We start from the raw sequence: 72,089 nt of genomic DNA, 5'->3' as shown, positions 1-72,089 counted from the left end.
TATGCAGCCAACCAATCTTAATATGGGGTAAGGACAATTCCTACAGTTCTGATCAGCAACCAAATAAACAGTGTTTAAGTACTGTGTGGACACGAATGAGCTGCTTTTATCTGCGATTTTTCTGGATGTGTTAATTGTTGCTTTCTTTTCTTTTCTTTGTTTATTTGTTTCTTTCTTTTTAAAATGATCTTTTTGGATGGTGTTGGATCAGTGAAGAATAGTGTGGGCATCATTAGGTAGGAAAAAAATTGTTGAATGTTTTATTTATTTGATATTTCAGTATAATGGACAGGAGCCATAGGGAAGGTACCATTTCTGACCAGTTTGGGAGCTGTTTTTCACTATGACAAAGGTTTTCCCATTAGAATGATTATCAGACAAGACTATTAGTGCCGGAGATGAGTAAAGTATTTACAAGGAGTCCATGGTGTCCTGTTTAAATGGGATGGGGATGATATGCCAGCGGTCAGAATGCTGGAGGTCAGAATACCGACCGCGGCATCCTGATGGTTAGAATCTCGACAGGGGTCGGGTAAGTTGTGAACCTTCCCCCCCTACCCTCCTAAACCTAATGCCCCCTACACATTTGCTGAGGTGCCCGACAGCCAATATGGCTAATGGACAACCCGGCTGCAAGGGGGGGTTATGGGAAGTTTCTTCACTCCCTGATGTCACCTAGCCCCAAAGCCCTGCATGCTAATATGGACGATATTGTCCATACTGGCTTGCAGGTATGAACGAGTCGGCACCAATGATGAACGACCGCGGGGCCGCGCATCGTTGATCATTGGTGCCTACACACTGAAAGATATGAACAATTTCTCATTCAATACTGAACGAGATTGTTCATAACAGCCGCACACATCGGCAAGTGTGTAGGGCCCTTAACCCTTCCTTCCCGCATGCTAAACCTAAACCCCCCCATTCTCCCGCAGCCTAACCCTCCCCAGTGGTAAACCTAACCTCCTGTTTCAGCAACATGAACCTAACCCTCCCTCCCCCACAGCCAAACCCTAACCCTCACAGGAGGTGCCTAAACGTAACCCCCTCTCCCCAAAAACTAACACCCCCGTGGTTTACCTCTCCAGTGGCCCGGGAAAAAGTTGATCAGGATCTTGGCAGTCGGGACTCTGGCACTGGGATTGTGATCCTATGCGGGATGCCAGCGCCGGCATTCCAAGCAGTCTCAGGATTCCAGCATCTGTATTTCGACTGACGGGAACCACACCGGCGGGATCCTGACTGGATCCCATTTAAACAGTATTTAGTGTAAATGTTTTAAACAGGAACAGTACTGGTGCTACAGGGTTTATATCAAAGATTGTGTAATGCAATTTCTACTAAGCTTTCCAGCTACTGAAACAGACAGCGCTCAAGTAGTGTAATAGGAAATGGTCTCCTCTGCTCATAATTTATACAATGCGGTTTATTATCCAAGCAATCAGCTGTGACGAGCTGCAAGTAGCAATAGCTGCTAATTAGTTTTGTAAAAATCAGACGTACAGTAAAAGTACAACTGCATGCTAAGAGTTGCAATGTGTAAATGTAATTTTTTTCTAATATAATGATTTTTAAATTGACGTCTGCACCATAATGCACTGAACTTAGACTATTCACTCTACATGTAGATGTACCATCAACTTTTGCATCAAATTGCAGACAATTGGAAAACATTATTATTTCCGTTATCTCCGGTGCATTTTGGTACAATATGCACAGAAACTAATTCATAGATAAAATACTACAACTCAAAGTAAAAAGTTGGTCTTAATTTATTTCCAGATGTAATGATCCTTTTGCAAAAACAAATGAAAGATCATTTGTCTCAGGTCTCACGCATTAATTTATATTTAATGGATTACAGTACTACAACAGAGTGAAAATCTTTTTAATTAGAATGGAACAGGGAACTACTACTTATTCATTCCTTGTAATCACTTAGCTTGTCCTTGGGGAAAAAATTAGCTTTCAGTTTTTTCTTTAATTAGAAAAGCTGTAAGATGCCCAGGCTATAAATTCCAACCTTCTGTGAATAACCGAACACAGGGAAACAGTTTGTTATCATCACCTCTGGAATGAAGCATTAAACAAAGTATTGTATCTGATAACTAAAGTTTAATGCTGATTACTTTTTATTTTATTGCATTACACACAAGTGCACGGGGGAATTATGAGCAAAAGAATTTATGCTGTTTTAGGCTGTCATACCTTGAATTATCATGGTGGAAAATTGGCTTCACTAAATATATTAAAAAAGGATTTACATATATAAAGTTTATTACACAGTCTTAACATAGGAAAAGATACAATAAAAAGTAACATTGGCATTCATTGTATCTTCTTCTAATTTTTACATTTTTAGACTTTAATTAAGACAGTCAAGTTATCTTTAATATCGCATAAAAAATCAACATATACTTCTGACATACTGTAGTGATAATCAAAAGATACTGTATCTCCACCACATTTTTATTTATAGTAAAAACAGCTAATGATAATAAAATTATTTTCAGACTAAATCAATTGTTTTTTTCAATCAGTTTACTATGATGAAAAATAATGTTTCAAGTTCTCTATAGACCCAAAGGGTAACGTTTTCTCAAGTGAATTAAACATTTTAAACTGTAGAAAAGTGCCTGCTGATGTCTGCGTAACTTAATATCCCTGCTCTGACTCTCCAGACTCTAAAGTAAAATTTTCCTTTCATCTGGAAGGATCCTTCCTTATCATACCGAGGAATTTACATTCCTTCAAATATTCAAAATGTCTACGATGTTAATCACGTCCCTCTATTGACTCAGTTGATGTCCTTAGCATCTGCTTGGATGAATCACAACATCTCTTGGTTAATCCCCCGTAAATTATTGCATTTGATGCAGGCATTGATGCTTTCTTATGTGTGGAAAAGAAAGGCTTCCAGAATGGCTTATGATAGTATGATCTGCTATAAAATGCAGGTGGGGGGGGGTGTCTTACTATCCCTGATCTGATGAGGTACCATGAGGCAACCCTCCTTTCTTAATTAAGTGGCTGGGTTCTCCCGTCCACTCTAAACCTTGGGTGGACCTGAAGCGTGCTCTCCTCTATGGTTTCCTTCTTCCTGAAATCCAAAACCCCAGTCATTCTCCACATTTGTTTGGATTAAAAGTTGTTTAAATGTTTGGGATACTAAGTTTCCAACTCATTTTGATTATATCCTTCCTACGAGGACTTTATCCCTTTAGGATTTTAATAGGCCACTGCCTCACCTCCATATTTCCTACTGGATACTAGAGATGTGCACTTGAAATTTTTCGGGTTTTGTGTTTTGGTTTTGGGTTCGGTTCCGCGGCCGTGTTTTGGGTTCGACCGCGTTTTGGAAAAACCTCACCGAATTTTTTTTGTTGGATTCGGGTGTGTTTTGGATTCGGGTGTTTTTTTCAAAAAACACTAAAAAACAGCTTAAATCATAGAATTTGGGGGTCATTTTGACCCCAAAGTATTATTAACCTCAAAAACCATAATTTCCACTCATTTTCAGTCTATTCTGAATACCTCACACCTCACAATATTATTTTTAGTCCTAAAATTTGCACCGAGGTCGCTGGATGACTAAGCTAAGCGACCCTAGTGGCCGACACAAACACCTGGCCCATCTAGGAGTGGCACTGCAGTGTCACGCAGGATGTCCCTTCCAAAAAACACTCCCCAAACAGCACATGACGCAAAGAAGAAAAAAAGAGGCGCAATGAGGTAGCTGTGTGAGTAAGCTAAGCGACCCTAGTGGCCGACACAAACACCTGGCCCATCTAGGAGTGGCACTGCAGTGTCACGCAGGATGTCCCTTCCAAAAAACCCTCCCCAAACAGCACATGACGCAAAGAAAAAAAGAGGCGCAATGAGGTAGCTGTGTGAGTAAGATAAGTGACCCTAGTGGCCGACACAAACACCGGGCCCATCTAGGAGTGGCACTGCAGTGTCACGCAGGATGTCCCTTCCAAAAAACCCTCCCCAAACAGCACATGATGCAAAGAAAAAAAGAGGCGCAATGAGGTAGCTGTGTGACTAAGCATAGCGACCCTAGTGGCCGACACAAACACCGGGCCCATCTAGGAGTGGCACTGCAGTGTCTCACGCAGGATGTCCCTTCCAAAAAACCCTCCCCAAACAGCACATGACGCAAAGAAAAAAAGAGGCGCAATGAGGTAGCTGTGTGAGTAAGATAAGCGACCCTAGTGGCCGACACAAACACCGGGCCCATCTAGGAGTGGCACTGCAGTGTCACGCAGGATGTCCCTTCCAAAAAACCCTCCCCAAACAGCACATGACGCAAAGAAAAAAAGAGGCGCAATGAGGTAGCTGTGTGACTAAGCTTAGCGACCCTAGTGGCCGACACAAACATCGGGCCCATCTAGGAGTGGCACTGCAGTGTCTCACGCAGGATGTCCCTTCCAAAAAACCCTCCCCAAACAGCACATGACGCAAAGAAAAAAAGAGGCGCAATGAGGTAGCTGTGTGACTAAGCTTAGCGACCCTAGTGGCCGACACAAACACCGGGCCCATCTAGGAGTGGCACTGCAGTGTCACGCAGGATGGTCCTTCCAAAAAACACTCCCCAAACAGCACATGACGCAAAGAAGAAAAAAAGAGGCGCAGTGAGGTAGCTGTGTGAGTAAGCTAAGCGACCCTAGTGGCCGACACAAACACCTGGCCCATCTAGGAGTGGCACTGCAGTGTCACGCAGGATGTCCCTTCCAAAAAACCCTCCCCAAACAGCACATGACGCAAAGAAAAAAAGAGGCGCAATGAGGTAGCTGTGTGAGTAAGATAAGCGACCCTAGTGGCCGACACAAACACCGGGCCCATCTAGGAGTGGCACTGCAGTGTCTCACGCAGGATGTCCCTTCCAAAAAACCCTCCCCAAACAGCACATGACGCAAAGAAAAAAAGAGGCGCAATGAGGTAGCTGTGTGAGTAAGATAAGCGACCCTAGTGGCCGACACAAACACCTGGCCCATCTAGGAGTGGCACTGCAGTGTCACGCAGGATGTCCCTTCCAAAAAACCCTCCCCAAACAGCACATGACGCAAAGAAAAAAAGAGGCGCAATGAGGTAGCTGTGTGAGTAAGATAAGCGACCCTAGTGGCCGACACAAACACCGGGCCCATCTAGGAGTGGCACTGCAGTGTCACGCAGGATGGCCCTTCCAAAAAACCCTCCCCAAACAGCACATGACGCAAAGAAAAAAAGAGGCGCAATGAGGTAGCTGTGTGACTAAGCTTAGCGACCCTAGTGGCCGACACAAACACCGGGCCCATCTAGGAGTGGCACTGCAGTGTCACGCAGGATGGCCCTTCCAAAAAACACTCCCCAAACAGCACATGACGCAAATAAAAATGAAAGAAAAAAGAGGTGCAAGATGGAATTGTCCTTGGGCCCTCCCACCCACCCTTATGTTGTATAAACAGGACATGCACACTTTAACCAACCCATCATTTCAGTGACAGGGTCTGCCACACGACTGTGACTGAAATGACGGGTTGGTTTGGACCCCCACCTAAAAAGAAGCAATTAATCTCTCCTTGCACAAACTGGCTCTACAGAGGCAAGATGTCCACCTCATCATCATCCTCCGATATATCACCGTGTACATCCCCCTCCTCACAGATTATCAATTCGTCCCCACTGGAATCCACCATCTCAGCTCCCTGTGTACTTTGTGGAGGCAATTGCTGCTGGTCAATGTCTCCACGGAGGAATTGATTATAATTCATTTTAATGAACATCATCTTCTCCACATTTTCTGGATGTAACCTCGTACGCCGATTGCTGACAAGGTGAGCGGCGGCACTAAACACTCTTTCGGAGTACACACTTGTGGGAGGGCAACTTAGGTAGAATAAAGCCAGTTTGTGCAAGGGCCTCCAAATTGCCTCTTTTTCCTGCCAGTATAAGTACGGACTGTGTGACGTGCCTACTTGGATGCGGTCACTCATATAATCCTCCACCATTCTTTCAATGGTGAGAGAATCATATGCAGTGACAGTAGACGACATGTCCGTAATCGTTGTCAGGTCCTTCAGTCCGGACCAGATGTCAGCATCAGCAGTCGCTCCAGACTGCCCTGCATCACCGCCAGCGGGTGGGCTCGGAATTCTGAGCCTTTTCCTCGCACCCCCAGTTGCGGGAGAATGTGAAGGAGGAGATGTTGACAGGTCGCGTTCCGCTTGACTTGACAATTTTCTCACCAGCAGGTCTTTGAACCCCAGCAGACTTGTGTCTGCCTGAAAGAGAGATCCAAGGTAGGCTTTAAATCTAGGATCGAGCATGGTGGCCAAAATGTAGTGCTCTGATTTCAACAGATTGACCACCCGTGAATCCTTGTTAAGCGAATTAAGGGCTCCATCCACAAGTCCCACATGCCTAGCGGAATCGCTCTGTGTTAGCTCCTCCTTCAATGTCTCCAGCTTCTTCTGCAAAAGCCTGATGAGGGGAATGACCGGACTCAGGCTGGCAGTGTCTGAACTGACTTCACGTGTGGCAAGTTCAAAGGGCATCAGAACCTTGCACAACGTTGAAATCATTCTCCACTGCGCTTGAGACAGGTGCATTCCACCTCCTATATCGTGCTGAATTGTATAGGCTTGAATGGCCTTTTGCTGCTCCTCCAACCTCTGAAGCATATAGAGGGTTGAATTCCACCTCGTTACCACTTCTTGCTTCAGATGATGGCAGGGCAGGTTCAGTTGTTTTTGGTGGTGCTCCAGTCTTCTGTACGTGGTGCCTGTACGCCGAAAGTGTCCCGCAATTCTTCTGGCCACCGACAGCATCTCTTGCACACCCCTGTCGTTTTTTAAAAAATTCTGCACCACCAAATTCAAGGTATGTGCAAAACATGGGACGTGCTGGAATTTGCCCATATTTAATGCACACACAATATTGCTGGCGTTGTCCGATGCCACAAATCCACAGGAGAGTCCAATTGGGGTAAGCCATTCCGCGATGATCTTCCTCAGTTGCCGTAAGAGGTTTTCAGCTGTGTGCGTATTCTGGAAAGCAGTGATACAAAGCGTAGCCTGCCTAGGAAAGAGTTGGCGTTTGCGAGATGCTGCTACTGGTGCCGCCGCTGCTGTTCTTGCGGCGGGAGTCCATACATCTACCCAGTGGGCTGTAACAGTCATATAGTCCTGACCCTGCCCTGCTCCACTTGTCCACATGTCCGTGGTTAAGTGGACATTGGGTACAACTGCATTTTTTAGGACACTGGTGAGTCTTTTTCTGACGTCCGTGTACATTCTCGGTATCGCCTGCCTAGAGAAGTGGAACCTAGATGGTATTTGGTAACGGGGGCACACTGCCTCAATAAATTGTCTAGTTCCCTGTGAACTAACGGCGGATACCGGACGCACGTCTAACACCAACATAGTTGTCAAGGCCTCAGTTATCCGCTTTGCAGCAGGATGACTGCTGTGATATTTCATCTTCCTCGCAAAGGACTGTTGGACAGTCAATTGCTTACTGGAAGTAGTACAAGTGGGCTTACGACTTCCCCTCTGGGATGACGATCGACTCCCAGCAGCAACAACAGCAGCGCCAGCAGCAGTAGGCATTACACTCAAGGATGCATCGGCGGAATCACAGGCAGGAGAGGACTCGTCAGAATTGCCAGTGACATGGCCTGCAGGACTATTGGCATTCCTGGGGAAGGAGGAAATTGACACTGAGGGAGTTGGTGGGGTGGTTTGCGTGAGCTTGGTTACAAGAGGAAGGGATTTACTGGTCAGTGGACTGCTTCCGCTGTCACCCAAAGTTTTTGAACTTGTCACTGACTTATTATGAATGCGCTGCAGGTGACGTATAAGGGAGGATGTTCCGAGGTGGTTAACGTCCTTACCCCTACTTATTACAGCTTGACAAAGGCAACACACGGCTTGACACCTGTTGTCCGCATTTCTGTTGAAATACTTCCACACCGAAGAGCTGATTTTTTTGGTATTTTCACCAGGCATGTCAATGGCCATATTCCTCCCACGGACAACAGGTGTCTCCCCGGGTGCCTGACTTAAACAAACCACCTCACCATCAGAATCCTCCTGGTCAATTTCCTCCCCAGCGCCAGCAACACCCATATCCTCCTCATCCTGGTGTACTTCAACACTGACATCTTCAATCTGACTATCAGGAACTGGACTGCGGGTGCTCCTTCCAGCACTTGCAGGGGGCGTGCAAATGGTGGAAGGCGCATGCTCTTCACGTCCAGTGTTGGGAAGGTCAGGCATCGCAACCGACACAATTGGACTCTCCTTGTGGATTTGGGATTTCGAAGAACGCACAGTTCTTTGCGGTGCTTTTGCCAGCTTGAGTCTTTTCATTTTTCTAGCGAGAGGCTGAGTGCTTCCATCCTCATGTGAAGCTGAACCACTAGCCATGAACATAGGCCAGGGCCTCAGCCGTTCCTTGCCACTCCGTGTGGTAAATGGCATATTGGCAAGTTTACGCTTCTCCTCCGACAATTTTATTTTAGGTTTTGGAGTCCTTTTTTTACTGATATTTGGTGTTTTGGATTTTACATGCTCTGTACTATGACATTGGGCATCGGCCTTGGCAGACGACGTTGCTGGCATTTCATCGTCTCGGCCATGACTAGTGGCAGCAGCTTCAGCACGAGGTGGAAGTGGATCTTGATCTTTCCCTAATTTTGGAACCTCAACATTTTTGTTCTCCATATTTTAATAGGGACAACTAAAAGGCACCTCAGGTAAACAATGGAGATGGATGGATACTAGTATACTTATGGATGGACTGCCGAGTGCCGACACAGAGGTAGCTACAGCCGTGGACTACCGTACTGTGTCTGCTGCTAATATAGACTGGATGATAATGAGATGAAATCAATATATATGTATATATAATATCACTAGTACTGCAGCCGGACAGGTATATATTATATATTTATTATGTAATGACTGATGACGGACCTGCTGGACACTGTCAGCTCAGCAGCACCGCAGACTGCTACAGTAAGCTACTATAGTAGTATGTATAAAGAAGAAAGAAAAAAACAACAACCACGGGTAGGTGGTATACAATTATGGATGGACTGCCGAGTGCCGACACAGAGGTAGCTACAGCCGCGGACTACCGTACTGTGTCTGCTGATAATATAGACTGGATGATAATGAGATGAAATCAATATATATGTATATATAATATCACTAGTACTGCAGCCGGACAGGTATATATTATATATTTATTATGTAATGACTGATGACGGACCTGCTGGACACTGTCAGCTCAGCAGCACCGCAGACTGCTACAGTAAGCTACTATAGTAGTATGTATAAAGAAGAAAGAAAAAAACAACAACCACGGGTAGGTGGTATACAATTATGGATGGACTGCCGAGTGCCGACACAGAGGTAGCTACAGCCGTGGACTACCGTACTGTGTCTGCTGATAATATAGACTGGATGATAATGAGATGAAATCAATATATATGTATATATAATATCACTAGTACTGCAGCCGGACAGGTATATATTATATATTTATTATGTAATGACTGGTGACGGACCTGCTGGACACTGTCAGCTCAGCAGCACCGCAGACTGCTACAGTAAGCTACTATAGTAGTATGTATAAAGAAGAAAGAAAAAAACAACAACCACGGGTAGGTGGTATACAATTATGGATGGACTGCCGAGTGCCGACACAGAGGTAGCTACAGCCGTGGACTAACGTACTGTGTCTGATGATAATATAGACTGGATGATAATGAGATGAAATCAATATATATGTATATATAATATCACTAGTACTGCAGCCGGACAGGTATATATTATATATTTATTATGTAATGACTGATGACGGACCTGCTGGACACTGTCAGCTCAGCAGCACCGCAGACTGCTACAGTAAGCTACTATAGTAGTATGTATAAAGAAGAAAGAAAAAAACAACAACCACGGGTAGGTGGTATACAATTATGGATGGACTGCCGAGTGCCGACACAGAGGTAGCTACAGCCGTGGACTAACGTACTGTGTCTGCTGCTAATATAGACTGGATGATAATGAGATGAAATCAATATATATGTATATATAATATCACTAGTACTGCAGCCGGACAGGTATATATTATATATTTATTATGTAATGACTGATGACGGACCTGCTGGACACTGTCAGCTCAGCAGCACCGCAGACTGCTACAGTAAGCTACTATAGTAGTATGTATAAAGAAGAAAGAAAAAAAAAAAAACACGGGTAGGTGCTAGGTGGTATACAATATTATATATATATTATATACAATTATATATATTGTAACACTGTAGGGGTGCAAGGCGCCTTTTCCTGGGGAATGTGGCCACACGCAGCAGCTGAGGAACAACACAAGTCCAGTTTCTGGTACAACTGACCCCGGCCAGTTTTATTGAAACAGAAAATAAAACAAACCCCAAAATAAAAATACCTTGCCTGTCCGGCACTAACTAAACATAAGATATTCCTAACTGTCACTAAACAAAACACAGAGTTCTTCAGTACATACTGTATAGCTTACTTGCATCAGAAAGCGTGTCTCTCACACACAGATCCTGCAGCCTTCCCAGGCAGTCTGCCCATACTAATCAGGTTAGAAGCACTATAACAGTCTTACACAGCTGAAACCCTGATTAGCCCTCTGTGAGGCCAAAGACCCGAACTGGGCCCAATGTCTAGAACTCGCCTTATCTCTCTCTCAGAGCCTTTACCCAGCTTTTACAGCAAACTGAAAAGGTTCAGACAAAACAAAAAGCATTTTTCCTAGAAGTTAACATTTTCTAAAACATGTAAGACAAGAACCTGGGACAAATATACCTGCCCTCAAACACTATCCCAGTGTTCTTGTCACATATCCCCCTCCCCTGTTTCGACCTAGGGGCCGGAACACTTGTAGCCCCCAAACAGAAGATGCGAGACAATGCATCTGCGTTGGCCAATTGTGTTCCCGGTCTATGTTCGACAGTAAACTTAAAGTCCTGCAACGCTAGAAACCATCTAGTTACACGAGCATTCTTGCCTCTATTTACATACATCCATTTTAAAGGGGCATGGTCTGTCACTAGTCTGAATTGTCTACCCAAGAGGTAATATCTCAAGGTATCTAGTGCCCACTTAATGGCCAAAGCCTCCTTTTCCACAATGGCATACCTTTTTTCATGCTCATTGAGTTTCCTACTCAAATAAATGATAGGGTGTTCGTCCCCATCTCTGGTTTGGGACAGCACAGCACCTATCCCTACCTCTGAGGCATCTGTCTGTACCACAAATTCTTTTGAAAAATCTGGTGTTATCAACACCGGTTGTGAACACAAAGCCACTTTTAACGCTTGGAACGCCTTTTCTGCATCAGGGTTCCATTTCACCACATTTGACTGCTTCCCTTTGGTAAGGTCTGACAACGGCACCGCTGTGGTCGCAAAATTAGGAATAAACCGTCTATAGTACCCAGTAATTCCCAAAAAAGCCCTTACCTGTTTTTTATTCACTGGACGAGGCCAGTTTTGAATAGCATCAACTTTATTCAATTGGGGCCTAATCAGACCTCTGCCTATGGTGAAGCCCAAGTATTTGACCTCCTCCATTGCGAGGCAGCACTTCTTTGGGTTAGCAGTTAACCCTGCCTCTCTGATTGAGTCCAGTACTGCTTGTACTTTAACCAAATGGGACCCCCAGTCTGTACTGTGAATTACCACATCATCCAAATAGGCAGCTGCATATTTTCTATGGGGCCTCAAAATTTTATCCATCGCCCGTTGAAAGGTTGCTGGAGCCCCATGCAACCCAAAGGGTAACATCTTATACTGGTACAGCCCCTCCGGAACCGAAAAGGCTGTTTTTTCTTTGGCGCTATCAGATAAAGGTATTTGCCAGTAACCTTTGGTCAGGTCCAATGTGGTGAGAAACCTGGCTGTTCCCAGCCTTTCTACCAGCTCATCCACACGGGGCATGGGGTATGCGTCAAACTTGGACACCTCATTTAACTTACGAAAGTCATTACAGAAGCGTATGCTACCGTCGGGCTTCGGGATGAGCACTATGGGACTGGACCACTCACTGTTAGACTCCTCTATGACTCCCAGTTCTAACATGGTTTTAACTTCCTTAGAAATAGCTTCTCGCTGAGCTTCAGGAATCCTATATGGCTTTAAATGAACCCTGACCCCTGGTTCTGTGACAATGTCATGTTTTATTATGGTCGTTCGGCCAGGCAGCTCTGAAAATACCTCCCTATTTTGGATGAGAAATTCTTTAACCTGATTGTTCTGATCAGCTGATAATGTCTCTGACACCTTCACTGCGGGAAGCAACCGGGGTGAAGACACCGAAGGGCAAGGCTCCGCTGACAGAGACAACCTATCTTTCCAGGGTTTGATTAAGTTAACATGGTAGATCTGTTCGGGTTTTCTCTTTCCCGGCTGGTATACTTTGTAATTAACCTCATTCACTTTTTCCCTAATCTCAAATGGACCCTGCCATTTAGCTAGGAATTTGCTTTCCACAGTGGGTACCAAAACAAGAACTCTATCGCCAGGAGCAAATTCCCGTATCTTGGCACTCCGGTTATAGACCCTCTGTTGAGCACTTTGGGCCTGTTCCATGTGCTCTCTGACAACAGGTACCACGGCTGCAATCCTATCCTGCATTTGTGTTACATGCTCAATAACGCTTCTATAAGGAGTGGGCTGTCCTTCCCACGTCTCTTTGGCAATATCCAACAGCCCTCTGGGGTGTCTACCATACAACAAATCAAATGGAGAAAACCCCGTAGAGGACTGAGGAACTTCTCTGATGGCCATTAACAAGTAGGGCAACAAACAATCCCAGTTTTTCCCATCTCTCTCAACAACCTTTTTTAACATACTTTTTAATGTTTTATTAAACCTTTCCACCAACCCGTCAGTTTGGGGATGGTAGATGGACGTCCTGAGGTGAGTGACCTTAAATAACTTGCACAACTCTTTCATGATCCTTGACATAAATGGAGTACCTTGGTCAGTCAAAATTTCTTTTGGTATTCCCACTCTACTAAATACCTGCACCAGCTCCCTAGCTATCGCCTTGGTTGTGATAGTGCGTAAAGGGACAGCCTCAGGATATCGAGTGGCATAGTCCATAATTACCAGGATATACTGATGGCCCCGAGCAGACTTTAACAAGGGCCCCACGAGATCCATGGCTATTCTGTCAAACGGGACCTCTATAATAGGCATGGGAACTAGTGGGCTCCTGAAATGGGGTCTAGGGGCATGATACTGGCATTCAGGACAGGAAGAACAATATTCAGACACTTCTTTATAAACCCCTGGCCAAAAGAACCTTTGTAAAACTCTTTCAGTGGTTTTTTCTGCCCCTAAATGTCCTGCGGTAACGTGACTATGAGCTAAATCTAGTACCGTTCTCCGATAAGGCTGGGGAACTACCAGCTGTTCCACCACATCCTCACCCCTTTTGACAATGTGGTACAAGAGCTCATTACAGATGGCCATGTGGGGATACGTAACCCTGTCACCTGGTACCACAGGTTCCCCATTAACAATCTTAACATTCTCTCTAGCCTTTATTAAGGTAGGATCCTTTAACTGTTCAGACGCAAACAGATCCTTCTTTACCTCCAGGTCAGGCACGCTTTCAGTTCTAACTACTATGTCTCTGTTCCCGGCAAGAGGGTCCTCACTGGACTCCCCATCTGTCACTTCCCCAGCCAAACTAGCAAAAGACAAAGGGCCAGAAAGTTCCGAAGACCCACGTACATCCATAAAATCACCGGTATTATCAACTGGCTTTTTACTTCTCACATCTGTTGATAACCGTGATTCCCACAGTTTCCAAAAATGAGGAAAATCCCTCCCTATTATGGCCGCATGCACCAAGGTAGGGACCAGTCCCACTTTAACCATTGCTGACCCACAACAAGTTTCTATATTCACCTCAGCAGTGGCATAATGTTGGGTATCCCCATGTATGCAAGTTACCCCAATAGGTATTTGCTGGACCTTTAAGGGGTTCACTAACCCAGCTTTCACGAGGGTAACTAAACTTCCTGAATCTAGCAAGGCCTCTACCCGGTTACCCTCTAAGAACACATCACACATTTGTTTTTCCAGCTCAGGTGAAGGTACCACAGTACAGGCTAACCTAGCAAAGAAAGACATTCTGCGACATTCAAAGGCAGCATCACATTGCATGGGTTCTTGCGTGACTGGGCAATTGGCAATAACATGACCTGGCATACCACACCTAAAACATTTAACCACACGATTATCAACCCGTTTGGGCAGCATAGACCGTTCTAGCCCCATTGGCCTGTCTCCAGGGACAGTGTTTACAGTCTCTCCAGCCTTGCGTTCTCTTAACCGCCCAGCAACGTTTTCCCACGGAACAGTCTTACCAGTCTTTACTGAAGGGCGCTGTCGAGGATCTATGGGTTGCTGGGTGGTCATCAGTAGTTCCTCTGCTGCCAAATACCTCTCTACCATGTCCACTAATTGGTCAGCAGTACCCGGGTTTCCATGGCTCACCCACTTGCGCAGGACCATGGGCAAAGATCTCAAGTAGCGGTCCATGACGACTCTTTCCACCATCTGGGGACCAGTTAATGTCTCTGGCTGTAGCCATTTTTTTGTTAGCTGAATAAGGTCGTGCATCTGGGAGCACGGAGGCTTCTCCATGGCGTACAGCCAACGGTGCACCCGTTGTGCTCGTACTGACAGCGTGACTCCCAGGCGGGTCAGGATCTCAGTCTTTAGTTTATCATAGTCCCGAGCCTCAGCAGGGCTTAAATCAAAGTAAGCTTTTTGGGGCTCACCTGACAGGAAAGGTGCCAGCAGACTGGCCCACTGTGCTTTCGGCCAGTTCTCACGCTCGGCAGTCCTTTCAAACGTGGTCAGATAGGCCTCCACATCATCAGCCTCTGTCATTTTCTGCAGGAAGTGACTGGCCCGTATAGAACTAGAGCTGGTTGGAGCACTGACGGCCACATCTCCAACCCGAGCTGCAAGTCTCTGCACCACTTCTGCTAAGGCCTCTCTATCCTGACGCTGTTGCCTGTAAAGTTCATCAACAACTGCCTGCTGTTGTCTCTTATTTTCCTCCATTGCCACCTGCTGCTGTCTTATATTTTCCTCCATTGCCACCTGCTGCTGTCTGTTGGCCTCCTGCTGTAGTCTCCAATTTTCCTCCATTGCCACCTGCTGTTGTCTCCTATTTTCTTCCATTGCCACCTGCTGCTGTCGGTTGGCCTCCTGCTGAGCCGCTGTAGCTTGCAGCAAGGCTTTAAGCAGATCCTCCATGTCGACAGATTTTTCAGGCGGCTTTGTAGCTGCTTTCACCCAGGACATATATCAAACCCTCAGGGGTGAGTCTCAGTAACTTCACACTGGGCTGTATCTGCATAAACCACCGTTTTCTGCAGGCCTCACAAAGCTGCTGCTTTCACTTATGCGCAGAACGGTGTGCTCGCATTCTCCACCAAGTTGTAACACTGTAGGGGTGCAAGGCGCCTTTTCCTGGGGAATATGGCCGCACGCAGCAGCTGAGGAACAACACAAGTCCAGTTTCTGGTACAACTGACCCCGGCCAGTTTTATTGAAACAGAAAATAAAACAAACCCCAAAATAAAAATACCTTGCCTGTCCGGCACTAACTAAACATAAGATATTCCTAACTGTCACTAAACAAAACACAGAGTTCTTCAGTACATACTGTATAGCTTACTTGCATCAGAAAGCGTGTCTCTCACACACAGATCCTGCAGCCTTCCCAGGCAGTCTGCCCATACTAATCAGGTTAGAAGCACTATAACAGTCTTACACAGCTGAAACCCTGATTAGCCCTCTGTGAGGCCAAAGACCCGAACTGGGCCCAATGTCTAGAACTCGCCTTATCTCTCTCTCAGAGCCTTTACCCAGCTTTTACAGCAAACTGAAAAGGTTCAGACAAAACAAAAAGCATTTTTCCTAGAAGTTAACATTTTCTAAAACATGTAAGACAAGAACCTGGGACAAATATACCTGCCCTCAAACACTATCCCAGTGTTCTTGTCACAATATATATATATAATATATATTAAACTCATAAACTGGTGGTGATTTATTAAACTGGTGGTCAGGTCACTGGTCACACTATCAGCAACTTGCAAGTAGTACTCCTGAGTCCTAAGCAGACAATCACAATATATATTATACTGGTGGTCAGTGTGGTCACAAACAATGGCAGTGTGGCTGGCACTCTGGCAGCAAAAGTGTGCACTGTACGTTATATGTACTCCTGAGTCCTGAGTCCTGCTCTCAGACTCTAACTGCTCCCCACTGTCAGTGTCTCCCCCACAAGTCAGATAATACAGTCACACTATCTCTCTCTATCACTTCAGCAAGTACTAGTAGTAGTAGTAGTACTCCTCCTAATGCTCCCCAAATTACTACTGTGTCTCTCTCTGTCTCACTCTCTTCTCGAATCTCTATAAACGGAGAGGACGCCAGACACGTCCTCTCCCTATGAATCTCAATGCACGTGTGAAAAATGGCGGCGACGCGCGGCTCCTTATATAGAATCCGAGTCTCGCGATAGAATCAGAGCCTCGCGAGAATCCGACAGCGTGATGATGACGTTCGGGCGCGCTCGGGTTAACCGAGCAAGGCGGGAAGATCCGAGTCGCTCGGACCCGTGTAAAAAAACATGAAGTTCGGGCGGGTTCGGATTCCGAGGAACCGAACCCGCTCATCTCTACTGGATACACTTGGGTATTGAGTCTCCAGCAGATTTCTTTTCTCCATGTTCTATTCTTCCTTTTACTGATCTTTGTGCTAAATTCAATCTAGATCACTGGCTTGGTTCTATTATCTTAAACTTAAACATTGGATTGACCGAATTAATACTGGCCCTTCTTCTGTTTGGATGCCCACAAATCGTGTTTTGGATAGACTGTCTAAAGCTTCCTCCTGTGGTGCCATATCTTATTGATACTGGTTATTGACACCCCCAGGCTTGACAGATAAGTCTCTGGTTTATCTAAACTGGGAACTGACTTCAAAACGTACCTTTACCCTTAAAACAGTGTGAATCTATCCATCCTTTCTCCTTTTTCCTCTCTAAGTGCACTAACCACACCAAAATGCATGTTAGAATTATAAATAGAGAGTAGTACACAACTCACAGCACTAAATATAGTAACCAAGTAACCACCAGTGAATAAGATAGGTAATGGGTTAATATCACCTAAAACAAGGAAATTTGAAATCCTGAATGGATGGTGATCCTTCAACACTTGTTCACATAAATCGGGAACAAAAAAGAACATAACATAGTGCAGCAATTTGACACATAAGGAACACTTTTATTCCAGGTTTAAACTTACAAAGGAGATGAATAAATAGAGCAGGTAGTAATTCCACAAACGACTGCAGGTTCAATCCAGATGATCTGCTCTTCATGTCCTTTGTCACATTTTGATACCTGCTAGGGCCACTCTAGCTCAGCACTGGAAATCTCCTTCCATTCCCCATTTGCTAAAGTTGTTTCCAAAACTCAATTTAATTTTGAAATAGAGAAGTACCATAATCTATGACCCCCTTTTCCCCTTGCAGGAAGCCCTCTCGTCCTTTTAATCTAAATGCGTCTCCTATGGTGGGCCAAATGTCTAACTTATTAACATTATGATCTCTGTTTTATTTATATGTCTGATGTCCGTAGATGACCTGTCTCCCTTGTATTCCTTTTGTCTTTCATCCCCATTTGTTGTCCCCACTTCTTTTTTCTGCATTTCCATAATATTATCTTTTTTTTTATTATTATTATTATTATTAACAATTTCTTATATAACGCAGCATATTCCATATTCTGTACAATTGGAACAACAGAAATATAACAAAACTGGATAAAAACAAAAAGACATAGAGGTAGGAAGGCCCTGCTTGCAAGCTTACAATCTATAGGGAAATAGGCACTGATACAAAAGGATAAGTGCTATCTATTGAATAATGCTCTGGCTAGATTGCAGAGTTTCTTGGTGGGCTGTATGATATACTCACACAGCATTGTTGACCATAGGTCAGGAGGATATCAACTTAAAGAAAAAGAAAGAGAGGAGATAAGCAAAGAGTTGTATGTTGCCGCAGTTTCGTTAATGGCCTTATATGTAAAAAAAAGTATTTTATATTTAATATGGTAGAATAAAGTCAGCCAATAGACAGAGTGGATCAGCAAATGATGGACATCTAGCGTGGAAGATCAGCCACAAAGCTGCATTCAAAATGAATTGTAGTGGTGAGAGTCTTTTTTTGGTAAGACCACTAATGAGACTATTGCAATTATCAATGCGGGAGATGATGAGTGCATGGATTAGAGTTCTTGCAGATGTATAAGATATGGTCATATTTTGGATATATGGTCTTTAGATATATGTATCATGATTTAGAGACAGATTGATTGTAGGGAGCAAAGGACAGTTCAGAGTCAAGATTGACACCTAGCCAGTGAGCTTGTAGGGTAGGTTTGACTGTTAAGTTATCAACAGTGATAGAGATACAGTATCAGGTTGGTAACTATTGGCCAGTGGATATATAATTAATTCTGTTTTGGAACTGCTTTTCTACAATGAACTTTGTCCAGGCACTGAGAGGGATCCCTGTATGCAGTGTGCTCCCAAAACAAGTGTAGCATTTTCCTCTCTCTTTCAGATCATTCAGTAATGCAGCAGCAGCTTACAAGGGGCAGCTCCTGTCCCCGCTTCCTCCTGCATTTGAGAGTGCAGCGCTAGTACCAGGGATACAGTGAAACTGCTGCAGCCACTCTGCTCTCTCCTATAGCTGCAGGCAGCTCACATATGAGCCAAGGTACATGCTTATGAACAGGGAGCGCTCACTGGTTGATGCTCTTTAGTATGCAAATTCCACCACAGGCATATGGTGTGCCTTGTTATTGATCGCCAGTCATGGCCATAGATGGAGAAGGACTCACTGCTGCTGCAAGATCTGGGTCTCTAGTTTGCAATGTAATCTTTAGTCCTGCATGATGAAGCTGGGGTGTCCAGTGTAAACTACTATATAATATACTCCTCTTATATGTCTTCACCTCCCAGCTCCTCCCACATATCCCACAGTACCGAGTGGAGAATGGCTGCACCACCTGTCGGTGTCCCCAGCTCACTAATTAGTTTATTACTGCTATATCCATGCAATGTGTCCCTGTAATATATATACACTCATCCAGCTGATTATACTGTATATAATGCAACTCCATAAAGTATATAATGTCACAGTCAGACATAACTAGAGCAATGCCACTTTATCACATATATTCTGCCTGCCACTACTATTTACTTGCAGACTATGCCATGCATATATATGAACAGGGCCACGTATATATATGAACAGGGCCATAACGAGGGTTGGGGCATACAGTGTGTGGATCAAGGTGTTTTATTTTTTCTTGTGGGGGCCAATGAACTTTATTTTTCCTATCATGTGTCAATGTGCTTGTCATTTCCTGTGGGGACCAATGTATTATTTTCTTGTGCAGTGTTATTTGCCTGTACATGCATCTGCATTTCACCACGCATACATTTCGGTGATGTTAGTGTGGCTCTGCAATACAGATTTTAACACATGCATAGAAAAGTGTATAAGAAATGCATTGAGAGTTCCAGAGCAGGTATAGGGGTTTGGTTAATCAGAAGTAGATGTTACGTAGTATGGTTGGTCCTAGGTGCTGCAACACACCAACATCCAGGCCACTGCTAGCACTTACAGGAACACAAAAGACCAGCCACCCCTAGCACCTGTCACCAAACAGAAGCTGCCCAGCATCTCCGGGAGTGCAGCACACACTCCAGATTAATGAACATACCCTGAGACAACAACCCTTCCTCCTGAGGACATGCACATTTTTGGGGTGTGCATCTTACATTACTGTATATCTCTATTTGCCGAGTTACAGCACTGCCAAACATGATCAAATTGGTTCCCATTACCATGTACAAAATGGGTTATTTTTCTACAGTAAACCCAAATTCTTTTTTTACTTCAGGGGAGGTAAAAAGGATTTCACTACCATATTCCTGGCTGCTTGTATTACCAGACAATATGTATTTTGAGTCTGGGTTCTGCATATCTGATTTTTATTTTTTCCACATTACTAATTAAAGAAAAAAAGTTTTACCCCAAAAAGTTTGCTTTTGTAGCTATCAGAATGAAATTAAGGATTTTAAGAAAATGGCCCTATTTTCATAACTTTATTGCATGTAAAAATAAAACAAACTATTGTTATGAATTTGAATTACTTTTATTTACAATATTTTTTTAAAACAAAATACTACTGTAACAGGATATATAAAAAAAGTTTAGAAATTAATATTTTTCGTATTTCTTCTGTGATTGTATGGACGTTCTCATAATAGCCCCCAAATATAATCCCCCCATCATACTCTCATTGGGGTAAATTTACTAAGATGGGAGTTCTATTTAAGATGGGATGTTGCCCATAGAAACCAATCAGATTCCAGGTATTATCTTCTAGAAGGTGCTAGATAAATGAGAAGTAGAATCTGATTGGTTGCTATGGGCAACATTATATGTTAAATAGAACTCCCATCTTAGTAAATTTACCCCATTGTATTGCCCGTAATAACGACGTTCAAAGTCCATCACATCTTGATGAAAACGTTCACCTTGCTCTTCCGAATAGGCACCCATGTTACCTTTACTGCATTTGTTTGTCTATTCTTAGCTGCCTTTTTCCATGTGACAAGTTAAAGGGTTAGAGCCTCCATTTTTGTTACTACTCAGTTATCTGTGCATGAGTTGCTGACAGGCTGTGTTAAATCTCCTCTACCCCAGAGACTTATAGCTTATTTACGTGCACTCTTTAGTCTCTTATTTGTGACATGTACAGTGATCTATTCTGCAGAACTAGAGCTATATTATATGGGCAATCATTACAGTCTGTATTAATAAAAGGTTTACAGTTCCAGAAATCTCATAGTCTGTGCATTGAAAGATGGATATGGTTTAGCTATCTGAATAGTTACACACTGCTTACGTGTAATGAGGGTCAGAATACCACTTGCTTTCCCCCTGCTCATCCCCTCCCTTAGGGGCAGATGTATTAACCTGCAGAAGGCATAAGGATTGGATCTGATTGGCTGGTGCGTTTATCACCTTGCACTTATCACTGGTGTATCACTTCCCTGTGCCTTCTCCAGGTTAATACATTTGCCCCTTACTTACTAAAACATGCTTTTCCGGGACCTTCATCGCTGGATCTATTGCACTTATATTTCATATTTATTGATCATTGTAAAAGGGACAAAAGCAACGTTTTTAAAAAAAGAAACGAAATTTCGGTTATTTTTTTATATAGAGAATCAGAAAATAGTCATTAAAATAAAGACTTAAGAAAAACATTTAAAATTTTTTTTGTTGACCGGTGAATATAATTTTTTTTTCCAGATTTAGAGCAGTGTTACCAAGATTTCAAATCAAACTTTGTGCAGTAAATTGGCAAAGTCACTCTAGCATCCCAATCCCCCCTCTGTGCACTCAAAAAAGTATGCACAGGTTCTAAAATATCTTCCTCAATGCTTTTTTGAGAGAAGAGTGAAACCTCTGGGGGACCAGGGACATGAAGGGAGTGGAAGATTGGTATTGCCAAGCTCTATAGATAGGGCACACCTCATAAATCCGTCCTTGGCTAATTTGTTACAGTTTATATCAAAACCCAAAATAGGTAGTCTTTATAATCAGTGGAACTCTCGTAAAAACAAAAATTTCTGGTAAATTATGAATACAGTATCTAGCCAAAAAAATGTAATCTTCAGATACAACCATCAAATATGTTAGAAATTGGTTTTCAATTACAAAGTTACCAACATAGAGAAGAAAAGCTGGGAATATCATATTCAGTCTAGTTGAAACTAAATATTATATTGTGTATATATGTTTTGAGAAGGAAAATGTAACTATGCTTTGCATAATTTTTGACCACTAGTGCTTGTCCTAGAAAACAAGATGTGTGTTCTGAGTCTTTTGCAATATAACTTGTAATTCCTGCTTAAGTTGTAAATTGAAAGCTAGAAAGCTATCCTTCAGGAATTTCAGCTCTGCTTGGCTTTCAATTAAACTTTCCACACACCACTTAACAAGTATATCATTGGCAAACTCCATTAGAGAGCATCGGGCTTTGTCTGATTTGTGAATCTGGACTGGAAGCTGCTGCGGAAGTGGAGCGTGTGAAGACCACAACTGTGGTGATGGTTGTGCTGGGAAACAAGACATACCCAAATATACTGAATAACTGGATACTGCTGTACAGATCTGTTATCTGTATTAACTTTGTGTTTTGGTGTGGGGTTTTGGTTTTGCCAAAATCGCCCTAATCTGTTTTGCTTTTGGATCTGTATTTCTTTTCAATAAGGGATAAAAACAGCTAAAATCACAAAATACATAATTACAAATACATAATTATTAAAACAGTGGTTACAGTATGGAGTACTTTGGGACACACAGGGCCTAATTCAGAGTTGATCACAGCAGCAAATTTGTTAGCAGTTGGGCAAAACCATGGGGGTAATTCTGACCTGTTCGCATGCTGCGGTTCATCGCTGCAGTGTGAACGGATCGGAGATGTGCATGTGCTGTGCCCACAATGCTCACGCACTTTGTTGCCCAGCGACAGCCGTCGTTGGGCAACAACCAGAAGAAAAAAGAAAGTGATCGCTAGCACGATCGCAAGAAGATTGACAGTGGGGAGGTGTTCCGGGATGGATACTCATCGTTTTCTGGGCATGGAGATCTGAACGCAGGCGTGTCCCAACGTTTGGAGGGCGGTGACTGACGTCAATTCCGGGACCTTCATCGCTGGATCTATCGCACAGGGTAAGTAACTGCAGGGCTAGTCTTCTTCTGCACAAAACTTTTTTAGCATAGCAGGGCTGCACAAGCGATCGCAGCACTGCTATGCGAAAATACACTCCCCCATAGGGGGCATCTAGTTGATCGCACAAGCAACAAAAAGTTGCTACGTGTGATCAACTTGGAATCACCTCCCATGTGCACTGTAGGGAGGGCAGATATAACATGTGCAGACAGAGTTAGATTTGGGTGTGGTGTGTTCAAACTGAAATCTAAATTGCAGTGAAAAAATAAAGCAGTCAGTATTTACCCTGCACAGAAACAATATAAACCACCCAAATCTAACTCTCTCTGCACATGTTATATCTGCCACACCTGCAGTGCACATGGTTTTGCCCAACTGCTAACACATTTGCTGCTGCGATCAACTCTGAATTACCCCAACACTTAAATGCTAAGCGGGTTACAGTGTGTGACACAGTGTTTGTCAGAAAGAGCTGTAACTAAAAATTTTGGTGCCCTGTTCCATAGACAGAATTGGTGCCCCCTTCCCATCCATATTTAAAATAATGACATGTGCGCGCCGAATGCATGTGTCAAAAATGTAGGGAAATGGCTTCATAGGGAAGGGGTGTGGGCACAGAATAGTACCAATTTACATTACTTTGCACAGTACTGTCTGTTAGTCACATTATGCCACATAGTACAGCCCCTTATACATGTTACACCACACAGTAGTGCCCCTTAAACACATTATGCCACTGTAGAGCCCCTTATACACATTATGACTTGGTATAAACCCTTACAGACATTACACCACATTAGAGCCCCTTATACACATTATGCAAGGTAGAGTGTAGTGTAGTGTGTCCCCACACCCCTTTCCTGGCGGAGGCAAACACAGGATATTTATGGGGAGTTTATGTGTGTGTGTGTGTGTGTGTGTGTGTGTGTGTGTGTGTGTGTGTGTGTGTGTGTGTACAGTAAAGCTATATATATATATATATATATATATATATATATACTTATACTTATACATGTGTGTGAGTAAATATGGTATAGCTATCTATCTATTTATATACAGAGCATTCAGAAAGTATTCACAGCACTTTACTTTTTCCACATTTCGTTATATTACAGCCTCATACCAAAATGGAATAAATTAATTTTTCCCCTCAAAATTCTACACACAATACCACATAATGACAACATGATAAAAAATATATATTTTTGCAAATGTATTAAAAATAAAAAACTAAGAAATCACATGTGCAAAAGTATTACATCCTTTGCCATCAAGCTCAAGATTGAGCTCAGGTGCATCCTGTTTCCACTGATCATCCTTGAGATGTTCCTACAGCTTAATTGGAGTGGTAAATTCAGTTGATTGGACATGATTTGGAAAGGCGCACACCTGTCTATATAAGGTCTCACACTTGACAATGCATGTATATGCACAAACCAAGCATGAAGTCAAAGGAATTGTCTGTAGACCTCTGAGACAGAATTGTCTCAAGGCACAAATCTGGGGAAGGGTACAGAAAAATATCTGCTGCTTTGAAGGTCCAAATATGAGCACAGTGGCCTCCATCATCCATAAATGAAAGAAGTTTGGAACAACCAGGACTCTTCCTAGAGCTGGCCAGCCATCTGAACTGAGTAATCAGGGGAGAAGGGCTCTATTCAGGGAGGTGACCAAGAACCCAATGGTCACTCTGTCAGAGCTACAGCATTCCTCTGTGGAGAGAGAAGAACCTTCTAGAAGGACAACCATCTCAGCAGTAATCCACCAATCAGGCCTGTATGGTAGAGTGGCCAGACAGAAGCCACTCCTTAGTAAAAAGCACATGGCAGCTAGCCTGGAGTTTGCCAAAATGCACCTGATGGACTCTCGGACCATGAGAAACCAAATTTTCTGGTCTAATGAGACAAAGATTAAACTCTTTGGCGTGTATACCAGGCGTCATGTTTGGAGGAAACCAGGCACCGCTCATCACCGGCCAATAACATCCCTACAGTGAAGCATGGTAGTGGCAGCAACATGCTGTGGGGATGTTTTTCAGCTGCAGGAACTGGAAGACTAGTCAGGATAGAGGGAAAGATGAATGCAGCAATGTACAGAGACATCGTGGATGAAAACCTGCTCCAGAGCACTCTTGACCTCAGACTGGGGTGACAGTTCATCTTTCAGCAGGACAACGACCCTAAGCACACAGCCAAGATATAAAAGGAGTGGCTTCAGGGCAACTCTGTCAATGTCCTTGAGTTGCCCAGCCAGAGCCCAGACTTGAATCCGATTGAACATCTCTGGAGAGATCTGAAAATGGCTGTGCACCGACGCTTCCCATCCAACCTGATGATAGCAAAGAGGAATGTGCGAAACTGCCCAAAGATAGGTGCAAAGCTTGTGGCATCATATTCAAAAAGACTTGAGGCTGTAATTGCTGCCAAAGGTACATCAACAAAGTATTGAGCAAAGGCTGTGAATACTTATGTACATGTGATTTCTTAGTTTTTTAGTACAATCTGTTTTTTATTAGTTTAAAGAAGAGCAAATAAACAATTGAGGCTGTCAAGGCTACAAACAGATAAACACGAGGAACAATCAATATTCCATTAAACATAACTGAATCGTAAATACAGTTGTCATTTTAAGAACGTAATATAAACAGACATCATCAATACAACCGTAAAGAGAATACTAATAAGAAAGAAATAGAAGAAAAAAAGTATAAGATAGAGAGACATAAGATAGAAGAAGTGGAGTGGGAGCACGCAGTGATGCTTACAGAGTATTAGATAAAGGGGAGGTTATATGGGCATGATAATCAGGCGTATTTTTAAAGGCCAACCAGTAACTCCAAGTAGCGGTAGAATTTAACAAAGGTGATTTCATAAAGGATGATAAATCATCCATTAACATATAATGATCAAGCCTCTGAAACCAACGGGAGATAGGAGGGCATGAGGTGGTTCTCCAATAACAGGGTATTATTGCCTTTGTGGCGTTCATCATATGCTGAAGAAGCGATGTTTTATAAACTGAAGGAGGTATCTCCATTAGGTTAAACAGACAGAATTCAGGCGTGGTGGGTAGTGTAAGGCCAGTAATATTTGAGCAAATATCACGTATTGTTAGCCAAAAACTCTTCAAAACCAGACAACTCCACCATATGTGGAAAGGAGTGCCTGATCCCTGATTACACTGCCAACATGAAGAGGGTACGGTGGGATGCATCTGGTGGACCTGTACTGGGTATCTATACCAACGGGCTAAAAGTTTATATTGGGTAGATAACACTTGAAGAGAAGAGGAGCTAGCAAAAGTGTGAGTAAAAATACAGGTCTACTGGTCCTCCATCAAATCTCTAAGTAACTCACCTTACCACGCCAAAACATAAGAGGGAGGACCAGCAGACATATCAGCGAGACCCAAACGATATAGCTGTGATATTAAATGTCTAGGAGGGCTGGCAGTCAGGCAAAAGAATCAAATTTAGAGGAGGGGTGTGACAGAGCATGTTTCCCAAAAGAATAGATGTAGTGTCTAACCTGCAAGTAAAACCAAAAGGAGTTACCAAAAGGAAGGTCATATTTCCGCTTAAGATCCTCAAAGGAGCAAATGCCAGAGCTCGTGACTAAGTGATAAATACGAGATATACAGATGGGTCCACGTTTATCTTGACCTTTAATAGGATTAACTGAGACTGGCCAGTCGGCCTTAATCCCCTCCTTTAATGACTTAATCCCCTGCTGTATTGTTCTCTGTATTGTATTGCAGCTGAGAAAAATAGATGAAAAGTTTATGCTAATAAATCATGTTGTGCCTAGGTGCAGAAAACTAGTCAATATAACCGTGGACCCATCTGTACCCGCGTTCAACCGGGGGGGCAGTCTGAATGGCGGCATACCTGGGGGGAAATCAGGGTTATTAAACAGGGGTGTAGATAAAGGTAATCCCGATTTAAAATCTGAAAGGTTCTTATATTTTTGCCAGCATTGAAGTGTAGGGCTCAGAGTGGGGTGAGTGAGGTGAGGACATTTAGACATCCACAGGAGGACGCCTGATGGAACATGAGCTGCACGACCCACAATAAGCGGCCATTGTTTTGTAACATGAGGTCTGGAAATCTCAACAATCCTAGCAAGGTGAATAGCATGATAGTACGCTAGGAAGCAGGGCAGCTGAAGGCCACCTCGAGCCTCGGCTTCGAATTAGAGTGGCTCAAGATATGCGGGGTCCAAGTGATTCCCAAATAACTCAACCCACCATGCTCTGCAAATCTCTAAAAAAGGAAGATGGTATGGTAATTGGCAGAGTTTGTAGTAAGTATAAAACCTTAGGGAGAATACTAATTTTGATTACATTCAATCTACCCAACCAGGAAAGCTTCAATAGGGACCAATTTTGAAAGTCCACCTCAGAAGTGGAAGAAAATTAAGTGGAAACAGGGAATCAGTATTAGGAGACAACAGGATCCCTAAATATTTTAGCTGGGTCAGATTCCAGAGGAAAGAGTACGAGCCTTTAAGGCTATTCACCATAGAGGGGGGCGCTGAGATATTCTTTGCTACAGATTTTGCGTAGTTTATTTTAAAATCAGAGACATGACTTAATCTGTTGAATTCATGCATTAGGGCAGGGAGAGAGGTCACCAGAGCAGTCATGGTGGCAAGAAGATCATCGGGAAATAAGGCCAACTTATATTCAGAGTCACCAAGCTATAAACCCCTAATATTATAATTTGAATGGATCGCCCTCGCCACTGCCTCCATACATAAAACAAAAACAAGGGGAGATAAAGGGCATCCCTGATGCATACCATTTTGAATCGCAAATGGGTCCGATAAAGCCCCATTAACACGTACTCGCGTGGAGGGATTGTTATAAAGGGAAAGTATCCTGTGCAAAAAATATGGTCCCAGTCCTAAACGACAGAGAAGACTTTCCATGAACTGCCAGTTAATCCTATCGAAGGCCTTCTCTGCGTTTGTGGATAAAAGAATCATAGTCTCGCAGTTATGCATGGCGTGATGGATAAGGTCAATGATTTTTGTGGTATTATCCTTGTCCTCCATTCCACTTACAAATCCTACCTGGTCCACATGGATCAAAGTCAGCAAGAGGTGATTTAGCCTATTAGCTAACATTTTAGCATAAAGTTTGATATCAATATTTAGTAAGGAGATGGGTCGGTAGCTGGAGCAGTGAGTGGGGTCCTTTCCCTCCTTAGGAATTATAGAACTATGCGCCTCCAAAGATTGGGGGGAAAACACAGTCTCAGCAGTTATTGCATTACATGCTTTCAAAAACAGTGGCATGAGAGATGACTGGAAAGATTAATAATAACTCACTGGGAAACCGCCCGGGCCCAGAACTTACCAAGAGGAGTAGCAGATAAGGCCAGTTCCAATTCATCAATAGCAAAGGGCCATTCAAGAAACTCTACATCATCTCTAGATAACTGAGGGTAATCTACTGAATAGAGATAATCATTGACTGCCTCCACGGATGAGATAACATCAGATGGAGATTGGTCTTTTCTTAAATTATAGAGATCCATAAAGTATGATTGAAAGGCCCCTGCCATTTGTGGAAAGGTGTGGACCCTACGCCCTTCTGAGTCTCGGACTGAGTGAACATAAGACTTATGGCATTGAGATTTCAGGGCTTTTGCTAACATAGAGCTAGGTTTATCACCCCAAAGATAGAATTTGTGGTGGTATCTCTGTAATTCAAATTTGGTTTTTTCTTGCATAAGTTTTTTTTAAAGGCTAATCTAGCCTCGGTGAGATCAATCAGCACCTTTCCATCAAACGACTGTTTCTGGGACAGCTACAAAAATTGTATATGGGTCAAAAGCAGCCGTCGCTGAACTTCTCTTTCCTTTTTTAATTGGGATCCCAATTGGATACATTTACCCCTAACTACGCATTTATGTGGCTCCCAGATCATAACAGCAGGCATATCAGGCAAGTCATTAAGGGAGATGTAATTAGTAATAGTTTGGAGTAGGCCATTTTACAGTCGTGTATTATGGAGCAAAGTCTCATTAAATTTCCATGTCCATGGTTTTACAAAAACAGTAGGGAAACAAACAGAAGCAAATATAGGAGCGTGATCCGACCAAATAATCTGGCCTATATGACTATCAGTGAAAAACTGCAATTGTTTATGGTCCACTAAAACAAAAATCAAGATGAGAATAAGAAGCATGAGGGGTAGAGAAAAAGGTGTAATCTTTGATTGTGGGATGGTGTAATCTCCAAAGATCGACTAACTGAATATCGTGTAGAAGCTGACGTACCCTACGATGGTCCATGGAGGAATGGTGCAGAGGCCTAGTAGAACAGTCAAGTGTGGAGTCTAACATCCAATTAAAGCCTCCCTCTAATATTAAGCAACCCTCTCTCAAAGGCTCTAAGAGTCGCATAATCTTAGTCAAGAATTTCCTTTGATATTGATTGGGCGAGTAGACATTAACCAGGGTATATACTTGGTCAAAAATCTTACATTTTAAAACCTGGCATCTTCCAGCCACTAAAACATGATGGGAAGTAGCTGAAATAACTAGGTGGCCAGATAGGAGTATAGCCACACCCAATGATTTACCCAGAGGGTTATCACTACAAAACTGGTGAGGAAAATTATGGTTTCTAAGGGGAGGGGCAGCATCCTGTTTAAGATGTGTCTCCTGCACAAAAGCCACATCAACCTTCTCCGAGTAAAGTTGTCTCAAAAGAGTAGAATATTTTTCAGGGATATTTAAGCCTTTGACATTATAAGAACATAATTTCAATGCCCTCACTTTCAAAGAGGCCATGGTAAATTTGGGAGGGAACGCGGAAGATGCGCAGGAGAACCCACTTGGAGATACATCAAGAGACGGAGAATCAACCCCACGAAAGAGCCACAACAAACAATCAAGCGTGAGAAGGGGAATGGGAAAAAAGGGAAGAGAGAAAAACACAGACAAGCAGAAAGAATAGAAGTAGAATCCAAGAAAGCATACAAAAAATAACAAGAATCTGAATAAATGGAAAAAACAAATGTTCACAATTGGGTAGCACAGGTAAAGCTTGTTTACCCATGAACTAATAGAAAACGCAGACCGACTCAACTGGGGTGGGGTATCAGCGACCTCCACCCAGGGCCCATAAATCTGTAATAGTAACAAATCAGTAACATGACGATAGCAAAATCCTGCAAATAAAAGATTAGTACAAAACGTCCTGCGTAAGCACAAACAGAGAATAGTATGTGGATCATAGACATATCAATATAAAAACAATACCACGATAAGGAGAGAAACGGTATATAGTAAAGACAACATAGTAAAACCTGATCGTCGAGTACAGAAAGAACACTTGCAGAGTTAAATCCAGAAGACACTTGGGTTAAGAGCCGGCTTGGCCTCAGACCTAGCAAGTAAGTCCTAGAGTAAACAGTAGAAAGGAATCCAGAAACTCAAGTTTAGAGAGTGATGGTTGTCAGGTACCGGAGGTCTCTGGATGAGAGTGTGGAGAAGCCAGGCCTTTCTTGTGATTACGAACAGGTGTCCACGCTGGAGGGAGTGTGGAGGATCCAATCTAGAATGTAGATGTGTCCATTCTGGGAGCGACGGCATGTTGATGGAAAGGGCAGTACAAAATTGATCCAAGTCATCCGTAGATTGTAATCTAAGATTTGGACCATCATGAGAGGCTTGGATGCTCAGAGGGAAGCCCCAATGAAAGCGGATATTCTTATGTTTTAAGGCATCCATAAGCGGTTTGAGGAGCCGTCTGTGTTGAAGAGTATTCCAGGACAGGTCAGGGAAGATTTGGATTTTGGAACCACTAAATGTAATCCCATCCAGGTTCCTCGCTTTTGCCAGTACATCTTCTTTGATGTGATAGTTATTGAGGCAGCAAATACTGTCCCTGGGAGCTTCAGAGGGGAGGCCTTTCGGACGTAGTGCGCGGTGTGCGCGATCAAAGAAAATGACATTGTCCGGTTCCGCATCGTTTATTTCATTAAAAATCTTGGTGAGTACGTTCACGATACCTGGCCCTTGTACATCCTCAGGGGTACCATGTATCCGAAGATTGTTTCTCCTCCCTCTGTTATCCAAATCATCCATATGATGCTAAAGCACCTTGGGTTCTTGAGCATGTGTAAAGACGGTGTCTCCAAGTTGTCGCTGGTAAGAAGCCAAATCTTCCATGTCAGACACACGATGAGTAATTTGGGATAGATCGGCCTGAAGCACCGATATCTCCACCTTGGCTAGCACCAATTCTCTTTTCCACATCCACAAAAATCAGATTTCATAGGGAGATCTTTTTTGGTAGGAAGGAATCTAAAATGTTTTAAGACTTCGGCCATGGTGGGTTCCGGAGAGGTATCAAACCCACTCTGAGGTGATGATGCCATGATATCGGTGGTATCAGCAGGAGAGGAGTCAGGAATGGAACAATTATCGTCGCTCTAGGTGTTGTTTCCAGGGACAAGATAACGGAGCAAATTAGACTGCAAGGCTGTGGATCTGGATGACTTGGTGTGAGACTTCTGCCCACATTTTCTGGTTCTTCCCATCAAAAAGAAAATGTCCACATATGTAGTGAAATACAGCAGGATTAGTAGCAGGGAGGACTATTAGCAGCACATCGGCATGTAGAGGAGTACCTGGTCATGGCCACAGGATGCCCCGCCCCATATTGCGTGGGTGAGTTAGGGGGTAATGGCATTAAGACGGTCAACACGGCACCAGCCCCAGTGGTGCAACAAAAAAAAATGAGTACAGTATCACAGCTGGAGCACGAAGGTGTTGCATAGAGATTGAACAATAGTGTAGATGGGACTAATGAGAAAGCAGTGCTGTTGTAGGGGTCTCAGATTACTCACACAGCAGAAGCAACAGTTCAGAAATTCTGTAGAGACCCTTTCAGTGATGGGGAAAGCACCACACAGGACCTCAAAGATGCTTGGAGGGCAGTGTCTCCATAACTCCAGGAATGTCTTCAATGTTGGTCAAATGCCTTGTTCTTGTTATCTTTCTGAGGAGCCCCTACAGAGTTCAGGAGCAGGGACTGAGGAGGGATGGTGGGGAGGTGTGTAGACAGAATCCAGTATGACTACCATGGGCAGGGTGCCAGTCATGCATCAGGGCTGTAGAAAGAGCTAGCCTGAGTTGTCCAGGTGATGCGTATGGAGAAAGCACCCTGCACAAACGATGGCAGGCTGCTCCAGTGGCCGTTTCACTGTAGAGATGTGGGAACTGGGAGGCAAGATGGCCGCCGCCAGGAACACCCGCTGGCCAGGAGCTATCAGACGCTCCTCTCAGCCGCAGGAGCGGGACAGCCATCTCTCATCAGAGAACAGCGGCACTGGTACTGCGGGGTCAGAGGGGAGCTGCGGTGGCACAGTGAGGAGACAGCAGAGCTGACGCCGGGAGCACACGCCAATCAGAAGCTGTCCTCAGCCACCAGAGCCATGCGCTCATCTCCCGCTGAATGCAGCAGCACAGGTACTGAGGGGCTGGGGGGAAGCTGCAGTGGGCACAGGAAAAGTTCTCCGAGGCCCCGGTGGGACACGCAGGTAAAGCGGCAGGTCCAGAAGTCTGGGCCGGGTACGTCACCTACTCCAGTCCCTGGCTCAGGAGGGAGAATGGGCTGCAATGCACACACCTCCTCGGGACTCTGTAAAGGTAGCAGGGGCTACTCAATGTCATGGGGATAGGTACCCTAATGCAAGCAGGAAGGGGTGATTCCACAGAAAGGGTGGGGAGAAAGCTATAAACCCTAATATATAAGGGTAGTGCAGAAGCTCACAGAAAACATGACCTGCTGCTCAAGCTGTCAAGCCACTCCCCCGATTTCTTCATTTTTTATTTCCAATAAATTTGCAATAATCTAAAAAAAACTTTTTTCAAATTGTCTTTATGAGGTATTGTGTGTAGAATTTTGAGGGGGGAAAATAATTTATTCCATCTTGGAATAAGGCTGTAACATAACAAAATGTGGAAAAAGCGAAGCGCTGTGAATACTTCCTGGATGCAATATATATATATATATATATATATATAAATAAATATAACCGCTTGAAGAAGTCTAAAGGACGAAACGCGTTGGGTTTTCCCTCTATGACCTCCTGCTTACTAAGCTAAGAACCTCCTTTATTTATTTAAATATATTTTTACATCTCAATTTTTATTCAAGTTTTTTATTAATATACGTAATTAATTGTCATTTATTCATGCTTTTATAACAATTGGTAAATTAACTGTCTAAAGTAAAATTCCCCTTTCTTATTCAGAAAAAATCTTTTTCAGAAAAAATGTTTTTGTCCTGCTTATTAGAGCTACATACTAACATAAAGACACCAATGGTCGCTTGAACCCCTATCCAACTTTTTTTAATATATATATATAGAGAGAGAGAGAGAGAAAGCGGGAGAGAGATCAAATGGGGATCTGAGGGTACTAAACTGATACCAGTATTGTGTACAGTAATACTGCCATAAGTGTTATAAATTCAAAATACCCCCACTCATCGATCTGATCGCGTGATTACACTTGAATTTAGGTGCACACAGCACCTAAACCCAACAAAAGTAATGGGCGCGAGCGTGCCCAAACAGGTCTCTTTACGTGCATTTCAGCTCACTGGCACTTGTCTAGGGGCGACACTTGGATGATTGTGTTGGGACCAGGGCCGTAACTAGGTGTGTGCCGATGGTGCCTTGCCCACAACGCAACTGCACTGAAGGAGCACCATCTGGCAGCAAACCCCCACCTACAGCCATTTGATCCAGTGAAGGAGTAGTGCAGTTTCCACTGTCCGCCGCCACCTCTGTAAGGGACGGGGAGCGGTGCCGCAGGCGGCATTTGGTGTCACACAGTCCCTCCTATGGTAATTCCGCCTGTGAGCCCCACCGCCACTGAATGGAGAGCACGTGGGAGTGCTCCGTCAGCCACGTGCTGCCTTCGCAGTTTCTACCGATGCCGCCTGTGAGCCCCGCCACTGAAATGGAGGAGAAGGAGTGAGAGCCACTGCAGCCTCTACTGAAGCTGCCTGTGAGCCCCGCCGCTGAAATGGAGGAGAGGGAGTGAGAGCAATCGCAGCCTCTACTGATGCTGCCCGCCAGTGAGACCTGCCACCGCCTCCTCAGCAGGGTGCCCCTGTACATCAGTGTCTGTTCCTGTTAGTCCTGCCTGTTAGTTCTGGATGCCGCATCGCCCACAGGTGAAAAACACACATACACACTCTCTCTCTCTCACACACACTCCCTCTATCTCACACTCTCACACTCTCTCTCACACTCTCACTCTCTCTTACTGTAATGTGTCAAAAAGGGGGACTCTGTTGCCTAATGTGTAAAAAAGGGGGACTTTGCTGCTTAATGTGTAAAAAAGAGGGACTCTGCTGCCGTACTGTGTAAAAGGGAGTTCTGCCTGCTGCACTGTGTGAAAGGGAGCTATGTGGCCATGCCCCTTCCCTATGAAGCCACGCCCCTGTAATTTTGGTGCGCGCCTACAGTATGCATTGGCCCTGTTTTATATTTTGGTTGGGACTGTAAGCCCAAAAAGTACCAGTAACTGCAAAATACTTCCACTGTACATATGCTATCTTGAATGGAATGTAGGACATGCACATACTGCCCGTCAGCTGTCCTTCTTAGTAAATATGTATACATAATTAAAAAAAAAAATCATAGTACCAATCTGACATTATTTTATTATCAGTAAGGCCTGGCACACATAGGATGCAGCACTGATTCACACATACTGTACATGCAGGAGGCGGCTACTTATACCAGTCGCCTCCTGCTGCATTAGTATATCTGAGCATCGCTGTTGCTTCCAACCACATCTGAATCACCCCGATAGTGTACTAGGCACACCAGAGAGTGCTTTATCAGACCTGGTTGCACAGGGTGCAACCTGTCAGATAGACAGCATGGGAAGAGAAACTTTCCACTGCTGCTGCTTTCAGAGGGACTTGTCAGATAAGTGTGTAATGTAGTTAAGTTGCAAAGTCTGTTGTGCACTAAATGGGGCTATTTAGCATGATTTGAGGATAGGTGTAGGTAGACACATCAGTAATGTATCACTTGAAAGACAGGTGCAACCAAATACTAACTGCCTGACAGGCAGGGACCCAGCTAGGCATTAGATGGCTGCATCTGTATGCAGCGCTTTATCCCCAAGTATCATGTGTCAATTTTTAAAGTTCCCGGTACAAAGATCTACACTAAAAAGGCCTACAGTCAATAGGTCTACCACTAATGGTCGACATGCATAGGTTGACAGGGTCAAAAGGTTGACAGTGTCAAAGGGTCGGCAGTCAAAAGGTCGAAAGGGTCAAAAGGTTTTTTACATTTTTACAGCTTTTACTGCATTTACTATCCATGTCACAAACTATCACGATTAGTAACCTTGTGGCGAGTGGAACGGAGCGAGCCACCGCGCCCGAAGCATGACGAGCGGACGCATTTCAGCAAATTGGGGGGGGGGAATGTAAAAACACAAAACAACAACCAACATTTTTTGTGTCGACCTTTTGACCTGTCGACCTTTTACTGTTAACCTAATGACAGTCTACTGTATCTTCTGTATCGTAACCAATTTTTAAAAGCTCTGCAAATATATAGAACTTTAAATTGGTGGAGATTTTTTCTTGAATAACACAAATTTTCACACAGTGGCAATCATATTGTCAAATAGGACTACTTGTGCTTTCCATTAGCATCCAACATGCACATCAACGACTAACATACATTATTATTATTATTATTATTGTTATTATTATTATTATTATTAAACAAAAACAGCGCTGAGCACATACTATGTGATGTATCACTCGTACAGCTGACGGATATTATATCATTCCCATCAGCGTGTGTGTACACTGCTGACCGACCGACCCATATCCTGGCAACAGGAATCAGTAACCATGACATCACAACTGGGCAGTCATACTTAAATGCCTGCTCAGTTGTGATGTATGGCAAGACACATATATAATGCAGCTGATTGGCAAGTGTGTATGCCTACCGTAACTGGTTGCACGTTCACTGCGTTGGACAAGTGTGTAACCCGCATGTTACGCATAAGAACAGGAAACATTGCTATTCTAAATGTCTAGTGATGGAATTCTTCATGGTTCTCCATCTGAGTATTGATGTGTGTCATGCTTTAAACATCCAATAGATAAAGCAATAAGCCAAACTGCAGCCATATAGATGGTGTTTACTAGTGGTACCACTACTAGAAGAGTTGCTTATTTGCACTGTTGACTGAATGTCAGGCGGTGGTAGTGATGACTCACCTATTTTGTGGAGGGGCAGGTTAAAGTAAAGGAGAATACATAGGCAGTACTATTTTTCTGGAAAAATAGGTTCAGAAACTACAGGTCTGGGGGTGGAGCTTTTAAAAAAGAGATAGATAGATAGATAGATTTTAGAAAAGGCATTCAGTGCCTGATTATGAACCTTATTCAGAGATGGACACAGATCGCTGTATATGCAGCCAGATCAGCGTTCATATCCTCACATACTGGGGCCGTCCAGCACAGGGCAAGGCCGCCCAGCATGTGTGAGGCTGCCTCCCGATGTGTCCACAATGAGATTGCGGGTGCATCAGAACTAAGGTTGACCCCTGGCCGTCATTTTTTTAAAGATGAGCTACTGCGTGTGATGTCATGCAGCCACCCTGAGAACTGTCCCAGTCTGCCCCTGTTAGGCCCGCCCGCACCCCTAACGCTGCATCGCCACCCTGCGAACACCTGTCATTGTTAATCACATTGTGGTCGCATCCATTGGTGATGCAACCACAGTGTGCGGTCATGCAGCCATGTGGCCACTGTGCATGTGCAATTTGCCTCCATCAGCAAACTGCACTGTGGGCCGCATCAGCAGCCAGGTCTCAATGACCCCCTATGTCATATTTAATGACAGGTTCAGGAACTGAGTTCCTGCTGGTTCCTGCTGAAAAATAACACTGAGTATAGGTGATATATTGGTTACCTGTATTCTACCATATTCAATATAAAATACTTTTACTCACACACAAGGCCATTAACCATACTACACCAATATACATCTCTTCTCTTATCTCAAAATATCTCCCAACCCGTCCCCTTCACTCTTCACAAGTTCTATGTCTCTCATCCACACTTTTTACTTGCTCCCATGCACGATTACAAGACTTTCTTCGGGCCGCACCCACTCTGTGGAATACCCTACCACGTACAATAAGGCTCTCGTCTAGTCTCCAAATCTTCAAGCGTTCCCTGAAACTCACCTATTCAGACAAGCTTATCACGTTCCAGAATCCCTCACATTACCTTCATAAGCTTTCCTATCCAATTATGTCACCACTGTACACAGTCCACACATGTGATGTGATATAATACAGCCCACCAAGAACCTTTGCAATCTGGTGGACAACTACGCAATAGATAGAACTTATCCTTGTGTATCAATGCTTATTTCCCCATAGATTGGAAGCTTGTGAGCAGGGCCTTCCTACCTCTGACTGTTTATTATTACCCAGTTTTGTCTTATCGTTGTATCCAGTTGTAAAGCGCAATGGAATTTGCTGTGCTATATAAGAAACTGTTAGTTAAGTAATTAATTAATTAATATCAGTTAGGGAGAGGGCTTATGCAAAAGTGAACCAACCACTTTATGAAAATCTAACATACTGTATATACTTTTAAATATTTTAAAAACTTATTTATACTGGAAAAATAACATTTACAACTAAATAATATTTCATTTTCTGAGTTAAGTGAGCAGTAAATGTTACTTCTATAATTTGTTTAAAAAAATTACTAAACTATGAAATTATTCTAAAGCTATTCTTCAATTTTGTCTATTTACCAGAAAATCCCTTTCATTAGCTGATTTTATTATTTTTATGCAACAGTGATATATACATTTAATATCAAGCCTCAATAATGTAATTGCAGCTTAAATTAGCACTCTATGGTAAAAAAAAAAATTCTTAAAGACATTTATTTCACAAAATTATTGTTAATTGAAAACATTAAATATTAATTGCAGTTGTTTAGATAAAAATAAGGAACTTGTTAGTAGCTTTAAAAGGAAACATATGTCATTAAAATATGTATGGTGATTATACAAAAATCTAATAATGCAAGACCATAAATGCTGCGTATTTGTAATATACCATTAAAAAACATGCCATTTCTTCACTATGATAGCACTGAGTCTCTAATAGTGAGGTAAATATACTAATCACCATTTAATATCTATAACCAAAATATTTAACTACTTGCAAATCTATCTTTCTACTTAACCGAGAAATACAATTCTTTTCTGGCAATATATTTCATTCAGACCCCAGGTAAGGAGTACAGTAATCAGTATTGTTGTTTAACTTCTTGAACTGGACAAATGACTGGGATTCCAGCTGTGTGTGGGGTTATCATTTATGTTTAGTTCAAGTACAAATATCTTCCAAAGTGCTTACAAAATATATCATCTTTCTACCTGCACCCTGGTGCGCCAGAGTCGCCGGACTCGGTACATTATTTGAATCGAGTACATGATGACTAGCACTATTATATACCTCCCAACTTGTAATTGTGTGAGGGCGCAGCTGTGCCCTGGAATGGGGGCAGAGCCTTGAGTGGAGGGGTGGCCCTCGAGTGGAGGGGGCGGGCCTAGTGCAACAACACCCTATTTTCGTCATTTTGGAGGGGATGGCCAGCGCTACCTGAGTGGCTGGGCAGCCCCTGGCTCCACTCCCTGCATTGATAGATTATGTACAGGTGGGACAGCAGGACTGTGTCCAATTTGTTGGCAGAGTGTTGCGGTGAAGGATAGGGCTGTTAGTCCACACAACGGCACTTAACCAGGATGATTGGTTGATTCATATAACAGAGATAACAGGTTGTAGCATATTGAAGATGTTCTGCAGCCGCAGGAACTCACAGTATACATGTGAAGCAGTACAGCGGTGACACAGCAACAACACTCACAGGATGCGGCTGCGGGGTAGACAAGGTTACACACTCAGGAGAGCAGAATATGCAGGCCAGTGCAGTTGTCTCTCCCAAGAAGAACTCTATCAGACTGTGCACTAAGCACCTCCTCCTGCACTGAGCTAACACTAGGAGGGAAAACACTAGAGCAGGGAAGCTGCCTCTAGTGCAGGGAACGAGACAGACTACAGAGTGATCCACTGTCTAACACAATTAGCGGGACAGTCCCACTGTATTCAGGACAGTTGGGAGGTATGCTAGTTGGAAGATTTATTAAAGTTTGGGGAGAGATAAAGTACTAACCAAGAAGCCTTTTAAAACACAGCCTATAATGACAGAAACTGGTTAGTGCTTTATCTCTCTCCAAGCTTTAATAATTCTCCCCCTTAGCCCTTAAAAAATGGTGCCACAGCATGGAAGGTTAAGCCTCCAAGTGCTGCCTTGGCTACAGTATGTTCACCATGCAGAACGACCACTGATGCAAGCGGTGCAGTGCACCGAGGCATGCCGCAATCCAGGAGCTCACAGCTGGAAGATTCCTCCCCAGTTCTATAATGGGTCAGTCTGACTCATTATAGCATGTAATGTGACTTAATTGAAGAAAAGAAGCAGGAAGTGGCCCAGCCAGAGGAGAGGAGGAAAGCCCTCCCCTCCTCTCACCGCCCCACTCCTATAATCTGCTGTTGGCATCAGGGCCATACTTGCCTACCCTCCCAGAATGGCTGTGAGGCTCCCGAAAATCGATTGACACTCCCAGCCCCCTGGAAAGGAAGCCTCCCATAGCCTGCCCACACCAGCTAGCCCTCCCAGCCGCCTGTACACCCTGCAGTCACAGCTTAACAAGTGCAAGTGGTTGGGGCAATGACACAATTCGAGCTCAATCGTGTCATCATAGTCCCACCCCCAGCTCTACAATGCTGGTAATATGGTCATTATAGAGCAGGGGGCGAGACTGCGATGACATGATCGTATGTGCACGCTACCTCTCCGCCCACATACCTTAATGCCGTGCCCCCTGTTGTGCCATCCTGGCTGCCCTCTCTGGGAGCGGGCAGCCAGAAAGTCGGCAAGTGTGGTCGGGGCCTGGCATAGATTAAGGTAGTAAACAGGCTCCACCTTTCCTCTCCCCCAAGGGCCCCTAACCCGAGCACAAGGACATGACATGCTCCCCCATTAATCAGCCATGCCCTTGCCCTTATGCCACACACTGAATGCTATGCACATGTCAGTGGCAGTGAGAGGACAGGTGGTGAGGCTGCTACTGGGTGAGTGAGAGAGGAGGCTTCAGCTAACATCTCACAGCTGGCAGCAGCCTCAGCTCTGAGGAGAGATGAGTGGTGGCTGTCTCTGTGAAAAAAAATAATTGTTGTTCATTCTTTCATCATATATATGTTACAATAAAAAAATAAAGGAGCACTGCTATGTGGCATCATTTTAATTTGACAATGTGTGAGGTACTACTGTGTAGCATAATGTGAGGTAGCGTCCATACTGTGTGGCGTAATGTGAGTAAGCATCCGTACTGTTTGGCATAATGTGAATAAGCGTCCATATTGTGTGGCGTAATGTGAGTAAGCTTCCGTACTGTGGGGGTAATTCAGAGTTGATCGCAGTAGCAAATTTGTTAGCAGTTGGGCAAAACCAGGGAGGTCATTCCGAGTTGTTCGCTCGCAAGCGGATTTTAGCAGATTTGCTCATGCTAAGCCGCCGCCTACTGGAAGTGAATCTTAGCATCTTAAAATTGCGAACGATGTATTCGCAATATTGCGATTACACACCTCGTAGCAGTTTCTGAGTAGCTCCAGACTTACTCGGCATCTGCGATCAGTTCAGTGCTTGACGTTCCTGGTTTGACGTCACAAACACACCCAGCGTTCGCCCAGACACTCCTCCGTTTCTCCGGCCACTCCTGCGTTTTTTCCGGAAACGGTAGCATTTTTTCCCACATGCCCATAAAACGGCCTGTTTCCGCCCAGTAACACCCATTTCCTGTCAATCACATTACGATCGCCAGAACGATGAAAAAGCCGTGAGTAAAATTTCTAACTGCATAGCAAATTTACTTGGCGCAGTCGCAGTGCGAACATTGCGCATGCGCATTAAGCGGAAAATCGCTGCAATGCGAAGATTTTTACAGAGCGAACAACTCGGAATGAGGGCCCATGTGCACTGCAGGTGCGGCAGATACTGCATAACATTTGCAGAGAGAGTTAGATTTGGGTGGGTAATTTTGTTTCTGTGCAGGGTAAATCCTGGCTGCTTTATTTTTACACTGCAATTTAGATTTCAGTTTGAACACACCACACCCAAATCTAACTCTCTCTGCACTAGTTATATCTGCCCTCCCCCCCAGCAGTGCACATGGTTTTGCCCAACTGCTAACAAATTTGCTGCTGTGATCAACTCTGAATTAGGCCCTGTGTGGCATAATGTGAGTAAGCCTCTGTACTGTGTGGCATAATGTGAATAAGCATCTGTATTTGTTAGGATATGGTGCACTCTATGCCTGTCACCTTCTACACAGCAGTCTATGGATGCATCCACTAGTGTTACTCCCCTAGTGCCAAGAGTCACTCGGAGGTGGAGCTATGTAATGTAATCCCTGCTCCTCCATCTTAGAGTGAGTGAGAGAGACTGAGCCCTGGTGTGTGCAAGCGTGCAGAGCTGAGACTGGGAGCGGATCTCAGCTACAGAGACTCACAGCAATACATTGCATGTATCGCGGCTCCGAAGTTGACGCTGAGCCGGGCGCCGCATCTTCTCTACAGCGGGATCCCTCACCACTGGAGACAACTCCTGATAAGTACCTCTATCACTGCTGTTACCTTGTATGATATAAGGGCCCCTAATTGCCTATATCATTATTACATCTGAGTCACCGCCCACATACCTTAATGCCGTGCCCCCTGTTGTGCCATCCTGGCTGCCCTCTCTGGGAGCGGGCAGCCAGAAAGTCGGCAAGTGTGGTCGGGGCCTGGCATAGATTAAGGTAGTAAACAGGCTCCACCTTTCCTCTCCCCCAAGGGCCCCTAACCCGAGCACAAGGACATGACATGCTCCCCCATTAATCAGCCATGCCCTTGCCCTTATGCCACACACTGAATGCTATGCACATGTCAGTGGCAGTGAGAGGACAGGTGGTGAGGCTGCTACTGGGTGAATGAGAGAGGAGGCTTCAGCTAACATCTCACAGCTGGCAGCAGCCTCAGCTCTGAGGAGAGATGAGTGGTGGCTGTCTCTGTGAAAAAAAATAATTGTTGTTCATTCTTTCATCATATATATGTTACAATAAAAAAATAAAGGAGCACTGCTATGTGGCATCATTTTAATTTGACAATGTGTGAGGTACTACTGTGTAGCATAATGTGAGGTAGCGTCCATACTGTGTGGCGTAATGTGAGTAAGCATCCGTACTGTTTGGCATAATGTGAATAAGCGTCCATATTGTGTGGCGTAATGTGAGTAAGCTTCCGTACTGTGGGGGTAATTCAGAGTTGATCGCAGTAGCAAATTTGTTAGCAGTTGGGCAAAACCAGGGAGGTCATTCCGAGTTGTTCGCTCGCAAGCGGATTTTAGCAGATTTGCTCATGCTAAGCCGCCGCCTACTGGAAGTGAATCTTAGCATCTTAAAATTGCGAACGATGTATTCGCAATATTGCGATTACACACCTCGTAGCAGTTTCTGAGTAGCTCCAGACTTACTCGGCATCTGCGATCAGTTCAGTGCTTGTCGTTCCTGGTTTGACGTCACAAACACACCCAGCGTTCGCCCAGACACTCCTCCGTTTCTCCGGCCACTCCTGCGTTTTTTCCGGAAACGGTAGCGTTTTTTCCCACATGCCCATAAAACGGCCTGTTTCCGCCCAGTAACACCCATTTCCTGTCAATCACATTACGATCGCCAGAACGATGAAAAAGCCGTGAGTAAAATTCCTAACTGCATAGCAAATTTACTTGGCGCAGTCGCAGTGCGAACATTGCGCATGCGCATTAAGCGGAAAATCGCTGCAATGCGAAGATTTTTACAGAGCGAACAACTCGGAATGAGGGCCCATGTGCACTGCAGGTGCGGCAGATACTGCATAACATTTGCAGAGAGAGTTAGATTTGGGTGGGTAATTTTGTTTCTGTGCAGGGTAAATCCTGGCTGCTTTATTTTTACACTGCAATTTAGATTTCAGTTTGAACACACCACACCCAAATCTAACTCTCTCTGCACTAGTTATATCTGCCCTCCCCCCCAGCAGTGCACATGGTTTTGCCCAACTGCTAACAAATTTGCTGCTGTGATCAACTCTGAATTAGGCCCTGTGTGGCATAATGTGAGTAAGCCTCTGTACTGTGTGGCATAATGTGAATAAGCATCTGTATTTGTTAGGATATGGTGCACTCTATGCCTGTCACCTTCTACACAGCAGTCTATGGATGCATCCACTAGTGTTACTCCCCTAGTGCCAAGAGTCACTCGGAGGTGGAGCTATGTAATGTAATCCCTGCTCCTCCATCTTAGAGTGAGTGAGAGAGACTGAGCCCTGGTGTGTGCAAGCGTGCAGAGCTGAGACTGGGAGCGGATCTCAGCTACAGAGACTCACAGCAATACATTGCATGTATCGCGGCTCCGAAGTTGACGCTGAGCCGGGCGCCGCATCTTCTCTACAGCGGGATCCCTCACCACTGGAGACAACTCCTGATAAGTACCTCTATCACTGCTGTTACCTTGTATGATATAAGGGCCCCTAATTGCCTATATCATTATTACATCTGAGTCACCTGTCTTCACTGAATAAACCTGCATTACTGTTTAAGTCATTAAGTGTGTGGACTGACGTCACTGCACCAGGCAATTCCAACCTCTGCCAACAGGTGAGTCCCATGCGCCAGACCCGTGTGTGCCTGAAGAGTAACCCCCTGAGTGCTTTTAAATAATCACACTGACAAAGTTTAAAGTGACATTTTATACAAGTGCAGAAAGGATGTGCAACACAGGCATAGCATGAACTTTGCTAAGCTGAAAGGTTCAGAGAACTACAGTATGCTACATGGAAGTTTGCCAAGGAGATGCAGCTTAAGCAGGAAAGGTTGTGGAAGGTTACTATCGACCTAGGAGCAGGTCCAAACCCAGATGACATAGACAGAGCCACTGGGACAATAGGTTTAGCTGTGGAGCAGCATGTCTATTCAATAGTCAGTGTGAAAGTGTCAGCTAAAGACATGTGGACAGCCTTGCAAAATGCACATATAGACAAAGGTCTAATGAGAAGGATAAGTTTGAGACACATGCTATATGGAATGAAACTGAGTGCCTGCAAGGACATGAATAATTACATTGATAAGTTATTGTCGATAGCTCAGCAGTTGGCATCTGTGGGGGCACAGGTGGACAAGGAAGAAGTGGCAATGGCTATGTTACAGAATATGACCCCATAATTAGATTTTTTTGGTGGTTGCGTTATAGTCAAATTACACTAAACTGACAATGGAGATTGTAAGGGCCAAGTTGCTACAGTTCCAAGAATGTATTCCTGTCGAAACCATAGCTGACTGTTCTGCCTTGATCACAAAGGGCACAAAGTCCAAAAAGCACAAATTCAAATGTTTTGTATGTCACAAGATAGGACATAAATCTTCAGATTGCAGAGTGAAAAATTCCAGTGGTGCGCTGAAGCAGCATGATAAGCCAAACGAGTCAGCACTGAATGTAGCAGACAGTCACAGGAAGGATTGCTGGTACATGGACTCAGGGGCCACTAGACATTTCAGCTGCAATAAGCATTGTTTCAATTCTTTATCACCATGTGTTCCTACTACAGTTACAGGGATTGGAAATAAGGTCCTTACTGCATTACACGCTGGGACAATCACAATACATTTAAGAATTGGAGGAGAAACAGTTGTTACAGATATTCAAGATGTGTTGTACATACCTGATTTAGGAAGTAATATCATTGCTATTAGTGTCCTAGAGAAAAAAGGCTACAGAGTCCAATTTCAGAAGGACAAGTGTATTGTGCAGAATAAACGAGGGACTGTTATTGCTTCAGCAACCTGGTGCAACCAACTAAAGGATACAGACTTTGGGATGTTACAAGTAAACAACTTCTGAAATCCTGAGATGTGGTATTCTATGAGACAGCACCACTAACTGGAGCAGTGGAGCAACAAGAAAATGTATCATTGGATGTACAGGCAGCAGAAAGCTTGTCTGAATCTGAGAGTGTCAAAGTGGACAACAAGTCAGGGAACAGAGGAGCAACAAAGGTGTTCCAGCCAAGAAATACAGTGAGGAGTATGCAAACATAGCTTACTGTGAACCTCAAAACATACAAGAAGCAAAGTCAAGTAGTGATTGGACTGAGTGGAAGTCAGTAATTGATACAGAACTGTCAGCACTAAATGATAACAGTACATGGACTATGGTTAATAGACCAAGTGACCGTAAAATGATTGAAAAAAAGTGGGTTTTCTGGAAGAAGTTGAACACAGAAATAGCTCATTACAAAGCCTGCCTGGTTGCCAAGGAATATACCCAGAAGTATGGAATCGATTATGGAGAGATCTACTCACCAGTCGCAAGGCATAGCACCTTAAGGTTAGTGATTGCTGTTGCTACACTACATGATCTACTGTTATATCAGCTAGACTTTGATTCTGCATTCCTGAATGGAGAGTTGGTTGAGGAAATTTACATGGAACTGCCTGAACACTATGGATATGTTCCAAACTGGGAAAGTTTGTCTCTTAAAGAAGTCACTATATGGCCTCAAGCAAAGGGGTCATTGCTGGTATGTAAAGTTGGATGCAGCGTTACTAGAAATTAACTTTGTTAGGTCAGACAGTGATCACTGCCTATACTACAAAACTATCAAAGAAAAGTTGTTCATCATAACTGTCTATGTGGATGATTTACTTTTGGCAGGTCAAGAAGATCACATCACTGACGTCAAGCAGCAGCTTAAACAAAGATTCAAGTTGAAAGATCTAGGCCCTGCAAATCATCTATTAGTTATGAAAATTGTACAAAATCTGCAAGTGGGAACTGTCACAATTGACCAACAAACATTTATTGAGGCAATGATTTCCAAATACGGAATGACAGGCGCAAAATCAGTAAGTACTCCCATTGAAAAAAGTACAAAGATGGTCAAGGCCATGTCACCAAGTAGCAAGGGGGAAATAGAGGAAATGCAAGAAATCCCTTATCAAAATGCTATTGGTAGTTTGATATAAACAAGTATTGGGACACAACCTGACATCACACATGCAGTGAGTCGGACAAGCCAGTTCGCAAATAATCCTCGGAGACAACACTGGATTGCAGTAAAGAGAATACTTAGGTACCTCAAGGGTACAATTATTATTATTATTATTATTATTATTATTATATTTATAAGGCACCACAAGTGTTTCGCAGTGCCATACAAAGGACAGTACAGGGAGACAAAACTTAGCATTACAGTAAATAAATAACAAAAATAGAGTACAGGTAACAAAGAGCACCACAATTCTCAAAACATAATACAGCTTAGATGTAAGTAGCGAGGGAGTAATCACAATATTACTTGGCATCCAAAGATAGAGATGAGCCATTACCAGCAGGAGAAAAAGCAGGTAAAGATGGTCGCTGAGTAGGAGAGAGCTGTGAGTGAAATGTGTGGAGAAGGGGGCTTTGACAACAAGAGGAAAGAGGGCCCTGCTCTGAAGAGCTAACAATTTAGTGGGAAGGGGCGACAGACTGATGACATGAGGTGCAAGCAAGCGGGAGGTAGCCTGATGGCAGGATGTAAGCAAAGCAGAGATGTTCAAGGCATGAGACAGGGGGATGGAGAAGCAGCCTCAGGACTAGGTTATGCAACGGAAGGGTATGCTTTGATGAATAGGTGGGTTTTCAGTGCCCGTTTGAAGCTTTGCAAGGTCGGGGAGAGTCTAATGGAGTGGGAGAGCGCGTTCGACTGAAGGGGTGCAGCATGGGCAAAAACTTGAACTCGTTCATGGGAAGCAGTGACCAGGGTAGAGGAGAAGCAATGGTCATTGGCCGACCGTAGGGGGCGGGAGGGAGTATGGAGAGAGGTTGGAGATGTGGGGAGCAGTGGAACTAGAGATGGCCTTGTACCTGAGGGTGAGGAGATTGAAGAGGATTCTGTAGAAGAATGGGAGCCAGTGCAGATTTTGTCAAAGGTGAGTGGCAGATATGGAGTGGTGGGAGAGGAAGATAAGACTAGCTGCAGAGTTGAGGACAGATTGGAGGGGAGCAAGATGGGAGCAAGTGAGGCCAGTGAGAACAAGTTCACTAAAGCTGAGATTTACAAGATCAACAGATACCAGCTTAAAAGTATTCTGTGACTCCGACTGGGGATCAGATGAGGATGAAAGATGTTCTTATATTGGATACCTGTTTGCACTGGTAGGTGCAGCCATAAGCTGGGTAAGTAGGAAACAACCCATAGTTGCTCTTTCTACAACAGAGGCAGAGTACATGGCACTCACAGAAACTTCAAAAGAAGCACTTTGGATAAGAGAGACTTTTTGTGAATTAGGTCTTCTTTACCACAGTGAGATCATCAACATAAAGTGTGATAAAAAGGGAGCAATTGATCTATCTTGTAGCACAAAGCATTATGGATGGTCTAAGCACATTGCTATAAGACATCACTTCATCCATGAGTTGGTGGTAAACAAGTCCGTCAATGTGGAATATGTTGCAAGTGAAGACAATATTGCCGACATGTTGACAAAAGGACTGTTATCACACTTTTTACATGCATTCCTGATGGAATGTGCACTAGAATATGGTTAATGTTGATTTATTCTTACTGTTTTGCTTCACATTATGTTTTCGGTTACAGGAATGACTTGATTGATTTGTTTGATAAAATGTCATGTTCTTTAAATTTGTGACCGGAAAAAGTCTTAAGCGAGGGGGAATGTTAGTATATGTTGTGCTCTGTGCCTGTCTCCTTCTACACAGCAGTCTATGGACGTATCCCCTAGTGTTAATCCCCTAGTGCCAGGAGTCTCTTGCAGGCGGAGCTATGTGATGTAATCCCTGCTCCTCCATCTTGGAGTGAGTGAGAGAGACTGGTGTGTGCAAGCGTGCAGAGCTGAGACAGGGACCGGATCTCGGCTACAGAGACTCACAGCGTTCCATTGCATGAATAGGTGCTCCAGAGCTGACGCTGAGCCGGGCGCCGCATCTTCTCTACAGCGATAGTCAGACTGCACGGCTGTGCAGTTCTCCTTCCCTCACCACTGGAGACAATGCCTGATAAGTACCGCTATCACTGCTGTTACCTTGTATGATATAAGGGCCCCTAATTGCCTATATCAGTATTACATCTGAGTCACCTGTGTTCACTGAATAAACCTGCATTACTGTTTAAGTCACTAAGTGTGTGGACTGACGTCACTGCGCCAGGCAATTCCAATACAATCTGCCAACAGTATTGTGTAGTGTAATGTGAGTAAGCATCCATATTGTGTGGCATAATGTGAATAAGCATCCATATTGTGTGGCATAATGTGATTAAGCATCCGTACTTTGTGGCATAATGTGAAAAAGCATCCATACTGTGTAGTGTAATGTGAGTAAACATCTGTACTGTGTGGCATAATGTGAATAAGCATCCATACTGTGTGGCATAATGTGAGTAAGTGTTCTTACTGTGGGGGTAATTCTGTGAGTTTTCGCACAGCAGGCGATCAGGTCCAAACTGCGCATGCGTATGTACCGCAATGCGCAGGCACATCACACGGGTACAAAACAGATCGCCGGTCAGCAATGGGTTTGTGCCACAGATCTGTTCGCATGGGTGATTGTGAGGAGATTGACAGGAAGAAGGCGTTTGTGGGTGTCAACTGACCGTTTTCAGGGAGTGTCTGGAAAAACACAGGCATGCCCATGCATTTGCAGGGAGGGTTCCTGACATCAATTCCAGTCCCGGACAGGCTGATGTGATCGCAGCAGCTGAGTGAGTCCTGGGCTGCTCAGAGACTGCACTAAAGTAGTTTGTGTAGCTCTGCTACACATGCGTTCACACACTTGCACATTTAAAATACACTTCCCCTGTAGGCGGTGACTATCTGATCACAGCAGTGCAAAAATCGCTTGCTAGCAATCAGGTCTGAATTAGGCCCTGTGTGGCATAATGTGAATAAGCATCTGGAAAGTGTGGCGTAATGTGAATAAGCATCCGCACTGTGTGGCATTATGTGATTAAGCCTCTGTACTGTGTGGCATAATTAAATAAGCATCCGTATTGTTTAGCGTAATGTGAAAAAGTGGCCTAATGTGAGTAAGCCTCCGTACTCTGTGGCATAACGTAAACAAGCGTCCGTACTGTGTGGCGTAATGTGAATAAGTGTCCATACTGTGTGACATAATGTGAATAATCATCCATACTGTGTGTCATAATGTGAGTAAGCCTCCATACTGTGTGACATTGGGCCTAATTCAGAGTTGATCACAGAAGCAAATTTGTTAGCAGTTGGGCAAAACCACGTGCACTGCAGGGGGGGGGGCAGATATAACATGTGCAGATAGAGTTAGATTTGGGTGGGGTGTGTTAAAATTGAAATCTAAATTGTAGTGTAAAAATAAAGCAGACAGCATTTTTCCTGCACAGAAACAAAATTACCCACCCAAATCTAACTCTCTCTGCAAATGTTATATCTGCTACACCTGCAGTGCACATGGGGGGTAATTCCAAGTTGATCGCAGCAGGATTTTTGATAGCAATTGGGCAAAACCATGTGCACTGCAGGGGAGGTAGATATAACATGTGCAGAAAGAGTTAGATTTGGGTGGGGTGTGTTCAATCTGCAATCTAATTTGCAGTGTAAAAATAAAGCAGCCAGTATTTACCCTGCACAGAAACAAAATAACCCACCCAAATCTAACTCTTTCTGCACATGTTATATCTGCCTCCCCTGCAGTGCACATGTTTTTGCCCAATTGCTATCAAAAATCCTGCTGCGATCAACTTGGAATTACCCCCATGGTTTTGCCCAACTGCTAACAAATTTGCTGCTGCGATCAACTCTGAATTACCCCCATAATGTGAATAAGCATCCATATTGTGTGGCGGAATGTGAATAAGTGACCGTACTGTGTGGAGTAATGTGAATAAGTGTTCGTACTGTGTGGCGTAATGTGAATAAGTGTCCGTACTGCATGGCATAATGTGAATAAGTGTCCGTACTGTGTGGAGTAATGTGAATAAGTGTCCATACTGTGTGGCATAATGTGAATAAGCCTCCGTACTGTGTGGCGTAATGTGAATAAATGTCCATACTGTGTGGTGTAATGTGAATAAGCCTCTGTACTGTGTGGCATAATGTGAATAAGCCTCCTTACTGTGTGGCATAATATGAATAAGCATCTGTACTGTTTTGTGTAATGTGAATAAACCTCCGTATTGTGTGGTGTAATGTGAATAGGCATCTCTACTGTGTGGCATAATGTGAATAAGCATCCGTACTGTGTGAAGAAATGTGAATAAGTGTCTGTACTGTTTGGCGTAATGTGAATAAGCTTCCATACTGTGTGGCGTAATTTGAATAAATCTCCGTATTGTGTGGCGTAATGTGAATAAGCCTCCGTACTGTGTGGTGTAATGTGAATAAGCCCCTGTACTGTGTGGTGTGGTGTAATGTGAATAAACCTCCTTACTGTGTAGCATAATGTGAATAAGCATCCGTACTATCCGTACTGTGAGTAAGCGTCCGTACTGTGTGAGTAAAAGTCCATACTGTGAGTAAGCATCCGTACTGTGTGGCGTAATGTGAATAAGCATCTGTACTGTGTGGTGTAATGTGAATAAGCCTCTGTACTGTGTGGCGTAATGTGAATAAGTGTCTATACTGTGTGGCGTAATGTGAATAAGTGTCCGTACTGTGTGGTGTAATGTGAATAAGTGTCTGTACTGTGTGGTGTAATGTGAATAAACCTCCGTATTGTATGGTGTAATATGAATAAGCCTCCGTACTGTGTGGCGTAATGTGAATAAGCATCTGTACTGTGTGGCGTAATGTGAATAAGCCTCCGTACTGTGTGGCGTAATGTGAATAAGTGTACATACTGTGTGGTGTAATGTGAATAAGACTCCATACTGTGTGGTGTAATGTGAATAAATGTCCATACTGTGTGGTGTAATGTGAATAAGCCTCTGTACTGTGTGGCATAATGTGAATAAGCCTCCTTACTGTGTGGCATAATATGAATAAGCATCTGTACTGTTTTGTGTAATGTGAATAAACCTCCGTATTGTGTGGTGTAATGTGAATAGGCATCTCTACTGTGTGGCATAATGTGAATAAGCATCCGTACTGTGTGAAGAAATGTGAATAAGTGTCTGTACTGTTTGGCGTAATGTGAATAAGCTTCCATACTGTGTGGCGTAATTTGAATAAATCTCCGTATTGTGTGGCGTAATGTGAATAAGCCTCCGTACTGTGTGGTGTAATGTGAATAAGCCCCTGTACTGTGTGGTGTGGTGTAATGTGAATAAACCTCCTTACTGTGTAGCATAATGTGAATAAGCATCCGTACTATCCGTACTGTGAGTAAGCGTCCGTACTGTGTGAGTAAAAGTCCATACTGTGAGTAAGCATCCGTACTGTGTGGCGTAATGTGAATAAGCATCTGTACTGTGTGGCGTAATGTGAATAAGCCTCTGTACTGTGTGGCGTAATGTGAATAAGTGTCTATACTGTGTGGCGTAATGTGAATAAGTGTCCGTACTGTGTGGTGTAATGTGAATAAGTGTCTGTACTGTGTGGTGTAATGTGAATAAACCTCCGTATTGTATGGTGTAATATGAATAAGCCTCCGTACTGTGTGGCGAAATGTGAATAAGCATCTGTACTGTGTGGCGTAATGTGAATTAGCCTCCGTACTGTGTGGCGTAATGTGAATAAGTGTACATACTGTGTGGTGTAATGTGAATAAGACTCCATACTGTGTGGTGTAATGTGAATAAGTGTCTGTACTGTGTGGTGTAATGTGAATAAACCTCCGTATTGTATGGTGTAATATGAATAAGCCTCCGTACTGTGTGGTGTAATGTGAATAAGCCTTCGTACTGTGTGGCGTAATGTGAATAAGTGTCCATACTGTGTGGCGTAATGTGAATAAGTGTCCATACTGTGTGGTGTAATGTGAATAAGTGTCTGTACCGTGTGGTGTAATGTGAATAAACCTCCATATTGTATGGTGTAATATGAATAAGCCTCCGTACTGTGTGGTGTAATGTGAATAAACGTCTGTATTGTATGGTGTAATGTGAAAAAGCCTCCGTACTGTGTGGCATAATGTGAATAAGCCTCCGTACTGTGTGGTGTAATGTGGTTAAGCATTTCTACTGTGTGGCGTAATGTGAATAAGTGTTCGTACTGTGTGGCGTAATGTGAATAAGTGTGTGGTGTAATGTGAATAAGCCTCTGTACTGTCTGGTGTAATGTGAATAAACCTCCGTATTGTGTAGCATAATGTGAATAAGCGTCCGTACTGTGTGAGTAAGCGTCCATACTGTGAGTAAGCCTCCATACTGTGTGGTGTAATGTGCATAAGCCTCCGTACTGTGTGGTGTAATGTGAATAAGCCTACGTACTGTGTGGTGTAATGTGAATAAGCCTACGTACTGTGTGGTGTAATGTGAATAAGCATCTCTACTGTGTGGTATAATGTGAATAAACGTCCGTACTGTGTGGTGTAATAGTGTAGTGGGTCCCCTGCCCGAACTAGTTAAAGTTCTTATTAAGGTTGCACTTACCCAGACAGTGCCCTGGGGGATGCTTTATGCAGTTGTGTTTCTAGCAGCTCATTCTTTCCCTTTACAGCCCCTAATGATATTAGTCATAGTAATATCTTAGCCTGTGTAGAATTAGTGGGGGTCATTCCGAGTTGATTGTAGCTGTGCTAAATGTACCACAGCTACGATCAGGCACTCAGACATGCGGGGGGACGCCCAGCACAGGGCTAGTCCGCCCCGCATGTCAGTGCCGGCCCCCCACCGCAGAAATGCAAAAGCATCGCACAGTGGCGATGCTTTTGCATCTCAGGAGTTACTCCCGGCCAGCGCAGCTCCTGCGGCTGGCCGGGAGAACCTCTTCGCTGCCCCGGGTCGCAGCGGCTGTGTGTGATGTTACGCAGCCGCCGCGGCCCACCCCCCAACGGTCCGGCCATGCCTGCATAGGCCGGACCAGCACCCTCCCGCTCAGCCCCCTCCCGCCCAGCGACCGCCTCTGCCTCAGAGGTGATTGCTAAGCAACGATGGCTGGCATGTGTCGGCGCACTGCGGCATCGGCACATGCACAGTTCCGACCTGATTGCTGCGCTGCGATAAACTGCAGCGAGCGATCGGGTCGGAATGACCCCCAGTGTTCACAAGTGAGGGCTGCTACCTGGACTCAGCTCCGTTTGTTCTAGACTGACCTGCAGGGAGTTAAATGACTTCATCAGTTGCACCTGGTCTCTGTTAGTATAAATGACACACTGTCGTTCGCCATTGTTTTATGTTTGTTTGTTGTTTGATGTGTTATGTACAGTATGCTGCGTCTGTGTTCCTGGCTGTGGTTCTGATTCAGGATTCCATTACCATCTGGGTATATAGGGCCTATTTCAGAGTTGATCGCAGCAGCAAATTTGTTAGCAGTTGGGCAATACCATGTGCAATGCAGGTGGGGCAGATATAACACGTGCAGAGAGAATTAGATTTGGGTGTCGTGTGTTCAAACTGAAATCTAAATTGCAGTGTAAAAGTAAAACAGCCAGTATTTACCATGCACAGAAACAAAATAACCCACCCAAATCTAACTCTCTCTGCACATGTTACATCTGCCACACCTGTAGTGCACATGGGGGGTAATTCCGAGTTGATCACACGTAGCAACTTTTTGCTGCTCGTGCGATCAACCTGATGCCGCCTATGGGGGAGTGTATTTTAGCATAGCAGGGCTGCGATCGCTTGTGCAGCCCTGCTATACTAAAAAAGTTTCAAGTAAAACAAGACCAGCCCTGCAGTTACTTACCCAGTGCGACGGATCCAGCGATGAAGGTCCCGGCTGTGATGTCAGACATCTGCCCTCCGAACGCCTGGACACGCCTGCATTGGACTCACCACGCTTGGAAAACAGTGAGTATCCGCCAAGGAGCGCCTCCCGCCTGTCCATCTTCTTGTAATCGCCGCAGCGATTACTTTTCTCGCTGGCGGCGGCAGCACCGGGCAATGACGCGTGTGAGCAATGCGTCCGCCGCACATGCGCATTTCCGACCCGTTCGCACCGCAGCGAAGAACCGCTGTGTGTGAACGGGTTGGAATGACCCCCATGGTTTTGCCCAATTGCTAACAAATTTGCTGCTGCGATCAACTCTGAATTACCCCCAATACCCCATAATGACAATGTGAAAAAGTTTTTTGTTTTTTTTTGCAAATTTATTCAAAATAAAAAAACTAAGAAATCACATGTACATAAGTATTCATGCCCTTTGCTGAATTTTTTGTTGATGTACCTTTGGCAGCAATTACAGCCTCAAGTCTTTTTAAATATGATGCCACAAACTTGGCACACCTATCTTTGGCCAGTTTCGCCCATTCCTCTTTGCAGCACCTCTCAAGCCCCATCAGGTTGGATGGGAAGCGTTGGTGCACAGCCATTTTCAGATCTCTCCAGAGTTGTTCAATCGGATTCAAGCCTGCGCTCTGACTGGGCCTCTCAAGGACATTCACAGAGTTGTCCTGAAGCCACTCCTTTGATATCTTGGCTGTGTGCTAAGAGTCATTGTCCTGCTGAAAGATGAACTGTCGCCCCAGTCTGAGGTCAAGAGTGCTCTGGAGCAGGTTTTCATCCAGGAAGTCTCTGTACATTGCTGCATTCATCTTTCCCTGTATCCTGACTAGTCTCCCAGTTACTGCCGCTGAAAAACATCCCCACAGCATGTTGCTGCCACCAACATGCTTCAATATAGAGATGGTATTGGCCTGGTGATGAGCGGTGCCTGGTTTCCTCCAAACAAGATGCTTGGCATTCACGCCAAAGAGTTCAATCTTTGTCTCATCAGACCAGAGAATTTGGTTTCTCATGGTCAGAGAGTCCTTCATGGGCATTTTAGAAAACTCCAGGCAGGCTGTCATGTGCTTTTTACTAAGGGGTGGCTTCTGTCTGGCCACTCTACCATACAGGCTTGATTGGTGGATTGCTGCAGAGATCGTTGTCCTTCCGGAAGGTTCTCCTCTCTCCACAGAACAATGCTGTAGCTCTTACAGAGTGACCATCAGGTTCTTGATCACCTCCCTGATTAATGCCTTTCTCCCCTGATCGCTCAGTTTAGACGTCCGGCCAGCTCTAGAAAGAGTCCTGGTGGCTCTGAACTTCTTCCATTTACAGATGATGGAGGCCACTGTGCTCATTGGGACCTTCAAAATAGCGGATATTTTTCTGTACCCTTCCCCAGATTTGTGCCTCGAGACACTCCTGTCTCGGAGGTCTACAGACAATTCCTTTGGTTTGTGCTCAGATATGCAAGTGTGGGACCTTCTATAGACACGTGTGCCTATAGAAGGTCCCACCTTTCCAAATCATGGTGGTCATTCCGAGTTGTTCGTTTGCTAGCAGTTTTTAGCAGCCGTGCAAACGCTATGCCACCTCCCACTGGGAGTGTATTTTAGCTTAGCAGAAGTGCGAACGAAAGGATCGCAGAGCGGCGGCATAATTTTTTTGTGCAGTTTTAGAGTAGCTCAGTACCTACTCAGCACTTGCGATGACTTCAGACAGTTCAGTTCCTGTTTTGATGTCACAAACACGCCCTGCGTTCGCCCAGCCACGCCTGCGTTTTTCCTGGCATGCCTGCGTTTTTTCGAACACTCCCTGAAAACAGCCAGTTGCCACCCAGAAACGCCCACTTCATGTCAATCACCCTGCGGCCAGCAGTGCGACTGAAAAGCTTCGCTAGACCTTGTGTGAAACTACATAGTTTGTTGTAATATTACTTCACGTGTGCGCATTGCGCCGCATACGCATGCGCAGAAGTGCCTTTTTTTGCATCATCGCTGCACAGCGAATGAATGCAGCTAGTGATCAACTCGGAAGGCTGTGAATACTACATGTGATTTCTTCGTTTTTTATTTTTAATAAATATGCAAAAATCTAACATTGTTATTATGGGGTATTGGGCCTATTTAACACCTGTTCGCTCGCTAGGGGTTTTTTGTCCTGTGTTCGCATAGTCGCCGCCCATAGGGGAGTGTTTTTTCGCTTTGCAAGTGTGCGAACGCATGTGTAGCAGAGCTGTACAAACAGCATACCTCCCAACATGACCCTCTCCAGGAGGGACACAATGCTCTGCTTCTGGGCTTTTCTCTTCATTTATGATTGCCGTCACCTGTGTTGAACTAGTTAATGGATACGAAAGGTGTTTCAGCACAGGTGATGGCAGTCATAAATTAAGAGAAAAGTCCAGGAGCAGAGCATTCTGTCCCTCCTGGAGAGGGTCATGTTGGGAGATATGCAAACAGTATTGTGCAGTCTCTGAGTAGCCCAGGACTTACTCAGCCACTGCGAACACTTTAGCTTGTCCGGGACCGGAATTAACATCTGGAACCCTCCCTGCAAACGCATGGACACGTCTGCGTTTTCCAAACACTTCCAGAAAACGGTCAGTTGACACCCACAAACGGCTTCTTCCTGTCAATCTCCTTGCGAATTCCCATGCAAATGGATCCTTCGCACAAACCCATCGCTGAGAGGCAATCCACTTTGTACCCGTGTGACGCTCCTGCGCATTGCAGTGCATACGCATGCGCAGTTTAGACCTGAACGCCAGCTGTACGAAAACGCAGCCTAGTGATCAGGTCTGAATTAGGCCCATTGTGTGTAGAATTTTGAGGGGAAAAATGAATTTATTCTATTTAGGAATAAGGCTGTAACATAACAAAATGTGGAAAAAGTGAAGTGCTGTGAATACCTTCCTGATGTATCTGTATCTTGAACCTGTTTTATGCTCTCCAGTCCTCACAGGGTTCGGCATCATCTTGCATTTATGTGTGCTGTGTGTAATAATCCTTTTATGCACCTTTATTTCTTTCTAGAATCTGAATTTGGGGTTTGCAACAGTCCATGGCCTGGTCCACTTGTGAGCAAACTGCTGAATAGTATAATAGAGTTTAGTATGGAGTTAAGGTTGAACACAATTAGCCGCTGACAGCGCTGCACATGCACAGATCACATCAACAGATGTAGAGCTGGTAAGTAACTCTTGTTGGCAACATATTGCCAGCCAGAGATTGTAAACTGCACAGATCATACTTTCCAACCATCCTGAATTCACCAAGACAGTCCTGGCTATTGGCTACTGTCCCAATCGCGGGCCACAGTGTCCTGCGGTTGGGGGCTCACTTTGTCACCGCTGCTCTGTGCGTGTCATCCACACAGTGCAGGAAGAACTGGGGCTGTCCAACAGCTCCCAGAGCACTGGGCAAGCCCCATGCACAACGAGTGATGGGGGTGTGACACGCACAATGTCATACACTTAGGGGCATGGCCCACAGCCCCGAAGTCATGCCTCCTTTCGGCGCACAGGCGCATATTCCCGGGTTCCACAATTATGAAGTCGGGAGTTATCACAGATAGTAAATGAGCGGTATAACACCACAGACCTAACCAGGACCCCCCTGACAGTTTATGAAAGGAGCACTTTCATAGGCATGCATAAGACCCGGCATGGGTTATGCTAATTAGATTTTTAATAATTAGATTTTTAATAATGTACTAGTTATCTCTAAACTGTTCGTATGCCAAAATATTTGGGTTGGGTATTAATGAGAAAAAGTTAATTGTATCCCTTCAATGTATGTTAGAAATTATTTGAATTATTTTTGTACTCAAAACCAGTGGCAGCTGCAGGGCTGACTACACAGTGTAATGGGACAGAGGGTGTGTGCATGGGGGAGGGGGTTCTCCTCTCCTTCCACTATACACTTGCCCCCAGACTCCCATGGCTAGTTTCACAGGAGTCTGGGAACGGGCTTATAGTGGAAGGAGAAGAGAAGCCTAATGCTGAGTACAATTACAATATTACATACAGTGTAACATATGTGTATATATACACTAACACCCCCCCCACCACCACCACCACCCATCATGCACTGTGTATTCAATGAAACTCAGGGGCAGCAGCTGCCACTTCTCAAAACTCATGTTATACCTGGGAATCAAATTATAAATGTAGATAATTTCCCTAAACAATTTACTCCTGGAGAAAAAACAACAATTAGTTGCTAATGGGGCTGGTTCATAGATGGGTGCTAATGGCACCTATGCTGGGCGAAAATATGCAAAAGATACAGGGGATATCTTGTGTAAAGGGACATCAACCTGTTGCTTCACTGATAAGCTGCATTGGATCAGCATCATAACATTTGGTTACAGCATCAAACATCTGAGTAAGCCTTAGGTTAATCAGGATGTCCATCTGCTGAACCCAATAAAACAGCTTCTGAGGAAGCAATCACTGGCCTCAGCATGCCCAAAAAATGGCACCCGTTTTCTCCAAAACTCTCCCTACCTGTCCCCTAAAATGTCTGCAGCATAGCTGCGGGGTCCAGGGCACTGCGACTAGAACCACCGAACCATCACTGCATATGCGCACTGTGGTTTCAGCACATGCGTAGACCCGAAAGCATTGGTCAAATGAGACCAATTTAGAACTGTGTGTAGGGCTGAATCAGCCCCATTGAGGGGAGGGAATTACACAAGCTCTGCTTCAGACAAGTTGACCATTCAGACATCCATGTGGATACAGCAGTAGTGCTCACTCTACTGTAGGTGCAGGTGCCGATCAGTCAGGAGGGCATATTTTAATTGTGGAGGACAACATTTTAGGTCTGATGTATCACTACACTGACAGTAGCTTTAGCGATACATTAAGTCTAAAATGTTGTCCTCCAAAATTGAAATATACCCTCCTCACTGATCAGCATCCTGCACCTAGCGTGAATGAATACTGTAGCAGAATGACAGCTGGTCACTCAAGATAGATGAGAAGGAAAGTAGAGGTAGATGTGGCTATTTTTACAGCAGTGGCACTGGATATGTATTACCAGTTATTACAGTAGTACAGTCCACATGCACAACATTGTATTCAAGCCATTCATTTCACCAACTCCAAACACCAATCACACTAAAACCAAAACCATAGAGAATTCAGTGACAGCTAAATGGATGCAGCACCTGAGTGCTACACAGAAGAGCTGTATCACAATAATTAACAAAGGTGCTCAGACAAATTCCAGTGATGCTGATGCCTTAATACTGGTTGATAAGTGGCCCCCATATCCAACTTCTACACACATCATAGACAAAGCATCAGCTATTCTTTAGTTTCTAATAATTCACAAGACATGTGGGTAGCAGCCCAGGTTATGCCCTTGCTGTAGTAACCATATGGGAGTTCATAACTAGGATTTCTTCATGGATATCACTTCTCAATGACTATTACACTAGGCCAATCCAATTTATAGATACTGTAGCAGTGCAGGCCTACCACTATATCAGTGAAACAATGTGCAACAGTGTTGTCAAAGTATTTCCAAGAGGAGGGCTACAATTATTTAATAATATTAGAGATGTGCGGTGGGCACTTTTCAGGTTTTGTGTTTTGGTTTTGTATCTGGATCTCCGCTCGTGTTTTGGATCTGGATTGGTTTTGCCAAAACCATCCTTTCGGGTTTTGGTTTTGGGTCTGGATGATTTTTTGAAAAACATAAAAACAACTAAAATCACAGAATTTTGGGGTAATTTTGATCCTACGGTATTATTAACCTCAATAACATTAATTTCCAACCATTTCCAGTCTATTCTGAACACCTCACACCTCACAATATTGTTTTTAGGCCAAAAGGTTGCACCAATGTTGCTGGATGACTAAGCTAAGCAACGCAAGTGGGTGGCACAAACACCTGGCCCATCTAGGAGTGGTACTGCAGTGGCAGACAGGATGGCAGTTTTAAAAACTAGGCCCCAAGAGCACATAATGCAAAGGAAAAAAAAATGTGCACCAAGTTCGCTGAATGACTAAGCTAAGCGACACAAGTGGGCGTCAAAAACACCAGGCCCATCTAGGAGTGGCACTGCAGTGGCAGACAGGATGGGAGGTTTAAAAAAAAAGGCCCCAAAGAGCACATAATGCAAAGAAAAAAAAGAGGTGCACCGAGGTCGTTGGATGACTAAGCTAAGCGACACAAGTGGGCGTCACAAACACCTGGCCCATCTAAGAGTGGCACTGCATTGGCAGACAGGATGGCAGTTTTTTTAAAAAAAAGGCTCCAAAGAGCACATAATACAAAGAAAAAAAAGAGGTGCAAGATGAAATTGTCTTGGACCCTCCTACCCACCCATAGGTTGTTAAACAGGACATACTCATTTTAATAAATCCATCATTTCAGCGACAGGTGGTCCTCCTGGAAAAAGCTTGCCAAGTTCTCTGAATCATAGCTAGCCACAAACATACCATCTCCTTCTTTGATGACTTTTCACATTATGAGAAGAGGCAAGAGGAAGAGGACAGTGGGCCTAATTCAGCCCCGTTTGCTAGCAAGCAATTTTTGCACTGCTGCGATCAGATAGTCGCCGCCTAAAGGAAGACTGTATTTTAGTTGTGCAAGTGTGCAAACGCATGTGTAGCAGAGCTGTACAAATAGATTTTGTGTAGTCTCTGAGCAGCCCAGGACTTACTCAGTCACTGCGATCACATCAGCCTGTCCGGGACCGGAATTGACATTAGGAACCCTTTCTGCAAACACATGAATGCGCCTGCATTTTACCAGACACTCCCTGAAAATGGTCAGTAGACGCCCACAAACGCCTTCTTCCTGCCAATCTCCTTGCGATCGCCCGTGCGAACGGATCAATCGCACAAACTCATCGCTGAGCGGTGATTCGCGTTGTACCCATGTAATGCACCTGCGCATTGTGGTGCATACGCATGCGCAGTTTGGACCTGATCGCCCGCTGTGCAAAAACGCACAGCAGCGATCAGGTCTGAATTACCCCCAGTGTCAAGAAGGTGATTAAAAATTAGAGAGGCACACGCAATCAGGAACACACACAGGCTTTCATAAAACATATAGAGTAGTCCACAAGCGCTGCAAGAAAAAGTCATATCTTCATAATTTTTTCAGACTTCTTTATATTCTTGTAGGACAGAAAACCTCCTTTAGCTCGTACCCCCTTATGACTTCTCTATATCGAGGATTCGAACCTCTTGACTAACCTCCTCTGAATGGGATATGTACATCAAAAGGTTTCTTTTTGGTTCCTCCGATACATTTTTACTTCCAAAAAGAATTGGTTACCGTCCCGTCCCTTAAAGGGGGCACTCACCTCGTTACAGTTCCCTATGTTCCTTGAAAGGTTTCTTTGCTGTCTCCCTGTTTCAGGATACCAGCTGTCGATAACCGTGCTTCGGCCGGAATGTGGATAATAAAAACCAATGGATATCCAAAAAGGCAAAAATTTATTGCACATCACACAGGTATACCCATAAAAAAACAATTAAAAACATGTACAAAAACATAAACAGAACAGTACCCCTGATGGTTTAATAATTTGCTCCACTATATACCCTAAGCTACCGAGCACTTGTATTTTTCCTCTATAAAAAAGATTTTTTTAAAAGTCTCTAACAAAAACAAAGTGCTGGTCCTACTTGTGAATTGGAAAAGTAGAAAAGCCGATCAAACCTGGGGTACACAGTAGCATCGCACCAACACGTTTCGGATTCAAAATCCTTCCTCAGGGTGTATCATGGAGCAAACCCTGTCAGCCATTTATACCTACTGGTTTCCCCATGCAGTCTTAGCAGCCAATCACAATTCATTAATTAAAAATTCATGAGTTGTATCCTCTTTATAAAATTATTATCCACATAGGCCTATTCATAACGTGGGACAATTCATTTAATGTCCCAAAAACATACAAAATACATCTATTTTCAGACTCCAAAAGTTAATTGGTAAAACTAAATTAAAGTGCTGGATTAATGGAACGTCCGTTTTCCTATAATGTCCCATATTGGTAATCCTAATTAATTCTGGATTTCCCACCGCATATTCTTCCTCTGAAGTGTAGCCGGTGACTTCCGCTATGGTTCCCATAACCAACTTTATGTGATACTACTTCATTCCGTTCCGGGCTCCATTCTCTCATCATCCATGTGATCCCCGGCTTCCCCGGAAGTGCGGGTCAAGTGATCCGATGTATGGAACACAAGCTGGAAGTCTCATTTTTCTTTAAGGAATCCATTATTTCTTTCCATATATTACCATTACCATAGAAATGGACTCATGGAAAGGAATAGATAACAATCCATTAGTAATATACTTTGTTTACATACAGATGTGTCCTCCATTATCTTGGCTCTTTCTGTGTCTAGACAGAGGTTTAGTCACGCCTAGGCGATAGCTTAGGTTGCTGAGTTTAATCACGGACAGGCGCGTTTAAGCGCGACTAGAAACTCAGCATGCAATACACATCTCCACCACTGGGTGGCTAATGCTCCACTAATCCAGTACTTTAGATCGAATAGCTGCAGATTGATCTACAAGCTCTGGCAAATGGTCAGTGACGACTGTAATGTTAATAGATGGTGACCAATGGTCAGACGGAGAGAGTTAAAAAAAAAAAAATTATACTGACACAAACGAACATGTTAAAACACTTGTGTATGCAGACGCAATTAAAGATTGTATATGCAGATGCAACTAATGTGCGAAAGGAATAATGTAGCTCATTGACTTTAAAGTATGTACAGTGCACTAAATACTGTGCTTTTGAAATATGAGCATCCAAGTCCCCTACGGCATAAACCAACACCAATGAGAAGGAATCACTGCTTGCAGTACTTTTACACATGCACCCGCAGACATACAGTACCAGTAAATATAAATTAGTGAATTCTGACGCAACTAACTGTTTGAGCAACACAGTACTGTAGTTCGTCAGCGTTTGTGTATTGTACCAGACCTGAACTCCCACCCTGTCTACTGCATGAACTGTGGAGGCTCCCAGGGGGGAAGGGCGATGGGGGTAGGGGGAGGCCGTGGAAAATACCGTGCTTTTGAAATACATGTACAGTATGAGCATCCGAGTCCCCTAAGGCAAGTCCCCTCTTCCAAGAAAAAATAGTAGAGGGATGTATGGTGCCATTTGTGAGTAAATATTACCCATCTCATCACATGATATTCCAAGACAATTACCCTAAACACTCTGCCTCAGCCAAATTTATGGAAGAGAAAGGTATCAATTGGGAACGCACACCACCAAAGTGAGTATTGTTTTAATACTGTACAAGTAAAATTTTGGATAGCACTCTAGTACTGTAAATGTATTTTTTTGTTCAATGAGCAGTACAATACCGTATGTTTTATTTTCTCTTTTTAACTTCATTCATTAACAAACATTTTTTTTCTGTACTGGTTTTTTTTTTTTTTTAGATCACCGGACATGAATCCAATTGAATTAGTGTGGGCTCAATTGAAGAGATACATTAGGAGTGTTGCGAAGCCAACAACAAAACATCAGCTGTTGGATGGGATCCAGAAATTTTGGCTAGAAGTACGCACACCTGAACATTGTAATAATTATATAAATCACCTGTATTTAGTATTACCTGTTATAGTTGAAAGAAATGGTCAAGCCACAAATATGTAGTTCTGTACTGTATTTTCCGTATAAAATTTTAATTGATGCATTATTAAAAAATGTTTATAAAATTGCCTTTGTCTGAATATTGCATAAGCTAATGTACAATATTATACATTATACTATACAGTAGTACTGTTATTGATGTGTATGAACAGTTCTTTACAGTTTTATAAGTCCTGTATAATAGAGTACTGTACATTTTTGATCAGTACAGTACATGAAATCTGATGTTGTAATAAACTTTTTTTACATTAATAGTGATGCTTTTCCAATAAATATTCCATTATACAGTACGGTATGGTACAGTACATGGGGTTAAATGTACAGTATGATGTGTCGTTATGGGGGAGAGGTACTGTATACACTAAATATACAGTAAAAAAATTATTACAAACACACAAATGTATTCCAGACGGAAATCTGCTATACACAGCAGACAGCTTATGGTGGCAGGACTCACTTACTGTATCCCCACCCATAGTCATGGTGTATTTTAGATAGCATAATGAGACACTCCTGCAGCATTGCCCTGATTCATGTAAAACCTGTGTGCAAACAGTATCTCTATTGAATGCAAAGTACAGTAACAGTACAGTACAGTATATTACCAGAGCCGGCCTAACCAATAGGATGCCCTAGGCTAGATTTTGGCTGGTGCCCCCTTGCACAGATGCTAGTTCTGCCTCTGACCCTGTACCCCTTTCCCAGCACCATCACCCCTCACCCATACCAGTCCTCATTTTGGTGTTCTTACCCCTATATTTTAAATCAGAACAGTGTGCACATTCAGTGCCAGCCCAAAACAGTGCATGTTCTTGCTGGGAAGGAGCAGGGCCACACAATAATACCCCCAGTTGAAATTATGCCACACAGTACTACAACTTTATTCACATTATATCATGCAATAGTGTCTCTTATTCTCGTTACATCACATGGTAGTGCCCCATTACTCCTCACAGTAGTGCCCCTTATTCACATTGCACCACACCATATTGCTCTTTATTCAAATTAGACCACGCAGTAGTGCCCTTTCTTTATGTTATGCCACAAAGTACTGTAGTACACCTTATACACATAATGCTGCACATTAGTAATGCATTTCATATTTCAATTTTCATATTTAATTTCATAGATCCACAGTCACATACAGAATATAGGCATGCTGCATATCATATAATCTGCAGAAGCTGCTTGTGCCCCACTTGCCTAGTTTGCCTATGCCTAGGGCTGGCTCTGTATATTATAATAGAAAAAAAATAGTGTCAGGGAAAAAAACACCTCATGACGATACACAAACTCATGTCTAAATGTACAGTTAGCAGTGATCCCTTGCCATTGGTTTTAGATTATGCCCTAATGGCTAGGGGACTTGGCAGCTCACTTACTGTACTGTACTGTATCCCTGACTTCAATAGACTGCACTTTTGCTTAAACTCCTTGTTTTGCGTCTGTATACTGTACAGTATACAGTATTTATTAATTGATCATTCTACGGGACCTCATTACCCCTGTGTATTTTAGCTACAGGATTGGGGACGCTCCTTCAGCATTGGCCCATAGCCTGCAGAACCTGTGCTGTCGCTCGCTTCATAGCTGAGGGCTGCCACGATGCGGGGGGAATTGGGTGGTGGCCATTTTGTCAGTTTGCTATGCGATCAAGTCCGGTGTATCGCTATTTGCATAGAGCTCGCTTATCCCTATCGCCCCTGTGTATTTTAGCTAGGGGATTGTGACGCTCCTTCAGCATTGGCCCATAGCCTGAAAAACCTATGCTGTTGCTCGCTCCATATCCAAGTGCTGCCACAAGGTGGGTGTTCACAGGCGGTGGCCATTTTGTCAGTTTGCTATGCAATCGAGTCCGGTGTATCGCTATGTGCATAGAGCTTGCTTATCCCTATCGCCCCTGTATATTTTAGCTAGGGGATTGTGACGCTCCTTCAGCACTGGCCCATAGCCTGCAAAACATGTGCTGTTGCTCGCTCCATATCCAATTGCTGCCACGAGCTGGGGGTTCACGGGTGGCGGCCATTTTGTCAGTTTGCTATGCGATCGAGTCTGATGTATCGCTATGTGCATAGAGCTCGCTTATCCCTATCGCCCCTGTGTATTTTAGCTAAGGGATTGTGACACTCCTTCAGCATTGGCCCATAGCCTGCAAAACCTATGCTGTTGCTCGCTCCATATCCAAGTGCTGCCACGAGCTGGGGGTTCATGGGTGGTGGCCATTCCTCAGTTTGCTAAGCGATCGAGTCTGGTGTATCGCTACAGATGGGCCCACGGTTATCTTGACTAGTTTTCTGCGCCTAGGCACAACATTGTTTATTAACATAAACCCTTCAGCTATTGTTCTCAGCTGCAATACAATACAGAGAACAATACAGTAGGAGATTAAGTCATTACAGCAGGGGATTAAGTCCGACTGGCCAGTCTCATTTAATCCTATTAAAGGTCAAGATAAATGTGGACCCATCTGTATGTGCATAGAGTTCGCTTATCCTTATCGCCCCTGTGTATTTTAGCTAGGGGATTGTGACGCTTCTTCAGCATTGGCCCATAGCCTACCAAACCTATGCTGTTGCTCGCTCCATATCCAATTGTTGTCACGAGGTGGGGGTTCACGGGTGGAGGCCATTTTGCCAGTTTGCTATGCGATCGAGTCTGGTGTATCGCTATGTTCATAGAGCTTGCTTATCCCTATCGCCCCTGTGTATTTTAGCTAGGCGATTGTGACGCTTCTTCAGCATTGGCCCATAGTCTGCAAAACCTGTGCTGTTACTTGCTCTGTAGCCGAGTGCCTACATGGGGCAAGGAGTCACAGATGGTAGCCATTTCAATTGAGTCTGCCCTGCTACAGAATTGTATGTGTACCGTATGGTGCATAGAACCTTAACAGTAGAAACGCTCCTGCAGCTGTGCCCTGCTTTATGTAAAACTTGTGTGCACACTTGTATTGAATGTGAAAGTATACTACAGAACAATAGATATAAAACTAAAAAAATAATAAAGTGTCTGGAAGAAACTAACATGCATTCGTACTTCATGAATTGAACCCAGGACTCTAAGCATGAGAAGCGGAACACTTCACCACTCGGACACTTCGCCGCCGACAGATGAATCAATCCATTGGTTTTGATTATGCTGTAATGGCTACGGGATTAGGACGCTAACATACAATAGGCAACAATGTACTTGTAACACGTCCATTTGCGTCTGTGTACACTACTGGTTTAATGTTGATTTGTCTGTGGGACGTGGACGCTCACATATTCCTAAAGTACTGTAAATGGACCATATATGCTGTACTATTTGCGTCTGTACTGTATATACTGTATGAAATAATGTAGCGTAATGAGACGCTGTATATACTGTATGCAGCGTAACGAGACGCACTAGTAAAGTAGTTCTTACTATGTATTTCAGTATTGTATTTTATGGGAGACCACATGCATGCACAGTGGTGATTGTAAAAAGCGACATCTGGTGGATGATCGCAGGTATTACACTTAAAGGTAACGACAAACGCTCTGTGCGCCTCCCTGCGACCAGGCGCTCCTCTCTGCAACTAGGCGTGCCTCCCTGCTCCCCGGCACGCTGCGTATGCCCGATCGTGACTAACGCCTCAGCCAGCCAAGATAATGGAGGACCCATCTGTATGTAAAAAAGCAGCAGAATTCCAAAGATAGAGATCTAACCACATAGATAACCATTGTACATGTCCAACCTCTAATTCTATGCATCAAATCACAAAGCGTTCATTAAAAGAACATATATCTGAAACACCAAGGTTTATATATAGAAGACCAAAAAATCTAAAAGAAAGAGTTGTGAGGAGTGTAATTACGGCACCAAAAATGCTCACCAGGAATGTATCAAAGAGCTTCTATAGATGCGGCGCTTGTATCATGTGCCACACCTGTGAAAGCAAACAAAGTAAGATTGTACAATTTAGATCTAACCAAACTGGTGAAACCTATATGATTAATGATTTTGTGACCTGCAATACTAAAAACTGTGTATACTTGTTGGAGTGCTCTTGTGGTGCACGTATTGTGGGACGTACCACCCGTATGTTGAAAACTCGTATGGTGGAGCATGTGCGCAACATAAAGAAGGGGATGGAAACCCATAATGAGCCGCTTCATTTTAAAAAGATGCATAACTGCAATATCAAACATTTAGTCAGATTTTGTGGAATAAAATCTGTAGTCTCAAATTGGAGAACTAATGATGGTGAAGTAATATTAGCTAAAACAGAAATGCGTACTATTTATGAAATGCAGACCCTTGATCCCAAGGGACTCAATATGGATTTTGAAATGAAGTGGTTTTTACACTGAAAAGCGCTTTGTGATTTGATGCATAGGATCAGAGGTTGGCCATATACAATGGTTGTCTATGTGGTTAGATCTCTATCTTTGCAATTTTGCTGCTGTTTTACATATGTAAGCAAAGTATATTTCGAATGGATTGTTATCTATTCCTTTGTATGAGTCCGTTTCTAGGACAATGGTGATATATGAAAAGATATGATGGATTCCTTTAAGAAAAATTAGACTTCCAGCTTGTGTTCCATACATCGGATGACGTGACCCGCACTTCCGGGGAAGCCGGTGATCACATGGATGCGTTCCACCGGTGGGATGCGTTCCACTGAGGGTGTCAGAATCTCCAGTGGCTCAGAGAGAATGGAGCCCGGAATGGAATGAAGCAGTATCACATAAAGTTGGTTGAAACTAAATGGGTTATGGGTAACCATAGCGGAAGTCACCGGTTACACTGCAGAGGAAGAATATGCAGTGGGAAATCCAGAATTAATTAGGATTACCAATATGGGACATTATAGGAAAACGGACGTTCCATTAATCCAGCACTTTAATTTAGTTTTACCAATTAACTTTTGGAGTCTGAAAATAGATGTATTTTCCTGTATTTTGTATGTTTTTGGGACATTAAATGAATTGTCCCACGTTATGAATAGGGATATGTGGATAATAATTTTATAAAGAGGTTACAATACATGAATTTTTAATTAATGAATTGTGATTGGCTGCTAAGACTGCATGGGGAAACCAAGAGGTATAAATGGCCGACAAGGTTTGCTCCATGATACACCCTGAGGAAGGATTTTGAATCTGAAACGCGTTGGTGCGGTGCTACTGTGTACCCCAGGTTTGATCGGCTTTTCCACTTTTCCAATTCCCAAGTAGGACCAGCACTTTGTTTTTGTTAGAGACCTTTTTTATCTTTTTTATAGAAGAAAAATACAAGTGTTCGGTACCTTAGGGTATATAGTGGAGCAAATTATTAAACCATCAGGGGTACTGTGCTTTTTATACATGTTTTTAATTGTTTTTTTATGGGTATACCTGTGTGATGTGCAATAAATCTTTGCCTTTTTGGATATCCATTGGTTTTTATTATCCACATATCGTCCGAAATACGGTTATCGACAGCTGGTATCCTGAAACAGGGAGACAGCAAAGAAACCTTTCAAGGAACATAAGGTAACGAGGTGAGTGCCCCCTTTTCCAATTCTTTTGGAAGTAAACGTGCATGGGAGGAACCAAAAATAAACCTTTTGATGTACATATCCTATTCAGAGGAGGTTAGTCAAAACGTGCGAATCCTCGATAAAGAGAAGTCGTAAGGGGGTACGAGCTAAAGGAGGTTCCTGTCCCATAAGAATATAAAGGAGTCTGAAAAAATTATACAGATTTGACTTTTTCTTGCAGCGCTTGTGGACTACTCTATATGTTTTGTGATTTATATTGTTTCAAGGAGTTGTGCTCTTGGGAGTTTGGTACCGAGCTGCAGCAAGGGCGCGAGTTACTTTTCTTCTTTGTTGTTTAAATTGTTTACACACAGGCTTTCACCTCCACTCCTATATTGGTGTGGAATGGAAAGGACTTCACAAATATACAGTATAAATACCACATTACTGAACGAACTGAAAAACTATGGGCCAAATCTTCAAAATTTGTACCCCCTTCTCCATTTTCAGGGATTATTATAATCTCAGATTTAATGCTGGGATGCAAATAAATTGGTGTATACCACAGGATCAAGATTGGATATTTTTCCCCTCCACGGAGTCTGGAGACTTATTTTGTGAAAATCTTGTGGGTTTTGTTTTTATTTTAATTGCATTTTTCTTTACATATTTTGTGGCAGATGTCTAATTTTTGTTTTTCACAACTCCCAGTTACACGAATGTGAGCATACCTGTGTGTCCCAGTTACATGCATGTGTCTTGTTTATTTTATTCATATTTTATTTTTAAATAAAACAGCCCCTTAGATGTTTTAGCAGCCCCTCCTGAGCCCCCATAGCACCCCCGGATGGGCAAGTTGAGTTCGGGTGGGTTCGGTAAAGTACTTAGCATGACTGTGCAGTGAATTTTTTTGTTATTGAGCCCCTGCCCTAGTGGGGCTTTCCACTGTACAGTCTAAATTAATTTCATACTTTAAGTAGGACTGTGGGAGGAAGCAATGCTAACTAATGACTTCTTCCTGGTTGTAAGCCACCATGAGACTCCATACTGGACCTTATTCAGAAACTGTTTGTGCCTCACAGGAGCTCTTGGCCCATCTAGTGCTGCAGTGCAATGGAAAGCTGATGCAATGCAAGATCACTGAAACTATGTTCTTCTAACATTGCAAGGTCTTGTGATAGCCCTACACAGCCCTTAGGAAAAGAAGATCCCTGTACAACAAATGTGCATCGTCTAAATAAATAATCCCAAAATGTGGAACATCAATAATAAATCATAATTAAGGTTGACTAATGGGAGCCATTCATTTGAGTGAGTCCCTAACATGAAATAATTGAGAAGAACCTCTCTCTAATGCTCTGGCAGAAAATATCACTTTTACCTCTCCTGCAATTGCACTGGATTATGATTCAGTCTCTTCTGAGTCACACTGACTTTGGACACAAATGTGGTCTCTCCCCATTTATTTAAAAACACTTCATCAAAATAGCATTTTCCATTTCCACCTTTGCGGCTATATTTTCACAAATCTGTTTGTGATGTTGAAGCTTGTTTCATATCTGCTCTAGGCTTTTATTTAAACCTAGGATCAAGTACAGCAGCACCCCTGGAATTATACGACAGCACTCCTGGATTTATAAAGCATAGGCAGCACCCTTGGAGAATTACACAGCACAGCAGACAGGCAAAAGCACCCCTGGACTTAAACAGTAGTGGGGTAGCACGCCTGGACTGATAGGGCAGAGGGGCAGCACCCCATATAGGACAGCACTCCTGGAATGATGTGGCAAAGAAAAGACATGCAAGATGAAATTGTCCTTGGGCCCTCCCACCCACCCTTATGTTGTATAAACAGGACATGTACTCTTTAACTAACCAATTATTTCAGCGACAGGGTCTGGCACATGACTGTGGCTGAAATTATTGCTTTGTTTGGGCCCCCAACAAAAAAAGCAACTAATCTCTCCTTACACAAACTGGCTCTACAGTGGCAAGATGTCGTTCTTATCCTCAGACCCCCCCCCCTTCAGTGTTTACATCCTCATCTTCACAGATAAATAATATTCAAACAAAACCACATCATTTAGGTGTCAGTGGACTGCTTATGCTATTACCCAAAGATTCTGAACTTGACAATAATTTATGATGAATGCGCTGCAGGTGACGTATAAGGGAGGATGTTTATAGGTGGTCAACGTCCTTACCCCTACTTATTATGGATTGACAAAGGCAACAGATGGCTTGACACCTGTTGTCCGGATTTGTGGAGAAATAATTCCACACCGAAGAGGTGGCTTTTTTGGTATTTTGCCCAGGCATGACAATGGGCTTTTTCATCCCATGGACAACAACTGTCTCCACTGGTGCTTTATTCAAACAAACCACATAACCATCAGAATCCTCATCGTCAACTTCCTCCACAGCACCAGCTACACCCACATCCTCCTCATGCTGGTGTACTTCTACAGTGACATCTTCGATCTCAATATCAGCAACTGGACCGGTGGGGCTCCTCCCAGCACTTGCTGAGGGCATGCAAATGGTGGTAGGAGCCCCCTCTTTCCATACAGTGTTGTGAAGGTCAGGCCTAGACATCGCAATGGCAGACAGTGCTAGCACCCCTGTATTTTTACAACACCCCTGTAATTTTACAGCATACAAGACAAGGCCAGTGTACATTTATTTTCAATGCACCCTGTAATTTTACAGCATACAGGACCAGTGTAATTTTATTTTAACAACAGCACCCCTGTATTTTTACAGCATACAGGACCAGAGTTCTTTTATTTTAACAGCAGCACCCCTGTATTTGTACAGCATACAGGACCAGTGTACTTTTATTTTAACAGCAGCATCCCTGTATTTTTACAGCATACAGGACCAGTTTACTTTTATTTTAACAACAGCACCCCCGTATTTGAACAGCATACAGGACCAGTGTATTTTTATTTTGACATCAGCACCCCTGTATTTTTACAGCATACAGGACCAGTGTACTTTTATTTTAACAGCAGCACCCCTGTATTTTTACAGCATACAGAACTAGTG

The sequence above is a fragment of the Pseudophryne corroboree genome, chromosome 1 (assembly GCF_028390025.1).
Source record: "Pseudophryne corroboree isolate aPseCor3 chromosome 1, aPseCor3.hap2, whole genome shotgun sequence".
NCBI lineage: Eukaryota > Metazoa > Chordata > Amphibia > Anura > Myobatrachidae > Pseudophryne > Pseudophryne corroboree.
Note: the sequence above shows the minus strand (reverse complement) of the source record.